This window comes from Macaca nemestrina, chromosome 13 (genome assembly GCF_043159975.1).
Source record: "Macaca nemestrina isolate mMacNem1 chromosome 13, mMacNem.hap1, whole genome shotgun sequence".
Lineage (NCBI taxonomy): Eukaryota > Metazoa > Chordata > Mammalia > Primates > Cercopithecidae > Macaca > Macaca nemestrina.
Genome location: NC_092137.1, coordinates 24,915,088 through 24,979,273, shown reverse-complemented (window position 1 = coordinate 24,979,273; position 64,186 = coordinate 24,915,088). Strand labels below are relative to the sequence as shown.

At 42.2% G+C, this 64,186-nt stretch overlaps 1 protein-coding gene across 3 annotated transcripts; it reads left to right on the top strand.

Moving 5' to 3' along the window:
* Positions 1-33,574: 33,574 nt before the first annotated feature.
* LOC105479807 (DnaJ heat shock protein family (Hsp40) member C27) lies at positions 33,575-63,335 on the top strand. 3 transcript variants are annotated; one of them, XR_011611552.1, is made up of 8 exons: positions 33,575-33,849; positions 38,696-38,778; positions 43,128-43,197; positions 48,887-49,051; positions 49,701-49,823; positions 55,037-55,197; positions 59,205-59,393; positions 62,984-63,335. XR_011611552.1 is itself a non-coding variant. In XM_071076301.1 (7 exons), exons 1-7 carry the CDS (start codon positions 33,763-33,765, stop codon positions 59,335-59,337), a joined length of 822 nt encoding a protein of 273 aa, XP_070932402.1. In that variant the 5' UTR covers positions 33,575-33,762; the 3' UTR covers positions 59,338-63,335. The 3 variants fall into 3 exon arrangements, 2 of the variants coding, with proteins under 2 accessions (XP_070932402.1, XP_070932403.1); XM_071076301.1 differs by having other exon boundaries at positions 59,205-63,335; XM_071076302.1 differs by lacking the exons at positions 55,037-55,197; positions 59,205-59,393; positions 62,984-63,335 and adding an exon at positions 52,402-53,016.
* The last annotated feature ends 851 nt before the right edge of the window (positions 63,336-64,186 follow it).

Sequence of the window (64,186 nt, the reverse complement as noted above, 5' to 3'; positions counted from 1 at the left end):
AGCAAATTGGGCTGTGAAGGCTCTCATCTGAGCCCAGCTGGCTCACCAGAGCTCCCTGATTGGGGCTGGAGATCAACTGCCAGGCACTGAAACTCATTGGCCAGAGATCTGGATAAGCGGCAGAGGCCCATCTATACCATTTGTTTTGCTACTTCAGACCTTAATTCTGCCATGTGTTCATTTTCTAAGGGACATTCTGGTTTCTTTTTCTCTTCTTTAGCCCTGTATAATTCACCACTTCTGAGAATTCACTGGGACTGTGGAGGTTGTGATAATGTCTTTATTAACTATTTTTAATATAAAAAATCCTCATCTTGATTTAAGTGCCGAGATCCTCCAGACCTTGTTCCATGGACCCCTGTTAATAGCTGCTCTTGCACGAACACATCAGTGGATCTGCTTCCTCTCCTTGCTGAAGAATATGGTTATGAATCTGACATTTGAATCCCAAAAATTATCCATCCATCCTGCCATATTTTACTTAGAGAGTAAAGAAGCTTCAGCCAGGTGCTGTGGCTCATGCCGGTAATCCCAGCACTTCGGGAGGCCGAGGTGGGTGGATCACTTGAGGTCAGGAGACCAATCTGGTTAACATGACGAAATCCCATCTCTACTAAAAATACAAAAATTAGCCGGGCGCGGTGGCTCAAGCCTGTAATCCCAGCACTTTGGGAGGCCGAGGCGGGCGGATCACAAGGTCAGGAGATCGAGACCACAGTGAAACCCCGTCTCTACTAAAAATACAAAAAATTAGCCGGGCGCGGTGGCAGGCGCCTGTAGTCCCAGCTACTCAGGAGGCTGAGGCAGGAGAATGGCGTGAACCCAGGAGGCGGAGCTTGCAGTGAGCCGAGATCGCGCCACTGCACTCCAGCCTGGGCAACAGCGTGAGACTCCGTCTCAAAAAAAAAAAAAAAAAAAAAAAAAAAAAAAAAAAAAATACAAAAATTAGCTGGGTGTGGTGGCACATGACTGTAATCCCAGCTATTTGGGAGACTGAGGCAGGAGAATCGCCTGCAGAGGCAGAGGTTACAATGAGCCAAGATTGTGTCACTGCACTCCATCCAGGGTGACACAGCGAGACTCTGTCTCAAAAATAAATAAATAAATAAAATAAAATAAAAAATGAAACAAGAAGTCTCACAGCAAACAGTTTTTCTATTTCGAAGCCCATTAATACTGGTTAATTAGCACTGGTTATTCCAGAAAGAGAACCAAATTACAAACCACGTCTGTAATCCCAGCACTTTGGGAGGCTGAGGTGGGCGCATCACTTGAGGTCAGGAGTTTGAGACCAGCCCGGCCAACATGGTGAAACCCAGTCTCTACCAAAAACATTAAAAAATTAGCTGGGGGTAGTGGCGCACATCTGTAATCCGAGCTACTGGAGAGGCTGAGGCAGGAGGATCGCTTGAACCCAGGTGGCAGAGGTTGCAGTGAGCTGCTGAGATTGCGCCTCTGCACTCCAGCCTGGGCAACGAGTGAAACTCTGTCTCAAAAAAAAAAAAAGAACCTGAGTTCCTGACTTCATTGTGCCATTAACAACAAGAAGAAACAAACAAACAAACAAACAAACAAAAAAACTAGCTTGTGGTTTGCAGCTACAAAGGGTTATTTTTTGGCTCTTTCTTTTCGTTTTTTGTTTTGTTTTGTTTTTTCTTTCTTTCTTTCTTTTTTTTTTTGAGATAGAGTCTCCCTCTGTCGCCCAGGCTGAAGTGCAGTGGCGCAATCTCGGCTCACCACAACCTCCGCCTCCCGGGTTCAAGCAATTCTCCTGCCTCAGCCTCCTGAGTAGCTGGGATTACAGGCACGCACCACCATGCCTGGCTACTTTTTTTTTGTATTTTTAGTAGAGACAGTGTTTCCCCATATTGGCCAGGCTGGTGTTGCCAAGAGCCATTGAACACTCACTGGCTGACTTATATGGGAAGTGTCTTACAGCCTGACAGGATCTTACAGAATCGATGGTAACCTTGAAGTTGTTTTCAGGACGTAGGAGCTATTTTTACCTCTCTTCATCTGGTTAACAGTTTGTCCATGAAAACAAAAAGACCAAAAACCCAGACACAACCTGAATGTCCACCAACAGGGGTTCTGGCTACATTACAGAACAACCACGGGCAGCTAGTTTAAAAAAAAAAAAAAAGGAGACAACCCCATGTCACTGACCTTGTGATCCGACTGCCTTGGCCTCCCAAAGTGCTGGGATTACAGGTGTGGTTTGTAATTTGGTTCTCTTTCTGGAATAACCAGTGCTAAGCAACCCATTCTCTCCCAGTTGTAATTCTGATAAAAGTATCTTTTTAGAGGTATTGAATTTTGCAGCTGTAGCTTAGTTCTGTGCTTCCTCACTTCACACTTTAGATGAAAGTCTTTGCGATCAGGATAGAAGGTTATCTTAGTTTTAATGGGAACCATGCTGTCCTGGCTAGGCATTGCTTTTGGTCTTCTAAGATATAGTACAAAAGTCAAAATTCTGTCCTTTGACACCATCTAATTTGCTGGTTTGTTTCCAATATCTTTGTTTCTTTTTATTTCCTCTTAAACATTTATTTGTTGAGTAGTCAAAGCTACACAGGGTACAAAATACAAAAGGTGTAAAAGGATATTCAGTGGAAAGCCAGTCTCCTACTCTTATCTTCCAACTCTCAGTCCCTCTTCTTAGGCACCCACAATTACCGAAGTCTCTCTGTATGTTCAAAACCATGAGTATTAAACAAACGAACAAACAAGCCGCACATGGTGATGTTGTTTTGCACCTTGATTTTTTTCTCTTTATCTATCTCTTGGTGATAATTCCCTGTCAGTGACATGGGGTTGTCTCCTTTTTTTTTTTTTTTTTTTTTTTTTAAAAACTAGCTGCCCGTGGTTGTTCTGTAATGTAGCCAGAACCCCTGTTGGTGGACATTCAGGTTGTGTCTGGGTTTTTGGTCTTTTTGTTTTCATGGACAAACTGTTAACCAGATGAAGAGAGGTAAAAATAGCTCCTACGTCCTGAAAACAACTTCAAGGTTACCATCGATTCTGTAAGATCCTGTCAGGCTGTAAGACACTTCCCATATAAGTCAGCTGGTGAGTGTTCAATGGCTCTTGGCAAGCTTTCTGTCAGATCTTGGATTCATGCTCAGCTCCTAATCAGCTGTATCAGGCATACATATGGCTAATTCTGAATGCCCAGCTCTGTGTTCCCCTCTCCCTTTTCTCCTCTCTTTCTATGCTATATATGAAAAAATACAAGAATAAATAGCAAAGACAAAAAGTGGTATAAGAGTTTGGAGGAAAGAGACTTATGTAAACTGGAGAACCAAAAATATATAAATATATTGGAGGTAATATTTGAGTAGGGCCAGGCCAGGGATTGATAGAAAGGAGGAGTTAGTAAATTAAAGGCAAGGAAAACAGAAGGCGCAAAGGCAAAGGGAGGTGGCCACCGTTCAAATTTAGCAGACCATGAGATCAAGCAGACTGGAACAAACATTTCATGCTGAGGAGCAGAGGCAGATGAGGTAGGATAGACAAGGCGGAGTGTGATTCCGGAGGATCTGAATACATGGATGGCAAGCTTATATTTACTCTTAGAGGGTCTAAGATAAGTCTGGATATCTGGTATTCCCAAATTGTTCTCTTTCAGGAGTGCCTTAACTTATTATTGATCCTTTGTTCTTCCACATAAAATTTAGAATCATCTTGTTAGATTCTCTTTGGGATTGTACCTGTAATAGCATTGGTTCTATAGATTAATTTAAGGGGAATTGACATTTTTACACTTTTACCTAACAATGAACATGGTATATCTTCTCATTTACTTACTTTTTTTTTTTTTTTTTTTTAAGACAAGGTCTCGCTCTGTTGCCCAGGCTGGAGTATAGTGGTATGAGCTCAGCTCACTGCAGCCTCAACCTCCCAGGCTCAAATGATCCTTCCGCCTCAGCTTCCCAAGTAGCTGGGACCACAGGCACATGCCTTCATGCCTGGCTGATTGTGTTTATTTTTTGTAGAGTCAGGGTCTCACTATGTTGCCACAGCTGGTCTTGAACTCCTGGGGTCAAGCAATCCTCCTGCCTCAGCCTCCCAAAGTGCTGGGATTACAGGCGTGAGCCACTGTGTCAGGCCGGCTTAGGTATTCTTTAACAGCTCTAAATAAAGTTTATTTTCTCTTAGAGGTTTTACTAATGTTTTGTATATTTGTTGTAGTTTGTTGCTTCTGTAAATGATATTTTCAAATTATATTTTCTGTCTATCGCTATTTTAGAAATATAATCAATTTGTAAATATTGATTTTATATCTAATAAATTTATCTATAGACTTTGGGGGGTTCCTATGTAGAGAATCATATGATCTGAAAATAATGATACTCTTGTACATTCATTTTCAATCCTTATACATTTTTTTCTTTTTCTTTTCCACAGTTTCCTGAAGTGGCTGGGTTCTTCAAGACAATGTTAAACAGAAGTGGCAATATTGGATACCATTGTCTTTTTTAAAGGAAATGTTTTAAAATGTTTTATCATTAAGAATGGTGCTTGTTAAAAGTTTTTAATAGATTGCTACTTTGGTTACAGTTTTTAATTGCATATGCCAAAATGCATGCTTGGTTTGGTTAGCTCCCTTAGTCTTATTTTCTCAAACAAATTATACAAAAAAATGTATAATTTTGGCATGTGCAATTAAAATGTATAATGTTGGCATATGCAATTAAATTATTGCATTAAAACTATAATCATTTTTAAATGGAAGAAATTTATTAAGGGCAATAGCTCATGGAATCAATGGGTAGGATGAAGAAATAAAGAGCATCCTGAGGTTTCACACAAACAACTTCCAAAACAATACCACTGAAATGGGCTGCTACTTCCTCCATGATCAGGAAACTGCAGAAACAGAAAGCTGCTGCTACAAATGCTGGCCCCAGAAGACACTGCCTCAGAAAATCACCATGACAGCAGCTAGCTCCAGAACCATGTCAGTTCTTTCATAATTTATACCAGGAAAACGAATGCCATGCTCCCTGCCTCTCTCCCCACATGACTTGGTTCCAAATAAAAGTGTAACATAAATTCATCTCAGGACAGAAATTAAATCACATTGGGAAGATTTCTGATTTCTGATAACCATGGACTGGATTATTTGGCCAGTATTCCTGCTGAAAACAACAAAAATGCTAAATAAAACAATTTAAATATCTTCATAAAAGCACCAAAGATATCAAAATCTAGAAATAATTCATTAAGCAAAAAATCTAAGAGACAGGTAGAACCCAAAGAAGCAAGCAGCCATTTTATACTTTGAGAGTATTTGTTTATATAAACTGTGAAACCAAATGGTAATTTTGACGGACTCACAAGGGAGAGGACAAAAAAATCAAAGCCCAATGCAACCTAATAGACCCACATATAAAGCTGGACCCCCAAAGGGGTACACCATTAGGATAAATGTATAGAAGTAAACTGCCTTCTCCCTCTCACATCCTATAGGAAGAGTTGCCTGCATGCTGAAGACAGCAGGGGAAGATAAAAAAGAAAATCATCTCTGATTGGTTGAAACCATGAGCCAGTCCTTACATAGACTTGAAGCCTAATTCACATCTTTAGGGTAGACCAAGTAACCACAAGCCTTGGAATTAAAGGTATACTATCTAAACTGCCATATACAAAAACAAGTAAATCTTTTCTAGAGAAAGATAGCTTCATTTTAATTCTCAGGAGATCCCTATGAGTAAAATGTAAATCTAAACTCAAAGATAACCAAGCATGCAAAGAAATAAGATCATATGAGTGAGGTGCAGCAGAAACAACAGACAGTAGAAACAGACCAGCAAAGACTTCAGATATAAAACTTTTCTTTAGATGCAGATCATAACATAACTATGCTTACTATATGTAAGTAAGTAAAGGAATAGCTGAAAAATATTTTCAGAGATGAGGAAACTCTAAAAGTTGATAGAAACTTGGTTTTGTTCACTGGTATATGCCCAGTACCTAGACCATTGTTGAACACACAGTAAGTTTGAGGGAGTGACTGAATATCTGCACCTGAGGCCTCCTGCCTGTGCTCATCTCACATATCTAACTGCCTATTGGTCATCTTTATTAGGATGTCCTTTTGTTTGCTAACTTCAATTCCTATCTAACATTTACTGTATTTGTCTGTTCTCATGCTGCTATTGACACAGAATTTTTCTCAGCCACTTTGCCAACTGGGGACCCAGACCTGCTACTGGAGGCACCCCACCCACTCAGCCCATCTGTGTTATGGCTTGTACCTGTATTTGGTGGTTCCTGAGCTCTTGTCCTATATCCAAGAAGAATGAGGATACACTGACAATTCAAAGGGTGAGGAGGGCAGAGACTAATTTTATTGAGCGATGGAACAGATCTCAGCAGAGAGGGGATGTGGGGGTGGTTTCTCTCCCAGTGTGGCTGAATCTGGGGCTTTTATGGGCTCAGAATAGGGGAGTATATGCTAATTGGTTTATGAGTATGCAAAAAAAAAAAACCCAAAAAAACAGTTAAAACAAGGGCACCAAAGGTGGGCATGACAGTGTAAAAAACCAACTAAGGAAGGGTACAATAGGTGAAGGGGGGGGATCAATCAGAGGAAAGTGTGCAGGTTCTCAATCTGGTCTGAGGATTTACCCAGGACTATCTTTGGCTTGAAGGTCAGGTTTCACTGGGGACTGGCCCCTATCTGCCTAAGCATTTGACTGCCTCCCATCACTATCAATTCCCCACTCTGAAGAGGTACATCTGACTGCCACTAGGATAAGGATGGTGACTGATCTTAACTGCTTCCTGCTGACAGGGAGTGCTGTTTTTGGAAGACAGAGTCAGATCTCTCTCAGAGCCTATCTAAGGGTCCCTGGTAAAATGGAGCCATCATCTGAGGCTCCGGTTGCATGACTGTTTGGAGTTTGATGGCCTGAAGGCAAGAAGAGACAAACCAGTTATTAGAAGACTTGTACCAAATGTGTACCAAAACGAAACAAGGGGGTAAGAACAGCTAAAATGTCCCAAGGCTGCCAACATGCCCAGATAACTGGTGGCTATAGTTATGCCTGTTAAGATTTGGGTGCATGATGCTTGGTTTGGTTAGCTCCCTTGGTCTTATATTCCCAAACAAAGAAATCCCTGGGTTATGGGCAACCTATTTACTCCTATCACCTGGCACAATTTGAAGGATAATTGCCCAGAACTAGAATATTGATCCAGATTTTTACATTACCCAGCCCTTTTGTTTCTTCTGAGCTGCAGCTGGAGATCACTGGTTGGTTTGCAGGAATAAGCAGGGTTAGTCTAAAATGTAGGCAAAAACTATTTTTTTTTTTTGAGAGGGAGTCTCACTCTGTTGCCCAGGCTGGAGTGCAGTGGCATGATCTCAGCTCACCGCAACTTCAGCCTCCCAAGTTTCAAGCAATTCTCCTGCCTCAGCCTCCTAAGTAGCTGGGATTACCAGTGCCTGCCACCATGCCCAGCTAATTTTTGTATTTTTAGTAGAGATGGGGTTTCACCATGTTGGCCAGGCTGTTCTTGAACTCCTGACCTCAAGTGATTGCCTGCTTCACCTCCCAAAGTGCTATGATTACAGGCATGCGCCTGTAATCTGGCAGGCACCCAACCTGGCAAAACATAAAAATGACTAATGAGACTATAATTTAATGACAAGTGTATGATGTTTTCCCTCTCCAGTCTTCATTTTTGTTAAAAACAAATCATAATAGGACTGAGTTATTTGCAAAATAAACTTTAGTATTGTACTTGGCCTGATGATTTGCATAAAGTACAAGAATAATTATTAGTCACATAGGCTTTTAAAATTGACTTTGATGGAACTCTGTTCCACATGGAATCTCAGATAAGACTTTTTAAATCTGAGCTCAGCCATGGGTTTGTACCCTCAAATACCTATGAGTTGGGTAAATTTCTCTCCTCTTGAGGTGCCAAGATAACTCCGGGATCCTGGGCCTGTTAGAAAGTGACAACTTTTACTCACCACAGGTTAGGAACCCTGTACAGGGACTGTGTAGACAAGGTATTAGGCCAGATTTCCCAAGGGCTTTTATTGACTCTACAAGTCAAGCTTGATTCTGTAAAGGGGAGCACACCCTTCCGGTCAAAGCCTTGGTAAAACAACCAGCTTCTCCAATTGCATCATGTTGCAAAATAAAATGGATTCTTATTGCACTGATGCAAATAAGTATATTGCCATAAGTTAAAAAAAACTCACAAATAGGCTGGGTATTGTGGCTCATGCCTGTAATCCCAACAATTTGGGAGGCCAAGGCAGGCAGATCACCTGATGCAAGAAGTTCAAGACTAGCCTGGCCAACGTGGTGAAACCCCATCTCGGCCGGGCGCGGTGGCTTAAGCCTGTAATCCCAGCACTTTGGGAGGCCGAGATGGGTGGATCATGAGGTCAGGAGATTGAGACCATCCTGGCTAACACAGTGAAACCCTGTCTCTACTAAAAAATACAAAAAAACTAGCCGGGCAAGGTAGTGGGCGCCTGTAGTCCCAGCTACTCAGGAGGCTGAGGCCGGAGAATGGCGTAAACCCAGGAGGCAGAGCTTGCAGTGAGCCGAGATCCAGCCACTGCACTCCAGCCTGGGCGACAGAGCGAGACTCCATCTCAAAAAAAAAAACAAAAACAAAGAAACCCCATCTCTAATAAAAATACAAAAAATTAGCCAGGTGTGGTAGTGGGTGCCTGTAATCTCAGCTACTCAGGAGGCTGAGGCAGAATTGCTTGAACCCAGGAGATGGAAGTTGCAGTGAGCCAAGATCATGATCATGCCATTGCACTGCACTCTTGGTGACAGAGCAAAATTCTGCCAAAAAACAAAAAACAAACAAACAAAAAAACAACCTTACAGCTTGTTTGCAAATTCTGGAGAAACCAGCCACACAGAAGCAAATTTTGTTCACAGGAGTATACCTTACTCAATTGTTAAAAGCTGTAAATAGTTCAAAATAAGTTTTCCTGACTTTGAAAAACAGAACAAGGATCAGCAATATTTTTTTTTTTTTTTTTGAGACAGAGTCTCGCTCTGTCACCCAGGCTGGAGTGCAGTGGCCGGATCTCAGCTCACTGTAAGCTCCGCCTCCCAGGTTCATGCCATTCTCCTGCCTCAGCCTCCCGAGTAGCTGGGACTACAGGCGCCCGCCACCTCGCCCGGCTAGTTTTTTTTTTTTTGTATTTTTTTAGTAGAGACGGGGTTTCACCGTGTTAGCCAGGATGGTCTCGATCTCCTGACCTCGTGATCCGCCCGTCTCGGCCTCCCAAAGTGCTGGGATTACAGGCTTGAGCCACCGCGCCCGGCAGGATCAGCAATATATTAAGCAAAAATTTATAAAAGATTACTTCAGTTTTCTATTAGTTCAGCCATTCCATCAACTCTTGTTCTGCTTGATATTCATGAACATTTCAGCTCTTCATGAGTCCTGTATGTTTTCCTCCATTCCAAATCTCCAAAGTTATCAGAAACCTGCAATTAAGAGCACCTGTCAAAGTCCTATAGCTGATTATAAACCATCTTTCGAAGAGGATCAAAACAAGATTACAACAATTGTCTGTGAATGACAAGATGTCTTCAGGTAGTCACAGTCAAAAACACGATTGACAAATAAATTTGGTTATTTCTGTGGTTTACAACAACTTAACATAATAACCTTAATTATGATTGATCACATATACTCAGACATTAGAATTATAGAAATCCCATACAATTTTGGAACATATATTAATATTATTCATTAACATATGACCTGAAGAGGATTGAATCTTATTTTTATTTTGGCAATTCCATGTAACTAAGCATGTCAAATAATCCTGTTTACCTCTCTTTTGGATGCTCCAGGGGCTTTCTGTAGTACTCAAAAGATAGAGGTCAAAAAAGACAATTTTTGAAGCTGAAATTTGATTTTGGAAAGCATGTTAAATACATTAGAGGTTTAAAACACTTGATATTATGGAACAGAATTCCAGATCACCGTAAGTCATTTTATTTAGCTAAAACAATGACTCAAAAATTACAAGGCAAAAATCTTTACTCATTAAGAGAGAAGACTTAGCTTTCCAAACAATCTGCCTCCTGTCTTCTCCTTCTTTTTTTGGGTAGTTTATTCACAAGGCCAATAAAAATCTTTCATTATATTTTACCATTACATGAAAACCTTGTTCAAGGGAGAGAAAGTCAAATTTCATCCTTGCATTAGTCTACTATTAATGTCAACCTCAATTTTTTTAGTGAGTCCTCATAGATAATTCTGTCCAATCTTAACCAGTTTGACTGTGATGTGAGATTCTTAAAAACCTTTTATAACCCTGTATGAATTTTTGTTAAAGAGCAGATCAGTGCCTTAAGAAATCCTTGTTGTGCTTTTATTCCAATGCTCAATTTATGGAAAAACCATATAATACCCTTTTGAATTTAGTCAATATGTTCACATAAAATTTCTTTTGTAAGATTAATTTTTACAAACCTCTCACAACTTGTTTAGACCTTTAGCTTTATCTTATTTAATCAGAAACAGTCCTTTAACCCTCTAAACTAGGCAAAAACTTACATTCCCATGCCTTCTTATAGTCTTTTACTAAAAACACATTTTACTTCCCTTACATACCTTGCATGTAAATCTATTTTCAGTAGTCTCAATTGCATGTTATAATGGTGACTGTTAGCAATTTTTAATTTTAATGTAAAACCTGGCAAGTTATTTTAATTACGTGCTAGGTGCAGATAAGGCCTGGCCCTTTCCAGAATAGTTAAGGGTGTGGTTAATTCCATATGTCCCCAGGCCTCACCAAGTTGTAAAGCAAGCAACTCAAACAATTTTCAAAAGCCAAAGAAGTAATTCATGATCTTAAAGCATTTAGCAAACCTAATATGTGAATATAATTTAGACTACATGTCTACATTTTCAAGACATTTGTATTTTGCCAATACTCTTTAAAACTGTTTTTATTTCTCAAAGATTAAAGTCACATGAACTAAAAGGCATTACAGCTTTTTTTTCTTCAAAAAATATTTGATCTAAGTACTTATTTTTCTTAGAAGCCGATTAATTAGAGCTCTTTTTTATATAAACATCACATATATACACATATATAACTACATAGACAAACAGAAGAAGATCCAGTAGTTGTAAGATTTGTCATCTGCTGGTTTCTTAATTGGGTTACTGGCCTCAGGGTGGAGCACTTCAAGAAGCAGGTCTAGAAAATCATGCAGTTTCTAGGGCCTAATAAGCAGATATAGCTAGAAGACAAAAACAGATTTTGAAATGGAGTTATTCACTTTTAATTCCTGGGGTTCCATGAGGAAAACAGTTTTCCCCAAGCAGTCCCAGACTATCAGAAGTTATCTTAGAGCCTCTCATATATGCATTAAGAGTGGCAAGGCAGAATGGGAAAATTAATTCAGTCAACTGAGAAAAAAAACCCAAAAAACCCTTTTCCAGCAAAACAAGATCCGAGAAAACAAACAAAAAAACAAACAAACAAAAAAACCCTTTTCCAGCAAAACAAGATCCGAGAAAAAAAACAAAAAAACAAACAAAAAAACCCCATAAAGGCCTTTCAGATAAACCTATAGCTTGGATATCCACTTTCAATTAAGCTGACTTTTAACCACTGTGCTCTTAAAAAAAAATCCTTGTAAATCCCTTATTACCTGACTTTAACCATGCCAAACAGCCAATATTTCTGGCTTTTGAACTTTACCAAAAGTAACCTCACAGATGAAACCAACAAGCCTCAACTAAGGTTATGATTTAACTGAGTGTACGAGGTATTGTCAAACAGGTAGTAAGCAGTTTTTATGAAACTTAGAATCTTTAAAGGTAGCTCAGAGAAAGGAAGATTTAAGAAAGGAAGCTAGAAGTTGCTCATGGAGGAAAAGAGAATCAGCAAATGGTAAAAGTCACACAAATATTAATCAGAAAGTACTCATTCTCTAAGCCAGGATTGAACTCACGTCACCACTGTAAAATGGCAGAGATCAGAGATCAAAAGAAAGTACTGCCACATGGTTACAAGGTCGTTTCCAAGGATGTAAAACAAGATAGAGACCTCATTCAGCTTTTTGTTTTTTTTTCTTAAGAGACCTTCAGCAAAGTTTGTTACTGATCAGTTTGATGGGCTGGCATGAGCAGTTAACCCATGTTTTATCCTGAGGTACTCCTCCTTATGACAGAACCATACTGAAAAACACACGAAGTTCTTTGTGTGTTCTCTTAACTAGCTTAATACAGCTTAAGACTAGCCTCACAAATACTTTTTTCCACTAATCAAAACTTTGCAGAGGATATAAACAATGATTTTTATCATTCATTCAACTGGTCTGCACAGAGAAAGAGAGGTCAAAAGTCTGACTGGTAAAAAACTTCACCCTTTTGCTGGCAAGTCAGGCTTCTTGGTTCCCTTCCCCTGAGCTATGGTGCCCTTTTGACCCTGGAGTCCCCTAATGGGGTAGCAGATAAAGAGTTTTTTGCATACTGTAAAAGTAGTCCCTCCTCAGGAGATTTGCTCTGCTTGATCTGTAATTTCTCCCTGGTTTATTTTTAAACCAAACAGTTTAAGGTTTGGGGAAATTAAACTTTTTCCAATTTGGGAGATGCATCCGAGTGGAGTGTCCTGCGGTATGGGGACACAATTACCCATCCGTGAAGAGAGGACAGAGGAGGAAAAAGAAAAAAGAAAGCATTTTTTTTCCCCCCAAAGGAGTCCCAGTGATTCAGGATGCATTAGAGAGAAATACAGACTGAAGATGGTTGGTTACCCATCTGGAAAGAGGGGAAAAATGAGTCCCTTTTTTCCTTTCTTTTCCCAGTGAATATGTGGGGCATGTAAGGGAGAGAAAGAAAAGACATCCCCTTTTTTCTTCCATCCTTATATCCCCAAGTTCCAGCAACCTTGGCGGAGTGCCACCCATGAGTGCCAACACGGCTTTCACCCATGTAACAGGAAGGTCTAGAGCGTAGGAACTATCCACACTCACCTACACGCTGGTCTGTCCTCCCTGCTGTCGGTAACCTCATCTATGCCACGGATACAGGTATGACCCTCATCCATGAAATAGAGGGAGACCTAATCAGCAAGAATTAGTCATACTCAGCTGTGCTGTGCCCCTTGACTTGTGTTGTCATCTGTCTCTGGATCCCTTAGATCCAGTTTTCCTTTCTAGGACTTCAACCAAAAGCTTGGAATTGAGTTTGGGACAAAAAGGTACCTCAGAAGGGTACATGGACTCTTGCGTTAAGTCCCAGGAGACCCTTGCTAGACTGTAGCCAGGAGATGGCAGGGCCGCTCCTTTGGTGCTTCCTTATCATAAGCCAAATGCTAAGGTGAAGCTGTGGAATTGGGTCCTCCTCAAACAAAGCGGTGAAAAAGGAGTTCTGTGAATTGGTGTCCTGGCCTAGTAAGATGCCTTCCCCCTTCCAGAAAAACAAACAAACAAACAAAAACACAAAAAACACTCTTGCATAGAAAAGCTCCCTGTATTCACAGGGCTGTGTTAACTCCTGACATCGTGGAGAAAAGAAAAAAAAAAAAAGCATCTTAAGTGCAGGGAGGGGAAGGTGCCTGGGGGAAAAAGCCTCTTGATCTTCTGCAAATAGGTTCCTCCAACAGAGAGAGAAACTCCTAATCACTGCTTCCTCCCCTCTTCTAAGAAGGCAGAAACTGCATTGTTCTGAATTACATTTTTGATGACTGGGTCAAATGCCCACTCTTAACAGTAATTTCTGTAGTTTGCAACAACACTCTCAGCATTGTAAAAGCAGAGATGAGTGCCATGACAGCCCCAACAGAAAGAAGAGAAATGCCCTAGAAAAGACTGGATTGGAACAAGGCCAACATTCTCAACTCCTGAGAGCGACGGTGAGGGTTCCTCTTCAGCATCCTGTCCTCTGCAGTTGTGCCATTTGCTGGGGTTTGTTTGTTTTGAGACAGAGTCTTGCTCTGTCACCCAGGCTGGAGTGCAGTGGCATAATCTCAACTCACTGCAACCTCCTCCTCCTTGGTTCAAGTGATTCTCCTGCCTTAGTCTCCCAAGTAACTGGAATTACAGGTGTGCACCACCACACCCAGTTAATTTTTTTTAAAGTATGTATTTTTGGTAGAGATGGGATTTCTTTTTTTTTTTTTTTTTTTTTTTTTGAGATGGAGTCCTGCTCTGCCGCCCAGGCTGGAGTGCAGTGGCCGGATCTCAGCTCACTGCAAGCTCCGCCTCCCAGGTTTATGCCATTCTCCTGCCTCAGCCTCCCAAGTAGCTGGAACTACAGGCGCCCACCACCTCGCCTGGCTAGTTTTTTGTATTTTTCAGTAGAGACGGGGTTTCCCCGTGTTAGCCAGGATGGTCTCGATCTCCTGACCTTGCGATCCACCCGTCTCGGCCTCCCAAAGTGCTGGGATTACAGGCTTGAGCCACCACGCCCGGCCAGAGATGGGATTTCATCATGTTGGCCAGGCTGGTCTTGAAGTCCTGACCTCAGGTGATTCACCCACCTCAGCCTCCCAAAGTGCTGGGATTACAGGTATGAGCCACCACCCCCGGCTATGCTATTTGCTCTTAACTAGCTAATCAGAGGTTTGATGCTTTGTCTACCTTCAGAAAAACAGTGTAAGGACAAGAAGCCTCAGAAAAAAGTGAAGTTATATGTTCACATTCATTCACCCTTCTGACAAATCTCAGATGAGCCCCCAGATATGACGCAGGATTTTTCTCAGCTACTCTGCCACCCAGGGACCTCCATGTCCAGTGATGCCCCAACCTCCACCCCCAGCCTGGGCTTTGCTGGGCCCCAGGCCTACTGCTGAAGTGCCCCACTCATTTGGTCCACCTGCATTATAGCTTGTAGCAGCATATGGTGGTTCCCAAGCTCTTTTCCTGCAATCAAGAAGAATGAGGGTATGCTGATGATTCAAAGAATGAGGAGGGCAGAGAAGAATTTTATTGAGTGATGGAACAGCTCTCAGCAAAGAGGGGATGTGGGGTGGTCCCACAACCCTGTAGTCTGTTGGTTTCTCTCTCAGTGTGGCTGAGTCTAGGGCTTTTATGGGCTCAGAATAGGTGAGTGCATGCTGATTGGTTTCTGAGTATGCAAATAAGAATTAAAACAAAGTTACCACTCAAAGGTGGGCACGACAGTGTAAAAAAAACAATTAGGGAAGGGTAGGTATACGTAAAATAGGTGAAGGGTGGGATCCATCAGAGGAAAGTGCACCAAATGGGAAGACAGGTTTTCGATCTGGTCTGAGAATTTACCTGCAACTGTCTTTGGCTTGAAGGTTGGGTTTCACCAGGGACCCACCCCTATCTGCTTAGGCATTTGTCTGCCTCCTGTCACTATCACTATGAAGAAATAATTGAGACTGGATAATTTAGAAAGAAAAGAGGTTTAATTGACTCACAGTTCCGTATGGCTGGGGAGGCCTCAGGAAGCTTACAATCATGGTAGAAGGCAGTTCTTCACAGGGTGGCAGAAGACAGAATGAGTGCCAGCAGGGGAAATGCCAGACACTTATAAAACTATCAGATTTTGTGAGAACTTACTCACTATCATGAGAACAGCATGGGGGAAACTGCCCCCATGATTCAGTTACATCCCACCAGGTCCCTCTCATGACACGTGGGGATTATGGAGATTACAATTCAAGATGAGATTTGGGTAGGGACACAGCCAAACCATACCATCCTACTCCTGGACCCTCCCAAATCTCATGTCCTCACATTTCAAAACATAATCATGCCTTACCAACAGTCCCCAAAAGTCTTAACTCATTCCAGCATACACCCAAAAGTCTAAGTCCCAAGTCTCATTTGAGACAAGGCAAGTCCCTTTTGCCTATGAGCCTGTAAAATAAAAAAAACAAGTTAGTTACTTCCTAGATACAATGGCGGTACAGGCACTGGGTAAATACACCCATTCCAAACGGGAGAAATTGGCCAAAACAAAGGGACTACAGGCCCCATGCAAGTCCACAAACCAATAAGGGCAGTCATTAAACCTTAAAGTTCCAAAATGATCTCCTGTGACTCCATGTCTCACATCCAAGTCAGGCTGATGCAAGAGGTGGGCTCCCATGGCCTTGGGAAGCTCTGACACTGTGGCTTTGCAGGGTACAGCCCCCTTCCCAGCTGCTTTCACAGGCTAGCAGTGAGTGTCTGCAGCTTTTCCAGGTGCATGGTGCAAGACTTGGTGGATCTACCATTCTGGGGTCTGGAGGACAGTAGCCCTCTTCTCACAGCTCCACTAGGCAATGCCCTGGTGGGGACTCTGTGTGGGGTCTCCAACCCCAGATTTCCCTTCTGCACTGCCCTAGCAGAGGTTCTCCATGGGGGCTCCATCCCTGCAGCAAACTTCTGCCTGGACATCCAGGCCTTTCCATACATCCTCTGAAATCTAGGCGGAGGTTCCCAAACCTCAATTCTTGACTTCTGTGCACCCACAGGCCCAACACCATGTGGAAGCCACAGGGCTTGGGGATTGCACCCTCTAAACCAATGTTTAGAAACTGAGCTGTACATTAGCCCCTTTTATCCATGGCTAGGACATAGGGCACCAAGTCTGGAGACTGCACAAAGCAGCAAAGCCCCAGGCCTGGCCCATAAAACCATTTTTTCCCTCCTAAACCTTCAGATCTGTGATGGGAGGAGCTGCCATGAAGACCTCTGACATGTCCTGGAGACATTTTCTCCACTATCTTGGTGATTAACATTTGGCTCTTCATTATTGCAACTGGTCATGTGGGCATAGCTGGTATTGATAACTACCTTCTTCTACTACCCCTTCTCTATTACCTTTGCCTTCAGCAAGCACCTCAGGCGGTCATGGTTTTTTACCTGATGGAGTGACTCAAACTTTCATTCCTGAAGGGTCTGGGCCATTTGTAGTCCCGCCTGGATTGGGTTGTTGTAGTTTCTGATTGACCTTAATCATAGGGCATGGTAATACTAAGAGACACCCTAAGGGATCTCCTGTATTCCATGCATACTCTTCCTTACCTCCATTGTGGAGTAGCAGACTGATTTCATCTTGATAGTTTGGGTCAATCACCTTAGCCAGCACTGTAACTCCCTTCTTAGCCTGTTAAGAGGCAGGAGGAGCCCAAAGTGGCCAGTGGCAATCTTAACTTCCAGTTTAATGGAATCATTGCTGTGTCTCCTGGTGGCAGCATTCCTCCCACTGGAACTAAGACCTCTAGGCCAGCAGAACGTAATATAGCTGCAACAGGAAGCAAAAATTTTGCTAGTAGGTCACTAGGGGTGATGGTGAGTGGTGCCACTTCCACTTCCACCCCTTGATTCCTGGACCCACGAATCCTGGCTATGGGAAAAACAGTACCACATATTGGAAGCTGATTTGGGACGTATACAGCCTTCTGGGGAACTTTGCCCCAGCCCTGCAAAGTATTGTCACCTAGTTGGCGTTGTAATTGTGACTTCAAAAGGCTACTCCACTGCTCTATTAATCCAGCTACTTCAGGATGATGGGTAACATGGTAAGACCACCAAATTCCATTAGCATGAGCCCACCGCTGCATTTCTTCAGTCATAAAGTGCCTTGGTCAGAGGCAGGGCTGTGTGGAATACCATGACGGTGGATAAGGCATTCCATGAGTCCACAGGTGGTAGTCTATGCTTTTATGCACAGAGTCTATAACATTCACCATGGATACTCAAATGATCCACCAATCAGTCCAGTGTGCTTGCTATTTCTTGCTCACTGGATCCAATCAGCACAATGTCATCAATGTAATGGACTAGTGTGATATCTTGCAGAAGGGGAAAATGATCAGGATCTTGTGATAACTCACTATCACGAGAACAACATGGGGAAAACCGCCCCCATGATTCAATTACCTCCCACCGAGTCCCTCCCACAACACATGGGGATTATGGGGATTACAATTCAAGATAAGATTTGGATGGGGACACAGCCAAACCATATCAATATCCAAAATTACAACATGTTCAAAACAGATCTTGTTTTAATAGCTCTCCTTTGGGGTCTCCTTATTTCTGTCAGAGTGACTGTCATCATTTCAGCCACTCAGGTTCCAGAACTTGGGGTCAGCCTTCACTCCACTTTCTCAGTTTGCTCCACACCTAGCAGTCACCAAGAAGCTGTTCCTATTGTAGTTTTTTCATCTCTCCCTTGCTGTCCATTCCTATTGCCATTGTCATCTAGGTATTTATTACCACATGCCTAGGAACTACTGGGCTTCTAATGGCTAACCATAACCTACTTCTTTCTATTCCGTTTTTTCTTTTGTTTTGTTTCCTTTTTTTTTTTTTTTTTTTTTAGACAGGGTCTCACTCTGGCAGCCAGGGTGGAGTGCGGTAGTGTGATCTCAGTTCACTGCAGCCTCAACCTTCCTGGCTCAAGCGATCCTCCCACCTCAGCCTCCTCAGTGGCTGAGATTACACATGTGTTCCACCATCCCGGGCTTTTTTTTTTTTTTGAGACAAAGTCTCCCTCTGTTGCTCAGGCTGGAGTGCAGTGGTGCGATCTCGGCTCTTTGCAACATCCACCTCCCAGGTTCAAGCTATTCTCATGCCTCAGCCTCCTGAGTAGCTGGGATTACAGGCATGCACAAGTGGATAGGGTGACTTGTTCTGCCCCACCACCATACCTGGCTACTTTTTGTATTTATTTTTTTAGTAGAGACGGTTTTGTCATTTGGGCCAGGCCAGTCTCAAACTCCTGACTTCAAGTGATCCACCCACCTCAGCATCCCAAAGTGCTGGGATTACAGGTGTGAGCCATCATGCCTAGGCTAATTTTTTTATTTTTTTGTAGAGATGGGGTCTCCCTGTGTTGCCCAAGCTGATCTTGAATTCCTGGGCTCAAGTGATCCTCCTACCTCAGCCTTCCAAAGTTCCAGGATTACAGGTATGAGCCACCACACCTGGCCTTTTTTTAATTTTTATTTTTTTAAGAGACAGGGTCTCTCTATCTTACCCAAGCTGGTCCTGAACTCCTAGTCTCAAGCGATCCTGCCTCAGCCTTCTAAAAATGCTGGGATTACAGATGTGAGCCACCTCACCTGACCTACTTCTGTGTATTATTGATACCACTCCTAAATTAGTATTTTTAAATGATGTTTTGTGCATGTTAATTGACTCTCCAAAATGTCTGTCAGTTGCCAAAGAACTGACAGTCACATGCACTGACCAGAACAAGTTGCACTCCTTAGCCTGACAATGTACTGCTTTATCAGAAGACCTGGCTTTCAGCCATCCGTTTCTTCAACAAATGCTAGCTAAGTTTCCATTCTGTACCAAGCTTTGTCCTAAGTGTTGGGAATATAAGTGAACTACAGAGACAGTCATTGCTCTCAGTGAACTTGCTGCCTGGTGGGGAAGACAGCCAATTAGATGAACAATTACAGTTCAGGGTGACAAGTGTTGTCATAGAGTCACTGCATGGGGGTTGTACAAGCTCGAGGCAGAGCCAAACTTGGGGTGCGTGGATACAAAACAAGTGTCAGAGAAGGCTTTCCCGGCTAAGGAACGTTCAACCTCGTTTCCCACTATTTCCCTTTTGCAACTTTCTGTTCCATTATTCATTATTCTTTCTGTATCTTATCTTTCCCTCAAGGTCTATGTTAAGTTTCTTCCCGGATCTCATGCTCATGGTGGTCATCTTCTTAGCTCTGATAGCATTACTAATTGGTGCAGGGGCTATGCTAATTTGAATTTATGTATGTGTGTATACACATGTACATACACACCCATTAATTTGAATCATACAAAAAGTATAGAATATTTAACCATTTTTAGCCCACAAAAATGGCAATGCCATATGGTTCAACCATATGACTTGGAAACTTTCCCTAGAGCTATCCCTATATAAATCCACATACAAACTTACAGTTTAGCTTGAAGACATAAACTTATAAGCAGCCCTACGAATGCTCTGTCATATTTCCTACAGAGTCAAAAAAGTGTAAATTCTCATTTACATATTTTATATCTGATCACATATACACATATAAACCTACAAAACGACAAATTCATTCACAAACGTCCTCATATAGCACACATTCAATATGCACACACAAAGCCAACAGATGCAGTAGATGCTAATGCACACACTCTCTCACACACAGTCATTATAACCAACACATGAGTATACCCAGAGACCCCACACATATGCTTGCATATGCACATTTGTACCCAGATATATCCAGAATAATTCCCAAACTTAACAAAGCCAGGCACGTGGGCACCCTTGGGAGAATTTCACCCACTCACTTCTACCCTGTGTTTTTGCAGACCTAAAAAATCAGATAACAAGGTGATACAACTCTGTTTAAAATAGGGATTCATAAGCTTGGAGCAAGGATACGGAGAACACTACAGTGAGTAAAGAGCTTATGCTCTTACGCAGGGAGTCTGTAACATTCACCATGGATACTCAAAGGCCTTTTTGGGCTTATGCCCTCAGTAAGGTTAATGAGGCATTAGTGTCTCCTGATCCAAGGAAGGCCTTTTTTGTTTGTTTGTTTTCAGTCCCTGCCAGGCCAGCTTTCGCGCTGGGTTGGGGAATATGAAAGCCAGGGACGGAGAAGGTGGGCTGGAAGCAGTTATGGGTGTAAATTATGACAAGCAGCAGCCAGAGTTGTCCTAGGTGGACAGTCATGGTGGCAGGGAACTGGCTATAGCCGACTGAGATCTGAGAGTACAGGAAGGGAAGATTCGTGAGGGGTGCGGGAGCGGGGGTCTGTTCCTCTGTCGCATGCGCGAAGCTTCACGGATCCAGTTTCCCTTTGGCTTGTTTCCCCACCATGCTGTCTCCGTCTGGTTTCCATGGACACCAAGAGCTATCACAGGCACAGCACAAGAAACCCTGAGCAGAGAAAACATCAGGCTGGGGCTGCGTATTTAGCTCCTAGGCCCTGTGAAAATTAGGAAGGAACTGTTTCTATAAACTTTTTTGAAGTGTGACATACTATAGAAGAGCATTATACAGATCATTAATGTGCAGCCCTCTGAATTCTCATGAAGTGAATACGCCTATGTAACCCCCACTCAGATCAAGATCTAGAACATGACCTGCACCCAGACACCCTCCTTATAGCCCTCTTCCATCATTATCCCCGAATATAACCAGAATCCTGACTCCTTGCTCATTGATTAGTTTGATCTGGTTTGAACTTTATATGATTGGAATCATACAGTAATACTCTTTTGTGCCTAGCTTCTTTAACTCATCATTACATCTGTGAGATTCATAGCAGTAGCATAGCATTGTATAGCATATTTAGTATTCTACTGGACGAATATACCACTATTTATCCACTCCTCCACTGCCGGACAAATGAGTTGTTTCCAGTTTTTTACCATTACTAATAGTAGTGCTACAAATATTCTGGTGCAAAGTGTATATATCTGATAAAGAATATAGATAAAGAATATATATGTAGAATACATAAAGATTTTTACAAATCAATAAGAAAAAATAAGCAACTCAATAAAACATTAGATAATTGAACAGGTACTTTTTTTTTTTTTTTTTTTTTTTGAGACAGGGTCTGTCTCTGTCACCCAGGCTGGGGTGCAGTGGTGGAATCACGGCTCATTGCAGCCTCAACCTCCTGGGCTCAGGTGATCCTCCCGCCTCAGCCTCCCAAGTAGCTGGGCTCACGGGCCCACGCCACCATGTCCAGCTAATTTTTGTAGAGACAGGGTCTCCCTAATGTTGCCCAGGCTGGTCTTGAACTCCTGGGCTCAAGTGATCCTGCCCGTCTTGGCCTCCCAAAGTGCTGGGATTACAGGTTTGAGCTATTGTGCCAGGCAACAGGTAATTCATATAAGAAGAAACGACCTTTAAAAATACGAAAAGGCACTCAACCTCATTAGTCACCAGGAAAATGCAAATTAAAACTACAATTAGATACTACTACAAATGTCTAAGGAAGGCTAAAATTAAAAGACTAGCAAAATTGAGGGGCCAATGAAAATTTGGAACAGCTGGAACTCTCATTCACTGTTGGTGGGAGTGTAAATTGACAGCCACTTTGGAACACTGTTTGGCAGTACCAACCAAAGCTGAACAGACGTACTCTATGACAAAGCAATTCAACTCCTAGGTACATACCTCTTAGAAATGTGAGTACTATATAAGTAATGCTGATGGACTTTTACTGCAAAATGTTAAAATTGAGTTAAGCTGCCAATATGCATAATCAATCAGCAGCAGACTGATCATTTAAAATATTCTTTCAGGGCCTGGCATGGTGGCTCATGCCTGTAATCCCAGCACTTTGGGAGGCCAAGGCAGGTGGATCACCAGAGGTCAGGAGTTCCAACACGGGCCTGGCCAACATAGTGAAACCCCGTCTCTATTAAAAATTTAAAAATTAAACGGGCGTGGTGGCACACGCCTGTAGTCCCAGCTACTCGGAAGGCTAAGGCAGGAGAATCACTTGAACCCGGGAGGCAGAGGTTGCAGCGAGCCGAGATCATGCCACTACACTCCAGCCTGGGTGACAGAGTAAGACTCCATCTCAAACAACAACAACAACAACTTATTTCAGTTGTCCATTATAAGCAACATTGTTGGCTAGATGTGGTAGCTCATGCCTATAATCCCAGCACTTTGGAAGGCTGAGGCAGGAGGACAACTCGAGGCCAAGAGTTCAAGACCAGCCTGGTCAACATAGCGAGGCCTCGTCTCTGCAAAAAATAAAACAAAATTAGCCTGGCATGGTGGCATGTGCCTGTAGTCCCAGCTACTTGGGAGACTCAGCTGGGAGGATTCCTTGAGCCTAAGAGGTTGAGGCTGTAGTGAGGTGTGATCATACCACCACAATCTACCCTGGGTGACTGAGCAAGACCCTGTGCCTAAAAAGGTAAAACAAAAACCAACATTGTTCGCAATTTTGAATTGTTATCCACAACTTTTTTTTTGAGACAAGGTCTCGTTCTTTCACCCAGGCTGGAGTGCAATGGCTCGATCCCAGCCCATTGCAAACTCTGCCCCCCGGGTTCAAGGAATCCTCCCACCTCTGTCCCCAGACCAGCTGGGACTACAAGTGCCTGCCACCACACTTGGATAATTTTTGTATTTTTTGGTAGAGATTATCTCATTATGTTGCCCAGGCTGGTCTTGAACTCCCGACCTCAAGCAATACACCAACCTCGGCCTCCCAAAGTGCTGGGATTACAGGTGTGAGCCATTGCACCCGGCCAGTTCACAACTTTTTAATATATCTCTCCTATATATTTACCCAAATTGTTAAAGAGAGCTGGGTTAAAAAGTAGAGCCCTGTGCCATAGATCTAAAGATTTCCCTCCTTTATTTTCTTTCCTTTCCCTTCTCCCTCTCCTTCCCTTCCCTCCCCTCCCCTCCCCTACATTTTTATTAGGCAATTGGGTGCCATTAACTGCAACTAGATATGTAGGTGGAAATACTGGTTTGTGCCAAAATCTCCTCTCCATGAGGAGCCAAACCAGTATGGCTGGAGAACCTCAAGATCTAGAGAACGGTGTTTTAGGCAGAGGCCTATATACAAAGGCCATGAGCTGCAAGTGAACTTGGCATTCAAAGAACAGAAGGAAGATAGCATTTGAGCACTTCTAGTAACCTGCTAGGTACCGCAGGATGTCTCCTAAGAAATTGGCACCTTGCTCTGAGCTCAAATTTCTTGGCGGGGTTAATGACAATTTTCTACCTGTCCATATTACTGAATATCACTTGTTATGTGTTCCTTATTGCTACATTCCACTGCTTGTTGGCATCTTTGCTTCATTGTCTTGGCACTTTCAAGATGGCTCAATCCCATAGCTGGCAAGTTGGTGCTGCTTGTCATATGGGAGCTCAGCTGTGGTTGTGGGTGTGAGTGGGGAGCTCGTTTCTCTCTCCATGGTCCTCTCCATGAAAAGCTGGAATCTTCACAGTTTGGTGGCTGGATTCCAAAAGTGAGCATTTCCAGAAGGAAATCGCATTGCCTTTTATGACTTCTTTGGAGGTGGCATAACGTCACTAACACCATAGTTACAATTCCACCCAGATTCAAGGGAGAGGAACATAGACCTATGGAGAGAAGTCTCAATCCCACTGTAAGAATTTCATATGGGAACCTTGAAGATATTAAGTGAAATAAGCCAGCCATTCTACTCATATGAGGTGCCTGGAGTACTCAAATTAATAGAGACAAAAGTAGAATGATGGGTCCCACAGGCTGCAGGGAGGAGAGAATGGAGAGTTAGTGCTCAGTGGTATGGAGTGTCGGTTTGGGAAGATGAAAAAGTTCTGGGAAAGATGGCAGTGATGGTTGTACAACAATGTGAATGTGCTTAATGCCACTGAGCTGTACATCTTTAAATGGCTAAAATGATATATTTTGTTATGTGTATTTTGCCACTATCTAAAAAAAGGTCATATGGAATGGGAGATGTTGTCGCAGACATTTTTGGAAAATATGAACTACCACACACTCTTTGGGATAGTCTGTAGTAGGATGAATATATGGATGTGTACATGGAAGCACAATATCCATGCTCGCAGACTCAAAACTAAGACCCTCTACCCCTAATAAGGAAGGCAGGAATGCTCAGCAGAGTCAGGGTTCTAAGGTTCTTACATTGCTCAGGAGAGACTCGTCCCCATGCCAGGTGCTTCTCCAAGATTTTTACTCCCCTCTGCCATCTGCCTGGTTTCTATTACTCTTCAGAATCTCCCAGTAGTTGTTTTTTTCCTTCCTTTCCTTTCTTCCCTCCCTCCCTCTGTCTCCCCCCCCCTCCTTCTTCTTTCTCTCTCTCTCCCTTTTTCTCTTTGAGGAAGAGTCTCACTCTGTTGCCCAGGCTGGAGTGCCATGGCATGATCTTGGCTCATTGCAATCTCTGCCTCTTGGATTCAACCACTCCTCCCACCTCGGCCTCCCAAGTTGCTAGGAGTACAGGTGTGCACCACCACACTCAGCTGATTTTTGTATTTTTAGTACAGATGGGGTTTTGTCATGTTGTGTGCAGGCTGGTCTCGAACTCCTGACCTCAAGAGATCTGCCTGTCTTGGCCTCCCAAAGTGCTGGAATTACAGGCATAAGCCACCACGCCCAGCCCTGTTACTGTTTTTTAAGCAGTGGGAGAATTATCTGAAAGGGTTTACACTACCACACTGGAAGCAGAACTCCTTTAAAAATTGAATTTATAGTTAAAACCTTTCCCACAAAAACTTGGTCACTGAGAGGAATTATTACCAACTTTTCAGTATGTTTATTAGTTTTCTATTGCTGCATAACAAATTACTGCAAATTTAACAGTTTTGAACAATAGACATTAAACATCTTGCAGTCCTGTAGGTCAGAAAATGAGGCATACAGAGGCTGGGTTCTCTAGCCCAGAAATCTCACAAGGGGCCAGGATGGTGGCTCAGGCCTGTAATCCCAGCATTTTGGGAGGCCGCGGTGGGAGGTTCATTTGAGGCCAGGAATTTAAGACTAGCCTGGGCAACATAGTGAGAGCTTGCCTCTACAAAAATAACTAGCCAGGCGTGGTGCTACAGACTTGTAGTCACAGCTACTAGGAAGACTGAGATACAAGGATCACTTGAGCCCAGGAAGTCAAGGCTGCAGTGAGTTATGATTGTGCCACTGCATTCCAGCCTGGGAAACAAAGAGAGCCTAGCTCAAAAAAAACAAACAAAAAAAAAGTAGGCCAGACATGGTGGTTCACGCCTGTAATCCCAGCACTTTGGGAGGCTGAGGTGGGCAGATCACTTGAGGTCAGGAGTTCAAGACCATCCTGGCCAACATGGTGAAACCATCTGTACTAAAAATACAAAATTAGCTGCGTGTGGTGACAGGCACCTGTAATCCCAGCTACTCGGGAGACTGAGGCAGGAGAATCACTCGAACCCAGGAGGCAGAGGTTGCAGTGAGCCAAGATTGCGCCACTGCACTCCAGCCTGGGCAACAGAGGAATACCCTGTCTCAAAAAAAAAAAAAAAAAAAAAAAAAAGTCTCACAAGGCTGCAATGAAGGTAGCAGAAAGCTGGGTTCTCATCAGAGCTCAGGAGCTCTTTCCAAGCTCATTCAGGTTTTTGGCAGAATTCAGTTACTTCTGGTTGTAGGACTGAGGTGCACATTTTCTTGCTGTTGGCTGAGGGTTACTCTTAGCTCCAAGAGGCCACTCTTAGGTCCTTGCCAAGTGTCCCCTTCCATCCTGGAGAACCTTCCTCCTATTGAATGCTTCTCACATTTTTAATATCTCTTGCCAGGAAAAGCCCTATCCTACTTAAGGACTCATCTGATTGGGTCAGGCCCATGGAGGATAATATCCTTAGTGTAAAAGCAACTGATCTGGGAACTTAATTACCAAATTTGTAGCAGCACCCAAATTCATGTTTGATTAACTAACTGGGAAAAGGTATGTGTGTACCAGGGGCCAGGAATCTTGGAGGCCATCTTAGAATTTGGCTTACCACAGTATGCCAGTTAGATTTCATTTATGTTTGTACTTTAAGAGCTTCACCTTCTAAAGTACATAATAAGATATGAGCACACCTAGCACCCAGATCTTGGTTTCTAAATACCATCCTCTATTAAAAGGATCCTTGGAAGCAGGGCTTGTTGCTGTGCTAAGAAAGTAAGAAAGTGGCTGGGCGTGGTCGCTCAAGCCTGTAATCCTAGCACTTTGGGAGGCTGAGGCGGGTGGATTGCCTGAGCTCAGGAGTTTGAGATCAGCATGGGAAACTCCGTCTCTATTAAAATACCAAAAATTAGCCGGGCGTGGTGGCATGCGCCTGTAATCCTAGCTACTCAGGAGGCTGAGGCAGAAGAATTGCTAGAACCTGGGAGGCGGAGGTTGCAGGGAGCCAAGATCGAGCCACTGCACTCCAGCCTGGATGGCAGAGCAAGACTCTGTCTCTTAAAAAAAAAAAAAAAAAAAAAAAAAAAGTAAGAAAGTGCTAAACAAACAGAAACAACAACAACAAAAAAGGTGCAGACATCAAAAGGACATAGGAGCCAACCTGAGTATCAAAATAAATAACAATATTCATGGAGTAAAATAAGCATAGACAAGGCCATACTGATATAAATGAATGAATGAGAAAGGTAAGCTTTCCCTTATGGTAGAATACCAAGTAACAAATACAAATGGAACGATGGAGTTGGAAAATCAGCATTTTGCATCCATCATAGTAATAATCTCTTCAGCCATAAGAATCACCGGATTCTATAAATTTGTGGATGAAAGTTCAGTGAAGAAAGGATAGCCATGTATCTCCAAGCATCCCTTAAAAAATTACTTATTACAAAGGGAAAAGTCACTTTACTGTAGATCAGCCTCATGAACCCCACCTGAACCAATGAACTAAAGCATCATTAATAAATGGAAAAAATTGGCATCCCAACTGATACAATGCCCAAAAAATGACATAGTATCTTTTTTTGTTTTTTTTAGATGGAGTCTTGCTCTGTCACCCAGGCTGGAGTGCAGTAGCATGATCTCAGCTCACTGTAACCTCTGCCTCCCAGGTTCAAGCAATTCTTGTGCCTTAGCCTCCTGAGCAGCTGGGAATACAGACACGTGCCACCATGCCCGGCTAATATTTTTGTATTTTTAGTAGAGACAGGGTTTTACCATCTCAGCCAGGCTGATCTCGAACTCCTGACCACAGGTAATCTGCCCGCCTTGGCCTCCCAAAGTGCTGGGATTACAGGTGTGAGCCACCGCGCCTGGCCCATAACATCTTTTCTGTGGCTTTCCAGCCAAACATAACATAACTGAATCTAATTGCAAGAATACACAAACACAAATTGAGTAATATTCTAAACATAACTGTCATTTTGAAAGAAAAAGAAAAGCTGAAGAACCATTCCAGCTTAAAGACTAAAGATATATAACTAAATGATCCTAGATTATATCCTAGACCAGTTGACCAAGTCAGACATAGCTATAAAGAATATTATTGGGGCCGGGCGCGGTGGCTCAAGCCTGTAATCCCAGCACTTTGGGAGGCTGAGACGGGCGGATCACGAGGTCAGGAGATCGAGACCATCCTGGCTAACACGGTGAAACCCCGTCTCTACTAAAAAATTCAAAAAACTAGCTGGGCGAGGTGGCGGGCACCTTTAGTCCCAGCTACTCGGGAGGCTGAGGCAGGAGAATGGCGTAAACCCGGGAGGTGGAGCTTGCAGTGAGCCGAGATCTGGCCACTGCACTCCAGCCTGGGCGACAGAGCAAGACTCTGTCTCAAAAAAAAAAAAAAAAGAATTGGGACAAATGGTGAAATTTGAATATTAACTGTGGATTAGATAAAAGTTTCCCAAATTTTCTTGGTTCACAGTGCTTTTAGCATCTCAGTTTCTGTTGTTGTTGTTGCTGTTTTGAGATGGAGTCTTGCTCTGTCACCCAGGCTGAGTGCAGTGGTGCGATCTCTGGCTCACTGCAACCTCCACCTTCCAGGTTCAATGTATCCTCCTGCCTCAGCCTTCCGAGTAGTTGGGATTACAGGTGCCTGCCACCACGCCTGGCTAATTTTTGTATTTTTAGTAGAGATGGGGTTTCACCATGTTGTCCAGGCTGGTCTCGAACTCCTGACCTCAAGTTATCCACTCACCTCAGCCTCCCAAAGTGCTGGGATTACATTTGTAAGTGCCCACGCCTGGCCTCTCAGTTTTTGTTTTGTTTTGTTTTTTGGTATATATATATTTTTGAGACAAAGTCTTCACTCTGTTGCCCAGGCTAGAGTGCAGAGGCAGGATCTTGGCTCACTGCAACCTCCACCTCCCAGGTTCAAGCGATTCTCCTTCCTCAGCCTCCCGAGTAGCTGGGACTATAGGCACGTGCCACCATGCCTGGCTAATTTTTCGTATTTTTAGTAGGGATAAGGTTTCACCATGTTAGCCAGGATGGTCTTCATCTCCTGACCTCATAAGCCTGCCTCGGCCTCCCAAAGTGCTAGAATTACAGGCGTGAGCCACCGTGCCCCTGGCCAGTATTTGTTTTTACGATGCCCCTTGGCGAAAAGAAATATCTAGGTCCAAACAACTTACTAAGTATTTATGCCCTAATAACTTAGTAGCCATTAAAAAAATACATGCAAATTAAAAAGAAAACAATGTTTTTCATTCTTAAACAACCACACTTACTTATTAACGGGATGTGTGCACCTGTTGGGCACATACTTCTCAAACCTTGGAATTAGACTGGGCAAGGCCACCCTCATTTCCTGTTCCACATTGATTTTTGCAGTGTACTCACTTTTCCTTTTTTTTTTTTTCTTTTTTTTGAGACAGAGTCTGGCTCTGTCGCCCAGGCAGGTGTGCAGTGGCGCGATCTCAGCTCACTGCAAGCTCTGCCTCCCGGATTCATGCCATTCTCCTGTCTCAGCCGCCTGAGTACAGGCGCCCGCCACCATGCCCAGCTAATTTTTTGTATTTTTTAGTAGAGACGAGGTTTCACCTCTGTTAGCCAGGATGGTCTCGATCTCCTGACCTTGTGATTCGCCCGCCTCCACCTCCCAGAGTGCTGGGATTACAGGCGTGAGCCACCGCGCCTGGCCCAGTGTACTCACTTTTCATCACAACCAACTGGAAAGCCCAGATGCCCCAAGATATGACATAGACAAGGAATTTGGCGCCATCTATTGTTGAAACTGTAAACAACCTAGTAGCTAGTAGTTTTGTACAGTCGTTTAGATTTCATTTTGTTTGCCTTGAAAATTTAGAATGCAAGCTATTCCACAGATATCCCCCTGTGGATTTACTGTGGGAATGTGAGGTACCTCAGTGCACAGTTTGATTCAAACAACAGGATTTTATAATAGTGCTGTATAAATACTGCATTTTCTGATTTTGATAAATTACTGTTGCCATGTAGAAGAAAGTCCTTCTGAGGAAACACACATTTAATTATTTATGGATAAAGAAACATGCTGGCTGGGCGCACTGGCTCATGCCTATAATCTCAGCACTTTGGAAGGCTGAGGCAGGAGGACCGCTTGAACCCAGGAGTTCAAAACCAGCCTGGGTGACATAGTGAGACTCCTTCTCTAAAAAAAAGAAATATATATATACACACATATTTATATATATACACACACATATATGTATATATTATCCACTATATGTATGTGTATATATTATATACGTGTTTATATATATTTCTGAACAATTCTCCTGCCTCAGCCTCCCAAGTCACTGGGATTACAGGTGTGCGCCACCACATCTGCTAATTTTTGTATTTTCAGTAGAGATGCGGTTTCACCATGTTGGCAAGGCTGGTCTCGAACTCCTGACCTCAAGTGATCTACCTGTCTTGGCATCCCAAAGTGCTGGGATCGTAGGTGTGAGCCACCGAGCTGCGTCTGTGTTTGTTCATATCTATCTATCTATCTATCTATCTATCTATCTATCTATCTATCTATCTATCTATTGTCTGCAAATAAACCTCAAACTACTCAGAAAAATGTGAGTATACATGTACATATAGACAGCACAAGTGATAGAAAAAATGGGACAAAATGTTAACAATTTATGAATTTGGATAAAGGGTAGACAAGATTTTTTTGGTACCATTCTTGAAACTTTTCTGTGTAAAAATATTTCAAAATGGTTTTGAAAGATGAAAGGCAATACTACCTTTTAAGGTATATATTCATACATAGTAAAACAATTTTAACTGCCTGGAAATTAAAGCAGCATTCAGATTGTTGCAACTGTTTGTTGAGAGGGAAGAGGGATGTATTGGGAAAAGCTATGCACAGTATCAGTGATGTTTTCTTTTTTCATTTATTTATTTTTAGACAGGGTCCAACTTTGTTGCCCAGGCTAGAGGGCAATGGCACGATCATAGCTCACTGCAGCCTCAACCTCCCAGGATCAGGTGATTCTCCCACCTCAGCCTCCTGAGTGGCTGGGACTACAGGCTTGGGCCACCACACAGCTAACTTTTTTTTTTTGTAGAGACAGGGTTCTGCCATGTTGCCCAGGCTGATCTCGAACTCCTGGGCTCAAATGATCCACTGGGCCTTGGCCTCCCAAGGTGCTGAGATTATGGGCATGGGCTACCATGCCCAGTGGTGATATTGTATTTCTTAAACTGGGTGGGGGATACATGGCTATTCATTCCATTATACTTTATACCTTTAAGTATGTCCAAAATATTTCATAATTTCCTTTCTAAAAATACACATTGCCGGGTGCGGTGGCTCAAGCCTGTAATCCCAGCACTTTGGGAGGCCGAGACGGGTGGATCACGAGGTCAGGAGATCGAGACCATCCTGGCTAACCCGGTGAAACCCCGTCTCGACTAAAAAATACAAAAAAAAAAACTAGCCGGGCGAAGTGGTGGGCGCCTGTAGTCCCAGCTACTCGGGAGGCTGAGGCAGGAGAATGGCGTAAACCCAGGAGACAGAGCTTGCAGTGAGCTGAGATCCGGCCACCACACTCCAGCCTGGGCGACCGAGCGAGACTCCCTCTCAAAAAAAAAAAAAAAAAAAAAAAGAAGAAAAAAAAATATACATTAAAAAGATGTAGGATTTTTCTTAATACATAAAAAAAGTATGAGCAAATGAGAGCATGTAGCTGCTGTATGCTGGGGACTACTACGTACTTCGTGTGCATTATCTCCTACAATCCTTATCACCACCTCATGCCTACAACATATGCCAACATTAAGTGTATCGGGCTGGCTCCAGAATCCATGCTCGCACCATACCTCCCAGGTCCATACTATGGAAAGAACAGCTAACTTGTGCTCATTTTTATTTTTTTTATATTCAAAGAGTGGGGGAAAAAAACAACTTTCTTGCTCTTTCAATTCCAAATTAATTTAATACATACAGTAGAAAATGTAGCTATATATAATAAAATGTCAAAAGCATCAATATGGGCCGGACACTGTGGCTCATGCCTGTAATCCCAGCACTTTGGGAGGCCAAGGCAGGTGGGTCACCTGAGGTCAGGAGTTGGAGACCAGCCTGGCCAACATGGTGAAACCCCATGTCTACTAAAAATACAAAAATTAGCTCGGCATGGTGGTGGGCACCTGTAATCCCAGCTACTCAGGCGGCTGAGGCAGGAGAATCGCTTGAACCTGGGAGGCGGAGGTTGCAGTGAGCAGAGATTATGCCACTGGACTCTAGCCTGGGCGGAAAGAGTGAAACTGTCTCAAAACAAAAACAAAACAAAAAAACCATCAATATGAAAAAAATAGTAATCAATTTTAATCTCTGGCATGTTTTACTGCTTAGTCTCAACAGCACCACACTTAATCAGTTGTTAAACAGCTGAAGATTTGACATTTTACAATTACTCTTCCACAATACCAGTTACCCTATTACAGGGCCAAAGGTGAACTGCCGAAGAAATCAGATGTTTAGCAGTTTGATTTATTAAATCATACTGAGAAGTTAGCATGTGGATTCTTTTACGCTTTAAAACTATCCAAATTCTAACCAGGACTTATATTTCATATTTGTAAATAATTTTAGAAGCTTCAGTGAATTAAGTTATATTATTTATCAAAACAATCCAGAATAAACGTCTTAAAAAAACTTAATGTTTAAAAAATACATTTTAAAATTAAAATGTCGAAAATCTGACTTTACTATGAAATGTTGAGCCTTTGTTCATTGCCTTCCCGTAATGCACTTCCCTTAAGATGTTTAAAGTTAGGTGAGAAAAGAAGCAATACTTTGTAATATACAGGGAAATTGGCAGCCATTCTTTTTCAGGGCACTATAATCATTGTCAAGTTCTATTTATCTTCTGTAACTGAAGATATTGACTGAAAAAATAAATTACCATTCCTCTCAGACTGACTTTTATTCAAGCAGCTGCTTTTCTCATCTGCTGGAATGTAGCAGAAAAGTGGTTATCTTAGGACTCTTTATTCTTCCACTGTTACATTGTCAGCTAAAGGGAAGGGGAGAGCAGACCTCGAGGTCACGTTCGAAGTGAACAGCTGGGAGCTGAGGAAACTGACGTCCACAGCTCCAGCATGGCTTCGCGTTAACACCTGCAGCAGGCCGAGCCTTTCTCACACAGAGGAGTCAACAAATCCATCAGATCTCTGTAATAGGAGGGCCAAGACTAAACACTCTTGCCTTGACTCCAAATAGACAATTCCATTTAAAATGAAAAGCGATAGGAACCAGATTCAGAATCGCTTCCCGCCTTGCCCAAGGCCGTCTTCCAGAACCAGGGTTCCGACCTCCCCACTTTCCTGACTCTGGGGTCCGCCTCTCGAAGATCTCGAGCAAGGGGAACATAATATTGGAGGGGGAAGAGGAGCAGCAGACCGGCCCATGGAACCGAAGAAAAATCCAGGAAAAAACAAAACAAAACAAAAAACAAAACACTCCCCAAAGGACCAGATACTACCAGACCTGCCCTGAAGAGCCAATACATTTCCACCACTCGGCTGCGAAAGCAACAAACGCCTCCCGTCCGGGCGTCCCTGAAAACAAGGCCGCGCTCACCTCGAAGGGTAAACCCAACCGCCCCCCAACGCCTCCTTCCCGTCAGGGGACGCAGCCCCAGAGACCCGGTAACCCCGGCCGCGTATCCAGGGCCTGCAGATGACGTCAGCAGCCCCGCGCTAGCATCGCGAGACTCCGCCTCCCTCTCCCTGCTCCCCGCACTCCCAACCGCCCGCGCCTGCTGCCAGGCAGCGGCTGGGATGGCGAGCAGCGGAGGCGAGGCGGTGACGAGAGCAGCGGGTCCGCCATTGGACGAGGAGGCCTGAGGGACGGGCCAGCGGTGCACAAGGAGAGACCGAGGCGGGTGGCCCCGAGAGAGCCAAGGCCATGGAGGCCAACATGTCGAAGCGGAAGGAGCCCGGCAGGTCTCTCCGCATCAAAGTCATCTCCATGGGCAACGCCGAAGTGGGGAAAGTGAGTACTGCGCGCTGGGAGGGGCGGGCCCCAGCGTGGCGGGGCGACGTGCCCATTGGCTGGAAGGGCGGCCACTCAACGGCCTGGGGCCCGGCCTCCTCTCCCTCCCCCGAGCAGGCCCGGGTCTCCGCCTAGGGGTGCGGCTCCGCGAGCGAAGCTCCCCGACCTTTTTGACCTTTGCGTTGCCCCCTCGTCCTCCGACGTCATTCTCCCGGAGATGCAGTCTAGGGTGGCCTCTAGGCCTTGAATATGTCCCCCAAAGAGTAAGGAGGCCTGGGTTCCCATGCGGGGCCGTCGGCCTAGATGCCTTTCCCGCGTTCTAGGGGGCTGTCCGGGACCGGGAAGTGGAGGATGAAAGTTGAGTTCCCCCAGCCGGGCCTGGGAGTTGGCGGAACGTCATGGGGTGCGTGTGAGAATTTGGGGTTCGCGAAATGGTGCCCGGCAGCCCAGATTCTGCATTCCCGTCACGAGAGAGCGTAACTGACGTTGATGTGTTTCACAGGGCAGGTGCCAGGGATGGCCGGGGTCCGGCGCTGTTTTGTTTTGCGTTGTGTTTTATTTCTGGTGGTGTTCCCATATATCTATTAGTTCCACCGCCCTTCTCTGCCCCATCTATGGTTCACCAGCTATAAACTCTCCTTTAGTATGCGGGAAGGTAAGGCTAGAGGTAACCTGAGGCCTTTTCCCTGACGAATTCCGAGACGGCCTTCTCTTCACCCAAATTATTTCCTTCTGGGCAAGTGGAAGCTGTTGGTTAAGAACTTCCCAAAGACATCAAATCAATGACCGAGAAAAGATTAGAACCTAAGTCTTCACATTCCCACTGCGGTGCTCTTTCCATCGTTGTCAAAATCAACTCCGAAAGAGCTGTTAAGGCAGTGCTTAGGCCAGCGCCTGGCACCCAGGAGATGTTCAGTAAATGTTTACTTAGTGTTTTTTATTTCTACGTAGCATGATCCTGTACTGCCTATGTGTGTATGTGCTAGCATAGTATTCACTGAAAGTCAACATTTTTTTGAACGTCAGCTGTGTACGTGCGAGGTTTTTTGTTTTTTTAAGCCTCTAAGGACTGGGCACGGTAGCTCAGGCCTGTAATCCCAGCACTTTGGGAGGCCGAGGCGGGCGGATCACTTGAGGTCAGCAGTTCAAGACCAGCATGACCAACAAGGTGAAACCCCGTCTCTACTAAAAATGCAAAATTAGCCAGGCATGGTGGTACACGCCTTTAATCCCAGCTACTTGGGAGGCTGACGCAGGAGAATCACTTAAACCGGGGAGACAGAGGGTGCAGTGGGCCGAGATCGCACCTTTGCACTCCAGCCTGGGCGGCAGTAAGACTCTGTCTCAAAAAAAAAAAAAAAAGTTATTTATTGTGTCTAATGATGCAACATTAGAAGCAGCTCAGAATGCCTGGTGTCACCACATCTATTTAACATTTTTCTAGTTTTATTAGCCAGTGCAATTAGACAAGAGTTAGAAAATACAAAAATATTAGAAAAGAGAAGGTAAAATTAACATTATTTGCTAATAATGCGATTGTTTACCTGGAAACCTAAAGAGAATTAACTGAAAAACTATTAGAAACATGAAAATTCAATAAAGCAAAGTTAATACCCACAAATTAATAACTTTATTGTGTCCACATTATATTCAGAATTATATTGGAATTATATTGGAATTACACATTCCAAATGTGTAATTGAAAAACAATTTTAATTTACAGTTACAACAAAAACAAAGTGCCTAGGTTTAAACTTAACATGAAATAGGCAGCACCTATATGAAGACAAGTTTCAAACTCTACGAAGAGACATAAATTACTTAGGCAAATGGAAACATACACGTTTTCGTTAGATAGGATTATGCAATATTGTATAGATGTGAATTACTCAACGTACAAATGAAATTCAATTCAATTCCAGTGAAAACATCAATAAGGGTTTTTTTTTTTTTTTTCCCAGAACATAATACAAGACTACTAAAGTCTTTTTGAAAAATTAATGTGAAAACAACAAAGAAAATTTTTTGGGAAAAAAAGAGAAATGAGAGAAGACTAACTGTTATCAGCCTTGTTAAAATATTTTTCAGGCCGGGCACAGTGGCTAACGCCTGTAATTCTAGCACTTTGGGAGGCCAAGGCAGGCGGATTGCCTGAGCTCAGGAGTTTGAGACCAGCCTGGGCAACACGGTGAAACCCCATCTGCACTAAAATACAAAAAAATTAGCCAGGCATGGTGGCACATGCCTGTAGTCCCAGCTACTTGGGAGGCTGAGGCAGGAGAATTGCTCGAACCTGGGAGGCGGAGGTTGCAGTGAGCTGAGATCTTGCCACTGCACTCCAGCTTGGGGACAGAGCGAGACTGTCTCTAAAAAGAAAAAAATTTTTTTATTCACAGTGATGATGGTTTTTCAGCGTTCACAATTTCCACCAGAAAGGTTTTCCTTAGTGTTGGGTAAACCTTCCTTGGATGTCTGTGAGAGCTTTTTGCATGCATTCCCATATTGGTTTCTGTGATGTATAAAAGTAGACTCCCATGTTACAAATAGGAAACTATGCCGTGATACCTGAGTCTTGACATCATCACATTCACATGTTTGGTGTTGGAAGTTAAAACATGATTCCCTTTTCAAGTGTGGTTCTTGAGAGACTCAGGTACGTTTTGTGACAGGCAGTAGCATCTTAAGAATTCTTAAGTCCAAGAAGGGACTTGCTCCTGATCTCCCTGAAGATCTCTACCATTTAATTAAGAAGTAGTTGTTGTTCGAAAGCATCTTGAACAGAAAGAATATAAGGATGCTAAATTCCGTCTGATTCTGATAGAGAGCCGGAGTCACCCTTTGGCTCAATATTGTAAGACCAAGTGAGTCCTCCCTCCCAATTGGAAGTGAGTGATCTGCAGCCTCTGTCCTGGTCATATAAATTTGTCTATGTACTCAAGCAATGAAATGATTGTTTTATTTAAAAAAAAATTTTTTTTCAAGCTACCAAACTTTTCCCATTGGTATTGGGAAGGAAAATGGAGACATCAGTGGAACAGAGTAGAGTCCAGTAATAAACACAAATACATAAGGAAATTCAATTTACAACAAATGTAGTAAAAGTATGGGAAAATAGAGACCATTTAGTAAATATTGCTGGAACAACTATGTACTATTTGAGAGTAGGTTCGATTCCTATTACATTCCTTTCTCAAAAATAAATTCTAGGCTGGGCACGGTGGTTCATGCCTGTAATTCCAACACTTTGGGAGGCTGAGGTGGGCAGATCACGAGGTCAGGAGATCGAGACCATCCTGGCCAACATGGTGAAACCCCATCTCTCCTAAAAATATATATATAAATAAATTCTAGATGGATAAAAGTTTTAAGTGTAACTTTTTAAATAACTTATTATTTTGCCTTAGTGGTAAAAGTAACACATACTCATTTTAAAGCATTTGGAAAATATAGGATGATATACAGGTAAAGCATTTTAAAGTTAAAAATTAAGGAATGCCTTAGTAATTAATCATTGGCTCAAACAGCAAATCAAAACAAATGACAAAGTAACTAGCTAGCAATGAAAAGGAGGGAATATTTGTGTATCACAGACTATTGTGCAACCATAAAAAAGTGAGTAGAGCTATTTTAAAGTTAACTTGGGAACCATAATTTGTTATTGCTAAGAGAGAAAAGCAAACTCTAGAAGTATGTGCAATACTCTATGAAGTGAGTACTTTTTACTGCAAGTAGGACAAACCCAATTCAATTGATTTAACAGGAAATTTTTTTTTTTTCTCTTTTTGAGACAGCGTCTCCCTCTGCCACCCAGGCTGGAGTGCAGTGGCACCATCGTGGTTCACTGCAGCCCCTCCTCCTAGGCTCAAAAAAAAAAAAAAAAAAAAGGAACTAATCTAATAGATATTTGGAGATGTGGATCTCATCTTGGCAGTGAGGTCAAGGCTAGACAGGTATCATTGAAAGCATAAGAATAGAAGACATCTTCAAAAGAAAAGAGCACAGGATTGAGAACTCAACTGAAAACATATGCATATTTAGTAATAAGGGAGGAATTTTAAAATAATTTTTCTTAAAATCTTTTAACACTTGTTTCAGTTATAGTTTTGTCTTTTTTTTTTTTTTTTTTTTTTTTTTTTGAGACGGAGTCTCGCTCTGTAGCCCAGGCTAGAGTGCAGTGGCCAGATCTCAGCTCACTGCAACCTCCGCCTCCCGGGTTCACGCCATTCTCCGGCCTCAGCCTCCCGAGTAGCTGGGACTACAGGCGCCCACCACCTCGCCCGGCTAGTTTTTTGTATTTCTTAGTAGAGACGGGGTTTCACCGTGTTAGCCAGGATGGTCTTGATCTCCTGACCTCGTGATCCACCCGTCTCGGCCTCCCAAAGTGCTGGGATTACAGGCTTGAGCCACCACGCCCGGCCTTTTTTTTTTTTTTTTTTTTTTTTTTAGGACAGAGTTCACTCTTACCGCCCAGGCTGGAGTGCAATGGCAGCAATCTCAGCTCACTGCAACCTCCGCCTCCCAGGTTTACACAATTCTCCTGCCTCAGCCTCCCAAGTAGCTGGGATTACAGGTGCCTGCCACCATGCCTGGCTAATTTTTATATCTTTGTAGAGAGGGGTTTTGCCATGTTGGCCAGGCTAATCTTGAACTCGTGACCTCAGGTGATCCGCCCTCCTCAGCCTCTGAAAGTGCTGAGATTACAGGTGTGAGCCACCACGCCACACCACTTTTGTCTTTTGAAAATGCTTTTTCATGGTGATGGAGGAACCATAATGAAGAAATATACTTATTATGTATGTGTTCTCACTGTATATTTACTAAATGCCTGTATTTTTTACCTTTTTAGAGCTGTATTATAAAGCGATACTGTGAGAAAAGATTCGTGTCTAAATACCTGGCAACAATTGGAATTGACTATGGAGTTACAAAGTAAGTATATTGTTCCCCTGGGTTTATAAGTTACATAGAAGTTCAGAACTTTCCAAAATGATCTATATTTGCATCAGTGCACTTGTGTAGGTAATCTTGAAATGGAGACTTTGAAGATAAGTTGGGAAAGATGGGAATAGGAGACCTTTAAAGGTATCTAGTGATCATATCATTCATTCAGCCCATGTATTGGTATTGAGCGCATCCAGTTTGCCAGGCCTCATGTTAGGTGTAGGCTACAATGATGAAGATGTCAACACGAAGCCTAAATGGCAGGTGTAACTTTCCAGGAAACATGTTTTTATATTAGCAGTTCCTTCTAGCAGGTGTGTTTTTAGAGCATTTTGAAATATTCTCTCTAAAAAGTCTATAAATATTGTGTGAAACATTTTCTACCAGAGAACTTTTTTTATTGGTTTATGATCTTCATAGCTATTAGAATCCAGCAAAAATGGGCCAGACACGGTGGCTCACACTTGTAATCCCAGCACTTTGGGAGGCCGAGGTGGGCGGATCACGAGGTCAGGAGTTCAAGACCAGCCTGACCAACATAGTGAACCCCTGTCTCTAAGAAAAATACAAAAATTAGCCAGGTGTGGTAGCACACATCTGTAGTCCCAGCTACTCAAGAGGCTGAGGCAGGAGAATCACTTGAACCTGAGAGGCAGAGGTTGCAGTGAGCCGAGACCGTGCCATTGCACTCCAGCCTGGGCAACAGTGAGACTCCATCCCAAAAAAAGAAAAAAGAAATGAACAGGTAAAAGTAAAGTTGGGTCTAATTGGGGATTTATGTGGCGATGAGTCAGGAGGGGGTTGAGCTTGAAGAGTTGGATGTAATTAGCAGGAAATAGCCATATAGTAGAATTGGAGTAGGTAGCATACTCCCTAAACATGAAATTTCAGGTGTTCACTGTCTTGGCCCCATTCTGGCCTTCCCCCTTTTCTCTGTTCCGTTACACACTTTACTTTCCATCCACACTGAACTGCTACCCTCAGACTTTCTACCTCAGCATCATTATGCAGCCTGTCCACTTGGAACACCTCTGCCAGTTTCTCTGAGATATAAACATTCTCCTGTTCCCGTAAGGTCTTCTAAACATGCCCTTTATTGGTCAGGACTCTTTTTGGTTGCAAATGACAGAAATCCTAAACTTCTCTATGCTATTTATGGTACTTACCAAAAATTGCCTTGTATTGTTATTACTTGTATATGTGTAATGTCTCCTTCTAGATTATAAACTCTCTGAAAATGTATTAGTATAAATTTTCTCCAAGTGCCTGGCATAGTGCTTATACCTAATAGGTACTCAACAAATGTTTATTGTTAGGTAAGATAGATACATCTAAAGAGGAAGATTGCCAGATTAGACTATGAGGGCAATTTTTAAGAAGGTAGACTAAAGTCGTGACATATAGCTAGCAGAATGTCAATTAGGTGAAGAGTGGAATCAAGTTCAGATGTATTCTTCATGGCTATTTAAAGTGGCCCCAGTAAATGGTAAAGTAAAACTCAAGAGTTCTGTGTAATGCTCTTATAGCACTGTTTTTCAACTGACAGCAGCAGAGGGTATTTCTGCAAATTTTCTTTAAAGAATGAAAATTGTGGCCGGGTGCGGTGGCTCACGCCTGTAATCCCAGCACTTTGGGAGGCCGAGACGGGCGGATCACGAGGTCAGGAGATCAAGACCATCCTGACTAACACGGTGAAACCCCGTCTCTACCAAAAAAGACAAAAAACTAGCCAGGCGAGGTGGCGGGCGCCTGTAGTCCCAGCTACCCGGGAGGCTGAGGCAGGAGAATGGCGGGAACCCGGGAGGCAGAGCTTGCAGTGAGCTGAGATCCGGCCACTGTACTCCAGCCTTGGCGACAGAGCGAGACTCCGTCTAAAAAAAAAAAAAAAAAAAAAGAATGAAAATTGTAGCTCTTGGCAGTGAAATGTACAAAGCTCTTCATTTGAAATTCACATTTCTGGCTTGGCACAGTGGCTCACGCCTGTAATCCCAGCACTTTGGGAAGCCAAGGTGGGCGGATCACCTGAGACCAGGAGTTCGAGACCAGCCTGGCCAACATGGTGAAACCTCGTCTCTACTAAAAATACAAAAATTAGCCAGATGTGGTAGCAGGTGCCTATAATCCCAACTACTTGGGAGGCTGAGGTGGGAAAATCACTTGAACCTGGGAGGCGGTGGTTGCAGTAAGCCAAGATTACGCCACTGCACTCCAACCTGGGCAGCAGAATGAGACTCCTTCTCAAAACTAAATAAAAATAAAAATGAAATTCACATTCTTTCTTTTTTTCTCCCCTGAGACAGAGTTTCGCTCTTGTCACCCAGGCTGGAGTGCAGTGGTGCAATCTCAGCTCGATGCAACCTCAGCTCGCTGCAACCTCCGCCTGCCAGGTTTAAGTGATTCTCCTGTCTCAGCCTCCCGAGTTGCTGGGATTACAGGCACGTGCCACCACACCCAGCTAATTTTTGTATTCTTAGTAGAGACAGGGTTTCACCATGTTGGCCAGGCTGGTCTCAAACTCCTGACCTCGTGATCCGTCCACCTCGGCCTCCCAAAGTGCTGGGTTTACAGGCATGAGCCACTGCATCCAGCCTGAAATTCACCTTTCTTTCTAGTTTTCTTTTCCTCTTTCCTACTTCAAAGCATAGGATTTCATCAGTGATGTAGTAGGACATCCTGTTTAGGGTAGGTCTGTTCTGAATTCATATAAGTAGCTAGTTTATTTATCTAAGATGTGAGAATTACCATATTATGCCATAGGACCGTGGTATATTCAACAGACTATTTTGTTTCTGGCAGAAATTTTTTTGGAAGAGATGTTTGTCCCATGATGAGTCAGGAGAATATAATTGACAGAAACCTATTTCAAACCAACTTAAGCAAAATAAAAGAAAAAGGATATTAATCAGTTCACATAATCTAGCAACAAGGATGCAGCTGGGCCTCAGAGATGGCTGGAATCGGGGAGGGAATATAGACAGGTCATTTCACTACATCTCTCTCCGTCTCTACCTATTGGCCTGGAATAACTTTTTTTTTTTTTCCGAGATGGAGTCTGGCTCTGTCGCCCAAGCTGGAGTGCAGTGGCCGGTTCTCAGCTCACTGCAAGCTCCGTCTCCCGGGTTCACAACATTCTCCTGCCTCAGCCTCCCGAGTAGCTGGGACTACGGGCACCGCCACCTCGCCCGGCTAGTTTTTGTATTTTTTAGTAGAGACGGGGTTTCACCGTGTTAGCCAGGATGGTCTCGATCTCCTGACCTCGTGATCTGCCCGTCTCAGCCTCCCAAAGTGCTGGGATTACAGGCTTGAGCCACCGCACCCGGCCTGGAATAACTTTTAAACATTCATCCTTGTGTTTTTCTTTAGTGTTTGAATTATTTCTAATGTTCCTTTATCATATTCCACTGGTGATTTTTCATGGAAAAAAAAAAGACTGGAAGAAAATATGCTATGATGTTAACAGTAGTTAATTCTAATATGAATAGTTACTGTTTCCCCTTTGGTTTTATTCTTTATTTCCAAATATCTGAAAACAAATTCACTATTGCTCTTGCTCAAATAAAGATCACAAGAAAATTAAACAGACATGATTCATGTAAGTCTTTGTTATTCTACTGTGTGAGAACCGAATATAACCAGTGGCAATTAAGATGTCTCTTACTAAGTGAAATAAGAGTTTTCATTTTCCTTCATCTTGCTCCTCCTTATCCCAAATCAGTTTTTCTTAATGCCATAGTAATAGCTGCCCTTTGTTGGTTGGGAGTGGTGGACCAAAGTTTCTAGAGGTGAAGGTGAAAGTAAAGTAATTGAGAATGCCTACTGCATGTGGGTTCAGTGTTCTTGGGATAAGAAAGCAGGATGGGCCGGGCGCAGTGGCTCAAGCCTGTAATCCCAGCACTTTGGGAGGCCGAGATGGGCAGATCACGAGGTCAGGAGATCAAGACCATCCTGGCTAACACGGTGAAACCCCGTCTCTACTAAAAAATACAAAAAACTAGCTGGGTGTGGTGGCGGGCGCCTGTAGTCCCAGCTACTCAAGAGTCTGAGGCAGGAGAGTGGCATAAACCCGGGAGGCGGAGCTTGCAGTGAGCTGAGATCTGGCCACTGCACTCCAGCCTGGGCAACAGAGTGAGACTCCGTCTCAAAAAAAAAAAAGAAAGAAAGCAGGGTCTTCTGTCAGGTTGCTGACTGCTGTTGTAAAGATGATCTGGAATGAAGAAGAGGCACTAAGAAAGCTTCATAAATTGCATACACATACCCTTTTGAAATTTATAAATGATACTAAGGTAAATGGAGAAACCATGACTTTCTTTGGGATTGTTTCCATTTGAACATTTCAGGGTACACGTCAGAGACAGAGAAATCAAAGTTAACATCTTTGATATGGCTGGACATCCCTTCTTCTATGAGGTAAGAAAGCCTTTTTGACAAAAGCTATATCCAGTATTGGTGGTGGTTTGGGGAGAGATCCTGAATTATATGAAACAACCAATATTGATATCATGTGTAAAATTGCATAATTTTAGCTTGATCGTGGCTTGCCTTCAGAGCCTTAAGTTAATAGACACCTGTTGATCTTTTAGGTTATCCTGTTAAATAGTGGTAGGAAATTTCATTGCTAATATTTCAAACATTTCGATAAGACATTTTGACTTTCAGAGGGCTTTTGCTTTTTACCTCATACTTTAGCCTAAAATGTGAAAAAAAAAAAATTACATTTATGCTTGGACTTAAGAATTCAGTGATGTGACTTCTTTGACAGCAGAGTACTGGAGTGATCGTTCCTATTCATGCCTAGTCATCTGCATTCTTTCCAGAGAAGAAACTAAAGCAACCACTTGGTTTATTTTCATCTGCTTGCCAGCTCTAAGTAATCCCCACATGAATCTCATGACCATTCTCTTTTGTTTTTCCTTCCTTGGGCTTTGTCATTTTTCCTAAGGAGGTTTTTTGCTCTTTTCTGGTTTGGCTGTTTCACTTCTGCCCTTATCTTCATCATTTCCTTCTCTCTGCTTGCTTTAAGCTTATTTTGCTCTTTTTGTTTTAGATTCTTGAGGTGGGATCTTAGATTATTGATTTGAGACTTTTTCCTTTTTTAATAAATTCATTTAATGCTACATATTTCCCTCTCAGCACAGCTTTGTGTCCCACAAATTCTGAGATGTTGTATTTTCATTTTCATTCAGTTCAATGTATTTCTTTAATTTCCCTTGAGACTTTGTGTTTGACGCATGAGTTATTTAGAAGTGTGTTATTCAGGCCGGGCACAGTAGCTCATGCCTGTAATCCCAGCACTTTGGGAGGCCAAGAAGGGTAGATTACCTGAGGTCAGGAATTCGAGACCAGCCTGGCCAACATGGCGAAACCCTGTCTCTATTAAAAATACAAACATGAGCCGGGCGTGGTGGTGCATCCCTGTAATCCCAGCTTCTCAGGAGGCTGAGGCAGGAGAATCACTTGAACAGGCGGAGGTTACAGGGATCCAAAATCGCGCCACTTCACTCCAGCCTGGGTGAAAGAGTGAAACTCCATTTTGAAAAAGAAAGTGTGTTATTCAAAAACAAAAAAAACACAAAAAAATGCTGGGCGCGGTGGCTCACGCCTGTAATCCCAGCACTTTGGGAGGCCGAGGCGGGTGGATCACCTGAGGTCGGGAGTTCAAGACCAGCCTGACCAACATGGAGAAACCCCATCTCTACTGAAAATACAAAATTTGCTAGGCATGGTGGCACATGCCTGTAATCCCAGTTACTCGGGAGGCTGAGGCAAGAGAATCGCTTGAATCTGGGAGGCGGAGGTTGCGGTGAGCCGAGATCACACCATTGCACTCCAGCCTGGGCAAAAAGAGCGAAACTCCGTCTCAAAAAAAAAAAAAACACATACACACATACAAAAACAAAAGAAAAAAAGTGTGGTGTTTAGTTTCCAAGTGTTAGGAGATTTTCCTGTTATCCTTCTGTTACTGATTTCTAGTTTGATTCCATTGTGATCAGAGGCTGCCTCAGTGATGATGGCTGCTGACTGATCAGGGTGGTGGTTGATGTGGCAGTTTCTTAAAATAAGACAACAATAAAGTTTGACACATTGATTGACTCTTCCTTTCATGAAAGATTTCTCTGTACCATGCAATGGTATTTGACAGCATTTTCACCCACATTAGAACTTCATTCAAAATTGGAGTCAATTCAGTTAAACTCTGCTGCTGCTTTATCAACTAAGTTTATGTAATATTCTAAATTCTTGGTTGTCATTTCAACAATGTTCATAGCATCTTCACTAGGAGTAGATTCCATCTCAAGAAACCACTTTCTTTGCTCATTGATATGTAGCAATTCCTTATTTATTTTTTACTGTGAGACTGCAGTAATACAGTCACATCTTCAGGCCCTATTTCTGATTCTAGTTTTCTTCCTGTTTCCACCACATCTGCAGTTACTTCCTCCACTGATGTCTTGAACTCCTCCAAAGTTATCTGCAAGGGTTGGATCCAACTTCCAAACTCTTGTTAAGGTTGATACTTTGACCTCTCCCCTGAATCACAGATGTTCTTAATGGTATCTAGCATGGTGAATGCTTTCCAAAAGGTTTTCAATTTGCTTTGCCATGCAAATTGAATCACTATGGAAGCTATAGCCTTGCAAAATGTATTTCTTAAACAGTAAGACTTCAAAGTCAAAATTATTCCTTGATCCATGGATTGCAGAATGGATGTTGTGTTAGCAGGCATAATAAAAACAGCTTTAATCTCCTTGTACATCTCCATCAGAGCTCTTGGGTAACTAAGTGCATTGTGAATGAGCGTAATATTTTGAAAGGAATCTTTTTTTCTGAGTAGTAGGCCTCAATAGTGGGCTTAAAATATTCAGTAAACTGTGCTTAAACAGATGTGCTGTCATCCAGACCTTGCTGTTCCATTTATAGAGCACGGGCAGAGCAGATTTAGCATAATTCTTAAGGGCCCTAGGATTTTCGTTATGGCAAATGAGCATCAGCTCATTTAGCCCCTAATAGCTCTGTTAACCTGTAACAAGAGAGTCAGCCTGTCCTTTGAAGCTTTTGAAGCCAGGCATTGACTTTTCCTTTCTAGCCTTGAAAGTCTTAGATATCATCTTCTTCCATTAGATCAATCTATTCCAAGGCTGTTTCATCTACATTGAAAATCTATTGCTTAGATTAGCCACCTTCATCAATGATCTTAGCTAGATATTTTGAATAATTTGCAGCACTATATCAACATATGCTGCTTCATGTTGCCCTTTTATGTTGCGAAGATGGCTTTTTTCCTTAAACCTCACGAACCAACCACTGCTAGCTTCCAACTTTTCCTCTGCAGCTTCCTCATCTCTCTCAGCCTTCATGGAAATGAAGAGAGTTACAGACTTGTTGTGCATTAGGTTTTGGCTTAAGAGAAGGTTGAGGCTGGTTTGGACTTCTATCCAGACCACTAACGCTTTCTCCATGTCAGCAATATGCTGTCTCACTTTCTTATCATTCATGTGTTTACAAGAGTAGCACTTTTAATTTGGTACAAAAGGCCCAGCTTTTGGCCAGTTTTCGAAATGCCTTCCTCACTAAGCTTAATCATTTCAAGATTTTGATTTAAAATGAGAGATATGTGACTCTTCCTTTTACTTGAACACTTAGGGGCCATTGTATTGTTATTAATTAACCTACTTTCAATATTGTTTTGTCTCATGGAATAGGAAGGCCCAAGGAGTGGAAGAGAGATGGGGCAACAGCCATTTGGTGGAACAGTCAGAATATATACAACATTTATTAAGTTTGCTGTCTTAAATGATCTTATATGTTCATGGTACCCCAAAACACTTAAAATAGTAACAGATATCACTGATCACAGATCATCATAACAGATATAATGATGAAGTTTGAAATATTATAAGTGTTACCAAAATGTGACACACACATAAAATGAACACACACTGCGGAAAAATGGCACCGATAGACTTGCTTGACTTGGGGTTGCCACAAATCTTCACTTTGTAAAAAAACACAATATATACATACCATGCAATAAAGTGAGGTGTGCCTGTGTGCCTTACATAGGTGCAATAAAGTGAGGTGTGCCTGTCTCTGCTAGGCCCTGTGGGTGACACAAGGGTGGATACATGAAGATGCATGTCTTCACATTTCTTCTAGTGTAGGAGGGAAGACAGCTGGATATGCTACTAACTGTAAAACTGGGCAGGAAGTGATAGCACTATTAGGAGTACAAAACCATATGGTACTCCAGGGGACGTAGAGATTACATTCTGTTTTGCAGGAGTAGGGGGCTGGATGGTGAGGAATGGGACAGAGAAAGCTGCATGAGAGATACAGCATTATAGCCAGGGCTTGAACAATTAAAGATAAAGAGGTGTCTGTTTCCAGATGGAATTAGAAAGGCATGGGGCAGGTTTGGGGAATGAGAGATTACCCACTTTGAAGGTCGGGGATAGTGGGAGGATAAGACTCGGAAGGTTGGTGGAGGACTGATCAGAAACTTTTAACATTGTTTGAGAAAGTTGGAACTTTGGAGAATAGTTTGAGAAGGAAGAAGTTGAAGGGTTTCCTGTGTGCATATTGAATTTGAGATTCCAACAGGACATTCAGCTGGAAGAATCTGGTGCTAATTAGAAATGGAAGTCTGGCACCTCAGAGGAGAGGGCTCATCTTGGAGATTCTCACAGTTGAAACTGTACAAGTGGTTGATGTTGCTGATTTGGGAGGAAGGATTCAAAAAGACAGGAAGAGGGCACAGGACAGGATTTGGGGGATTTTGGTGGTAAGCTGGAATGGGAGCAATAGAGAGAAGAGGAGTTGGTGAAAGAGAATTTAAGAGCCTAGGGAATGTGATGTATGGGAGCCAAGGCAGCGAGAGTTTTAGGAAAGAAGAGAGAGCCCATTGTTACTACTGTAGAAGGGCCAAAGACCATGAGTACTGAGGAAGGGGACTGGTGGCTTAGTCATCTTCAGTTCTTTCTGATTTTGTTGGTTTTAACTTTAGGGGATAGCTTCTTAGTTTTCTGTAAACAAATAGGAGCACTTAATATCCTTAGTGCAGATACCTGCCTATGCCCAGAAACCCTACCTGATATGTATAACATGTTTTCATTTCTTATACTACATAGCCTGTGTGGGTCTGAGTACATTTGGGAATTCTGTGAAAAGAACGTATAATATATGGCCTCTGTCAGGGTTCTTTCTGGAACTTTGTCCCGGAAACCCTGTCTGTCAATGCTGCTCCTCACCCACTTAACCTCTCTCTGGCCCTAATGTTTGAGTATGCCCATACTTCATGCTGCTTCTTCCCGGATTTGGAATGAAGCTCAGAGAATGGATGCAAGGAAGGAAGGGGAGGGTGTTAAATAGACATTGTTTTTCAGGCACCATGCTAAGTACTTTGCCTGCATTATCTCATTTAACCTTCATAATAACCCTGTGAAGTAAGTAGTATTATCCCCATTTTACAGATGAGGAAACTGAGACGCAGAGAGGTTAAGTGACTTGCCCAAGATCACACAACTAGTAAGTAAGTGTGAACCCAGATCTGTCTGACTCCAGAGCCTGTGCTCTTTTCCATTGTATTACACTGAGGCTCTGAGTTTGGAGTTCTAAAGTTGTTGTGCAGACCCGAGAGTCAGGAAAGCTCTGTCTAGCACCCTGGGGGAAGCCAGCTTTGGGATATGATTTATAAATGGCTGTACCCATTGCTGACACTTGTGTCATTTTTGCCTTAAGTTCTTTTGAATTGCTCACTCACCCTCCTAATTCTTCCTAAGAAGAACTTTATATAATTGGTGTTCTTTTAAGGTCTACTAATAATTAAAGACTGATTTCCTCTAGGGAGTGGAACTGGAGGTGGGATGGGGTGGGGCAGGAGGCTATTGTTTTCCATTGTAGGTCCTTTCTATACTAATACATTTTTAGAATGACATTACTTTGATTCTATAAAAAATCCTCTGAAGACCAGTAGAAACAGATGCAATAGCAAACACTAAGAATACACAAGAGAACACACTTTGCCAGGTTAATGACTATGAGATATATTCTTATAACATCACAAAAACTACGTTTTGTGTATCTGTCCTTTTATTTGAAGGTTCGAAATGAGTTTTATAAGGACACACAGGGTGTGATACTGGTCTATGATGTTGGGCAGAAAGACTCCTTTGACGCCCTTGATGCGTGGCTGGCAGAAATGAAGCAAGAGCTTGGACCTCATGGAAACATGGAAAATATTATATTTGTAGTTTGTGCCAACAAGGTAACCCCTCTGGAAATGGTGTGTTCAGGTTTCTAGGGGAAGAGTGGAGCTTTGAGTGTTGGGAAACAAAAAGAAAAGAAAAATTCCTTATTGTATAATATGGGAATCAATAACCTTTCAAAACATAACGTCCCTAAGACAAAAAGAAAACAGCACAGCAACCTAAAACCTGCTACATCAAGATTTGTATACTTTTTTTTTTTTTTTCCTGGTGCCATACTTGGGGAAGGATGTTTGTGACTGAGCGGGAGCAATGGGTCCTAATAATCACACTCTGACCCGAGTGGAGTAGGGGCATTAATTAGGTGATGTGGACTATGGAAAGGTATGAAAAGCAGACTGTGGCCCCAAGGGTATGGCAGATATCATGAAACCAACTTTCACAGAACTGAGTAACAGCTGTTTTCCCAAGGGATCAGGTGGGACATTACAGCAACAGGCACTCGTCCTATTGCCATAGAATATCAGTCTACATTCAATATTAGGTTTTGTTTGTGTCCCTTTGGTCCTGGTAATTTTACATACTAGTGCAGATGTTTACTAAGAATAGCTTTGCCTTAGTAAAGGATTGACAAAGACCCTCACTGGGTCCATTCTAGTAGGACAAGGTTGTAATCTTCTCTCTGCCCCCCGACCCCTTCTATTTCAGATTGATTGTACCAAACACCGCTGTGTAGATGAAAGTGAAGGACGTCTTTGGGCTGAAAGCAAAGGGTTCCTGTACTTTGAAACTTCAGCACAAACTGGAGAAGGCATTAATGAGATGTTCCAGGTAAGCTAGCATTTTGTCGTTTTAAGGTTTGTGTCAAGGCCACTGTGCCAATTTTTAGTTTAAATTATAGGAAGCAAAAAAGTAATAGGAATTTCTCATTAGAATAAGCTCTTTCTTTTCAAAGAATCTAGTGAGATAGAAATAGAGAAAGGGGAAGAGAAAGGAAGAGAGAATGAGAATGAGTGATCTGCCTGCTGTCTATTTTAGATGAAACTTAGCTGATCATCAGAATTACCTGAGGAAATTCTTCAAAATACATACTTCTGGGCTCCAGACCTACTGGAAGCTTATGTTGCAGTGGAGCCCAAGAAGCTATATTTTGAAAAAACTCTCCAGGTGATCCTGAAGATCATCAAGTTTAACAACAGTTATTATACACTGCTTAAGCAGGACAGAGATTTTCTTCAAAGCCACCTTTGGCTAATGGTATTACATTTATATGCATAATCAAATAGAAGCATTACTGTGGCAAAATTGCCTTGCCACAGCTCGTATAATCCTATATTGTAGCCCACAGGGGTACAGTTAGAGAATAGGAGACTCTCAGTATAGACTCCAGCCAGTCACACAAAAATAAGGCCTTGCCAATCAAGCAGGAAATAGAGGGGGATGCTCACATTGCAACCTGAATAGATGGCCACTTTAAAAAAACCTACTCATCTTGAGTAATTTTAAGGGAAATAGGCTATTTAAAACAGTAACTTATAAAGTCAGCCCTTAATTATAGATACATTTGGAGGTAAGTGGTAGCATGAATAATGTATTTTTCTTCTTATGAATATATCTGATATTTTGGGAATTTTTAGCATTTCAAATAATATAGTTACACTATAAAGAGTTGTTCTTAATTGTTGAGTGGGATTGTACTTAATCTTTTATGCTGAATTTCCTTCTCACAAGATGTCACTCCTCCTACTAGAAGACAGATCTCTTCCTTGGCTGACAGGCTGAATTAAGCAAAAGTATTTTCTATTTCAAAATGAAATAAAGTTGATGCTGCTTTGCCATGCTTTCTATTCTTTTGAGTACATGGAGCAATGTGAGTTTGTGCCTGTATGTGTATAATAACGATACCTAACCATTTGACTAGTACTTTACCATTCTGGAGAAGTTATACATTTCATCATATGGAGACTTATAACAACAATGTATGGCAGGTATTGTTATCATTTCATATATGAGAGCATCTAAGGGTAGTAAAGTGATTTGTCCAAGGGACATAATTGTTAGAAATGAAATTTTTTTCAGCACTTTAAAGATGCTGGTGCATTCTCTTCTGGCTTCCATTGTGTTTCATGAGATGTTAGCACTCATTCTGACTCTTACTAATCTCTGTGCCTAATGTGCCCTTTTTTCTCCCTGGCTGCTTTCAAGAGTTTCTCTTTTCTTTGGTTTTCAGCAGTTAGAATATGATGTGCCAAGATGTGATTCTCTTCATTTTTATTCTATTTGGGATTTACTGAGTTTCTAAGATTGGTAGGTAGGTGTTTTTCATCAAATATGGGAAGTTTTTTGTTTTGTTTTTGTTTTACTATTATTTCTTCAGATTTTTTTTTTTGGCCACATTCTGGCTCTCTTTACCTTCTTGGCCTCCAATTACATGTATATTAGACCATTTGATTTTGTCCCAGAGTCCCTGAGGCTATATTTATTTTTAATCTATTTTTTTCTGCATTTTTCAGATTGCATAGTCTCTGTTGATTTTACTTCACCACTGACAATCTACTGTTAAATTCACTGAGGGAAGTTTTCAGCTCTAGAATTTGCATTTGGTTCCCAGTATAGTTCTCAGTTCTCTATTAGATTGTCTGCCCACTCATTAAGAGTATATTTTCCTTTACTTCTTTGTATGTATTTTTCTTTACCTCTTTGAAATATTTATAATAGCTGTTTTACAGTCTTTGTCTGAGAAGTCCAACATTTGAACCATCTTGGGTTCAGTTTCTATTTACTACTTTTTTTTCCTGACTATGGATCACATTTTCATGTTTCTTTGTATGAATAGTGGTTTTTGATTGAACACCAGACATTGTGGATAACACATTGTAGAGACTTTAGATTCTTTTGTCTTCCTCAGAAGACTGTTGATTCTTGATTGAAGACTGTTTAGTGTTGATTTTTGATTCCTCAGGAGGCAGTTTAATTATTGGCAAATTACAATGAACTTGTGTTGACTTGGTGTTTTTTTTTGTTTTGTTTTTGTTTTTTTGTTTGTTTTTTGCCTTAATAGCAAGGATTTGAAGAAAGCTCAAAGTGTTTCCCAAGCCCTTCTAATTTGGCAGGACTCAGCTTCCAAATTCTGTCTCTTTTGCAGATCTTGTCAACTCTTGGTTTTAGGTTTTGTTAGGATGAGTCTATAATTTTTAGGGCACAGCCTTTCTGTGGTGCCTCAATAGGTGGTAGGGCAATTAATAAGGGGTTAAGGCAATATCTCCACTCTGACAAGGCTAAACCATACTGTTCCCAGGATAGCTCTTTCTGTAGCACCACTAGAACTCAGGATATTGGTTTTGTTCTCAACCCCATAGCAGCTGTTACCTGGTAAGCCTTGAGTGATCTCACCCTATGCATATTATAGCCCAGCCTTTGGCCACAGACTCATGAGAGACCCCCATATGGACTTGGTGCCCAGCTCTGCACAGCTCTCTTCTCTCCAATGGCCTGCTTTGCAGATTCTAGCCACCTCCTCAGCTCAATGAGACTTGTGTCTGCTCAGACTCCAGCTCTCTGTGACGTGGTCAGGAAATGGACTCCAAGTAGACAACCAGGTGATTGTGGGGCTTATCTCTCAGGGAATGGTCTTGTACTTGCTGTTGTCTACTACCAACAGTTTTTTTTCCAGTTCAATAGTAGTTGATGGCAGGAGGTCTAGTCCAGTATTCATTACTCTGTCATAGCTGGAACTCAGACGTGAAATTTCAAGAGGCTTTGGTCTCAATCCTAGTATTCTGTAGCCCACACCATGGCTTGTCTTCTATAACCATGTGTGTGATGAATGAATCCTTGTGCCTTCAGAAATCTATGAATACTCATATTTCAGGCTAACTCATAGGCTAGAAGACCAATCTTACTGACACACAGCTAGCAAATATCCGTGAACTGTGATCCCTTTTATGTGACTTGTATCTTTTTAGCTACATCTTGGATAGAACTAATGGATAAATTAGTCTGTTAAAAAAAAAAAAAAAAAGACAAGAAGAGAATAATTACAGTATTCTATAAGTAAGTACTTAAAAGTAGTGCTTTCCTGTTGGTTCAATTTAATAAGTATTTTCTTTATTTCCTATCTACTTAATAGACATTTTATGTCAGGAAGTAACTTGGTTTTATCTGGCTGATACTGTTAACAGAGAGAGCAATATTAAGATAGACTAAAGCCAAGCTAATACGTCTTGTGTCTTGGTCTCTAGTGGTATTCCTTTGACACCCCTTTTCAGACGTCAAGGCTTCTTGTTAGGTTACCAGGTTGATTGGCTAATACTAGAGGTAGGAAAGAAGAGTCTGAAAGAAAGCTAAAAATTTTAGAAGATAACAAGAACTATAGAAGAATCCAAAAAAGAAGAGGAAAAGATTTTTAAAGAAATTAGTAGAGGAGATATGTCCATTTAAAAGTAGCTGTAGTGTGGTAAATGAGTATTGTTCAGTAATAATTACAGTGTGCACAGAACATGAAACAGGAGCAGAGTCAAAAAAGCTTTCACTTTAAAAAAAATCAGAAAAGTGTAGCCAGGAGCAGTGGTGCATACCTGTAATCCCAGCTGCTCAGGAGGCTGAGACAGGATCACTTGAGCTCAGGAGTTTGAGACCAGCCTGACCAACATAGAGAGACCCTGTCTTAAAAAAAAGAAAACACAAAATTGTAAAAATGGGCAAAGAATATAAAGTTTGCAGAAAAAGAAAAGGCCATAAGCATTTGGAAAGATACCCACTTTCACTTATAATTAAACAAATGCAAATCAAACTATATTACATATATATCAGATTAGCAAAAATTAAGATGTTTGATAATGGACAGTGTTAATGAGGGTATGGAGAAATAGGCACTCTCTCTCACACACACAGTGATGGAATGTAAACTGGTACAGCTTTTTTTGGACAACGGTTGTCAGACTCAAAAATTAAAATGTGCATATACTCCGGCTCAACAGTTCTGCTTTTAGGAATTTATCCTAAAGCAGTATCCCCACAAGTGTACAGAGATGTATGCACAAACACTGTTTGTAGTAGCAAAAAAATTAAAAACAACTGACTTGTCCAAGAATGGAGAGTTGGTTACACAAATTATGGTACAGCCCACACCATACAATACTGAACAGTCATTTAAAAGAACAAAGAAAGTCTCTACATGTAGCTATAGAAAGATTCCAGGATGTATTATTATGTGGAAAAAAATGCAAGGTGCTAAGATGTGTTTAATCTGATCTCCTTTAGTACATGTTGAAAGATTATGGGTCTGTGTATATACTGGCATACTCATGGTAAATTTTTCTAGAAGGATGCTCAAAAAAAATTAACAATGGTTACCTCCAGGAGAGGAACTTGAGGAGTAGAGAGACACAGTTTTCATTTTACACTTTTCTTTACTATTTGAATTTTTCTAACAGTGTTCATCTATTACTTTTGTTTTGGTTGGTTGGTTGTTTTTTGAGACAGGGTCTGGCTCTGTCACCCAGGCTGGAGTACAGTGGCATGATCTGGGCTCACTGCAGCCTTCACTTCCTGGGTTCGAGCATCCTCCCACCTCACCATCCAAGTAGCTGGGACTACTGCTTGGGTGGTGCACCACCACACCTGGCCAATTTTTTTTTTTTTTTTTTTTTTTTTTGGTGGAGACGGTGGTTTGCCGTGTTGCCCAGGCTGATCTCAAACTCCTGAGCTCAAGCAGTCCGTGCGCCTTGGCCTCCCAAAATGCTGGGATTATAGGCGTGAGCCACCATGCCCAGCTCATCTGTTACTTTTTAACTTCAATTGTGGTTATCTGAAAGTAGGATTATCAGCCACTTTAATTTTATTCCTTATACTTTTTGCGTATTAAAATATATGAATATATATATTTAAATAGTATAAAAAAAATCTTCCAAAGTATGTATTTGCTTTATACATGACTTCTAAGAGTTGCTGGAATATATTAAAAGTATTTTAAGTTGATGTTTAAAAGGAATTCCTATTTTCACAAAATCATTTCTACCCTGGGATGTGTTTTCTTCTTGCAGACCTTTTATGTATCCATAGTTGATTTATGTGAAAATGGCGGGAAACGCCCTACCACAAATAGCAGTGCTAGTTTCACCAAAGAACAAGCAGATGCCATTCGCAGAATTCGAAATAGTAAAGACAGTTGGGACATGCTGGGAGTCAAACCTGGAGCGTCAAGGTAAGTGCTCTGGGATTCTCAGTGCTGACTTCTATCATAAAGAAAGACCCCATCACCAAAATTATAGGTGCAGTACATCTTTTTCCAATTGGCTGGAAATACGAAGATGTATGAAAATATATCAGAATGACTCTGTTTCACTGAATTAGCTGAATACCAAAGAGACAAAATAGAGGGCACAGTTGCCCGGTAAGAAAATTGTGTCATGCCGGGCACGGTGGCTCAAGCCTGTAATCCCAGCACTTTGGGAGGCCGAGACGGGCGGATCACGAGGTCAGGAGATCGAGACCATCCTGGCTAACACGGTGAAACCCCGTCTCTACTAAAAAATACAAAAAGCTAGCCGGGCGAGGTGGCGGGCGCCTGTAGTCCCAGCTACTCGGGAGGCTGAGACAGGAGAATGGCGTAAACCCAGGAGGCAGAGCTTACAGTGAGCTGAGATCCGGCCACTGCACTCCAGCCCGGGCAACAGAGTGAGACTCCGTCTCAAAAAAAAAAAAAAGAAAAGAAAATTGTGTCATGTATGTGCATAAACACTTCGTGAAATGGTATGCTCTGCTTTTATCTGTGTGGAACAAGAAGAGCCTTGAAGCTAATGTAACTTTAAAAAAAAACTAACAAGAGAATTATTCAATCATAGAATGTTAGAGGAGGAAAGCATGTTGGCAATCAACTTGTACAAACATTTCATTTTGTAGGTGGGAAAACTGGGATTCAGTGAGATTAAGCATGTTCAAGAATCTCAGGAGTTGGTGGTATAATTGGTTCTTACCCTGGAACACTATATGTTCAACTGTCTAAAGCCCTGCACGTTCCTCATCTGTGTGTACATTCCTCATCTGTGTGTGTATTTGTTTGTTTATTTTATTTTTTATTTATTTTTATTTTTGAAACAGAGTATCACTCTGTCACCCCGGCTGGAGAGCAGTGGTGTGATCTCAGCTCACTGAAACCTCTGCCTCCCGGGTTCAAGCAATACTCCTGCCTCAGCCTCCTGAGTAGCTGGGATTACAGGCACACGCCACCACGCCTGGCTAATTTTTGAATGTTTAGTAGAGATGGGGTTTTGCCATGTTGGCCAGGCTGATCTTGAACTCCTGGCTTCGGGTGATCCAACCGCCTTGGCCTCCCAAAGTGCTGGGATTATAGGCGTGAGCCACCACTGCACCCAGCCCTCTGTGTGTGTATTTATGTTAATTATTTTATTTAAGTCAAAAGAGTTATTCAGGAAAAAAAATTCAATCACTATTCTTTGTTGCCTGTACCAAAATTAAATTATTATTCATTATGGTTATGTAACTTTCAATGGTCTAATTCCACCGTTACTACACATATTGTAATTTGTGTGTCTTATTTTGCACCCAGACTCCCCCCACATACTTTACCCTTCCTACTTCGTCACCTTGATTCTCACAAAAGAAAAAAGTATGTCTTGAAATTGCCACGTCAGCACCCAAAGCACTACACATCTCTTCTCCATTCTGACCTCACAGCATATCTTCGGGTCCAGAAAGAAAGAGGAGAAGGGAAGGGGAAGACTGTTATTGAGCACACTCATTCACCAGGTGGTATTGAGGATGCTCTAAAGCTGTCAGGGAATTCAGATGACCTCATGTGTAAGGCATAGAGTTTATCGGGATCTTTTTTTTTTAGTGCTATACTGTTTGGTTTATGTAGATTTTTAGTGAGTTTTGAAATTGGAAAATGTGTCTTCCTATTTTCTTTTTCAAGATTGTTTGACTATTAAGGATCTATTGTAATTCCATATATATTTTAAGATCAGCTTCTCCATTTACAAAAATAAATAAATAAATAAGCCAGTAAGGTTTCAGTAAGATTGCACTGAATCTGTATATCCGTATCTTTTAAATTTCTTTTTAGACCTCCATAGTCTCTTTCTGAATTCTTCTGTGTCATCTCCAAGGGATGCTGGCTCTAAGCTTAAGAAACGATTACTTTTTCTACCTGTTAGTAGACTGAGAACAATATTCATTAAGAAAGAAGAAACTTTTGGTTCCTTGTATATTCACTTTGGTTAATTGAAGTTTACCAGAACTTACAGGCCCCTATAGGTTTCATATCCTTAGCCAATAGAAACATGTGCTTCTTACCTTTGTTCCACTGGGCCTAGCAAACTAATTTTGTATGGCATTAAGTACATTTGGGAAAAAAACCTTAAAACTTTTTTTTCTTAAGTTACAGAGAGTTTTGATATTTGTTGAGTGTTAACTGTGTTTACTGTTCTTGAACTTTAAGAAAATCTTCATCTTCAACAGAATTGATGTATTGTTACATCTTGAGAGTTTCTCCTGCTACCTGCAAATCTTGAAAGGCACTCTTAGTGCAGAGGACCAGGTGTAACTACTGACCCCATGTGCACACCCTCTCTCGGGAGGCAGAGTGGCTGGAAGGGCCCTTCCCAGGACTCCCTCGTGGAGAAGAGGGAGGATGCTGTACCTTCCTCAAGGATGTGGGGTCTTTGGGACAAATAAAAATTCTGACAATTCGAATTGCTTCAGAGAGGGAGAATGTCATTCTTGTTCGCGAATTATCAAAATTATACATGTAGAAAAACAACATGCAGGGCACCAGGAAGGCCCCCCCGCCAGAGTAGCCTTCTGAAAGAACAAGGTTCTTGCTAAAACAAGAAAATTCAGGACCCCTCTAAGAGCAGAAAGCAGAAAAGGCCCTAGAATGTATGCCTAAGACTTGGAGGACTGTTAACATGATGCTATGACCTCAGTCTCTCCAAGCTGATTCATAAAACTTTCCATCATAGCCAAGGTATCAAAGGCCGTCTGATTTGGCGAGCCACATTAGAAATCCTTCTGATAAAAAATAAAGGAGAAAGGCTAGGGCATTTGATAAAGCGCCGTATCCATGCTTATAGGATCACTGGAACCCTGAATTACAAAAGGAAGGTGAGAAATAAAACCATCTGGTAGAGACAGAGCTTAATCTGACAGGGGAGTGGCTGGGTACTTAGAGCCTTCTGGGAGGCCTCACATCAGATGATGATGACCAGTGGGGACAGGGACAGGTGTATCCAGGCCCCTCCCCAGCCAGTTTTGGCTCTTTGAGGCGCTCAGAAGCCTGCAGCTCTCTCCTGGAGCGCCGCTGGTTTATGGGAACTGCCGGATTGGAAAAGCACAGCTACTGCTCCTTTCCTCTCCGGATAGTACTTATCTCTGTCATGTTTCTTCTTTGGTCTCAGTGAGCTCATGGTCATTCTGGGCTACCCCTTTCCAGCATCCCTTGCTTGCTCAGTGGTGTCACCTTCTTGGGCCTCAGATTCCTCATGACCTTGACCCTAGAGCTCATTTCAGCCCCTTTCCTTTCATCTTCTCCTTCTGGATATTCAGCTCATCATCCACTTCTGCCATTTCTTTCTTTATCTTTTATCTTCCCTTGTTTCCTTCCACAAATACCTTAATCTAAACTCTTGTACTCACTCATGCCTGGGTTATGTAACAACCTCCTGTATCCTAACTTCGAGAAACAGTTTTCCCAGCACACACTTGTCATGAAGCACCTACTGTTGTGATTGTCTATCAAGCCCAGGTGTTGCGGTTGTTTTGCTTTCTGTCTGTGCTGTGTTCGGGCTCCATTCCAGGCCGCTGTTGGTTCTCTCCCAGAACCCCTTCTTTCAGAAGGCGACTCTGGGTGCCTTCCCTGATGCCCAAGCCCTTATTCTTTCAATCAGCAAAGATACGCTGAGTGCCTGCGAGGTGCCAAGTACTGCCTGTTTTCATCTGATTATTCTTTTACTAAGTGTTTTGTTAGCATTTACATACTTTTTGCATTGCGTAATAATAATTTTTTCAATTTGTGTTGTAACGTATTATTTATTGGTTCATTGTCTGTTTTCTAGTCCTTTAATCCTGCCTTTGAGAAAGGGTAATAATTTAGGATTTGTTCACTGCAAGAGATATGTGTATTGAAACAGCTAACATGCAGTGGGTTGGGCTGACTTTGTTACTAACATAGATCTTGGCTGCTTTTCCCAGGGATGAAGTCAATAAAGCGTATCGGAAACTTGCTGTGCTGCTTCACCCTGACAAATGTGTAGCACCTGGCAGTGAAGATGCCTTCAAAGCAGTTGTGAATGCTCGGACAGCCCTCCTGAAAAACATCAAGTAGAAAGTAGAGAAAAAAGCCACGTGTGGGACTCAAATGCAAACAGACTTTCCCTAGAGGTGAAATAACCAACATGGAGTTTTCCTTCCCAGAATCTCACTGCTCTTTTCATTCATGTGTTGTCATTTGTATATCAGTAATTCAGGTGCCCATTTCATAGACATTTTACTGAGAAATGACCTGCATTTGTATGAAGTGAAGAGAACTGAGCGTCGCTTACTTCATTTCATATTCTAGATAATCTGAATTTTTTTCTCATTCGTCAGCTCTGTAATTATAGTATCCCTTAGGCATTTCACTTGGGGAAATCCACGAGGTTCCTGGAGGGAGGGAAGAGAGGACAAGAGGACCCTTTCACTTTTTGTTTTTTACTGAATTCCTCATCAGAGAAGAAAATAACAAAAATGGAAGCAAACAACATCAGAATCCCTGTAAGTTTGATGTGACCTTACAGAGAAGTTGCTGCTTTTACGATGAGTTTCTTAGGTGATATTTTAACCATCGATCTATAATGATGACTCTTGGCAGCCCTTTGGGAGTTTGTAAAATGAGGTGATACAGTTCTGAATTGAGCAATCCTTTATGATATTCACTCTGTTCCTCTTCTGCAGCCACCAGGGGGAGAGACAAGCCAGTCCTAAGAGAAAAGGTGGTGGTAGCCACAAATTCTAGGTACACTAGCTGCTGCTCATCCTGTCCCTGGATCTGAGGCCTTTCCCTTGCCATAGAAATGGTTGCTGGTAGCAGTAGAGAGCATTGTGCACCTGGGAATGAGGAATCAGACCCCAAGACAGAAGTACTTGCAGGAGCTAGGTGCAGTAGTATCTGTCTGTAGTCCCACCTACTCAGGAGGCTGAGACAGGAGGATTGCTTGAGCCCAGGAGCTCAAGTCCCACCTGGGCAACAATGTAACACCTTGTGTCTTAAAAAAAAAAAAAAAAAAAAAAAAAAAAAAAGATACTTACAAGTTGCACTTGAAGATTATGCACATCGGCAGAGGAAAAGGCCAGCCAAGCTCAGGGCAAGCTTGATGCAGTAGGAGAGACTCCCCGTGAGGCTTAGCCCTTGTCTTATTGCCAGCCTTTGCCACAGGCAGGTGAGAAAGGCAGGGCCACTCCTCAGCAAAGCTGGCCTCTTCTGCACTTCCTCACCAGTGTCGTTTCTTCCTTTTTTCCCCTCTTCCCCTTCCCCTCTTGTGTTTTTTCTGAACCCCACATCTGCCATCGTTTCTCTCCTCTTGAGTCCCTGGCTTCTGGCCACTGCCTCCTCCCTCTTCTAAGCCTTGACCTGAACCTGGTTGACCAGAGACAAGTGTGGATCCTTTGGGTGGCAGTCAGGGGAAATCTCAGGGCCTTTATTGGGAGGAATCTCTGTAATTCCTGTTTGGGCTCCAAATTTCTGAAGAGTAGTATTTTAAAACTATAGCTTACAAAATACATTCTCTGGCCACAGTCTCCTCCTTGGTATACAAGGGGTGGATGAAGTTCCCGTATTAGGACTGGCACTCCTTACGGTGCTTATAGAACCAGTCTCACTACTTGACTCATTACGTCATCACTCTTGTTACATCATATTTTTAGCTACAGCCACATTAACTAACATTTTTATATACTTCCAATTAGCTGTACTAATTGGGGCTTGAAACTATATAAAATCTTCCTATCCTGTGGATTTTAAAAAGCTATCCCATATCGACTGCCAGAGAGCATCTACCTTACCACTTAAGAAGAAAAGCCACTCTCTTCCAATCCAAGCCCACTGCAGTCTTGTGGATTTTCCACACAGCAGCTTTTCACTGTATGCCTGTACTCGTGCTGCACTGAGCTTGTCATCAGGAAACCAGAACATTGCTTTATCATAGCACTTTTCATCTTGGTAATATCAAAACAACTTTATAAATGAACTGATTGATATATGTTATTTCTTGCAAGATTTTCCTCTGGCCTTTTAACTGGCTTCTTAGGCTACAGAACTCCAACCCAGAGTTCTTCAGGACTTAAATTTTGCTTAAGGAAGGCCTTTATCATGCTGAAAGCACTCAGACATGTCTGCCCTCACAGCAGAATGTAGAAGTCATATGAATGAGGGATCATACATGGTAGTGTCAGCCCAAATTGACATGACAACTCACTGAATGTGTGGCCCTGTATAAAAGCTGGTGCCAGTTTTCATCACTGTTATTACATAATAGATTGGGAACCTCATTCAACCGTATTGCACAGATGAGCAATTATAGCAGAGAAAATTCATTAGTGCTTCCACTCATATCCTTATGTGTGAGTTGGTGAAATTTAGCCTGAGCTTGATTCTTAGGTCTTGGGACTCAGTTTCCAACCTTCATATTAATGCTAAGAATGGCCATATACCACTTCATTTACGTAAAAGGAATAAAATAAGTTAAGCTTCAGGGTCCTAGAATTTTTCTGACTCCTATAATCCTTCGGCAGAATATGAAGAAATAACAAAGCATGATCTGCAATGGAAAGGGTTTTTTTTTGGCACTAACTTCACGCAAAATTTCACAGACATCTATGCATTAATTTAAATTATTGGTGCAAATGTATGCTTTGTAGTTCAACCTTATTAAAAATTCTTCAGCCAGTTAGGATTTCAAAATACATTAGTGAGAGTAACAGCTAGCAGAATAATTACAATGGCTAAAACGTTTTTATAGAGGATCTTGTTTTTCAAAAAAGAATAAAAAGTTTGAATAGCTATTATTAAAGAAAAGCCATGTCTTCAACATCTGAGTCACCAAGAAGTAACACTTTTTAAACTTGTTAGAAATCCCTGGAGGCATTTTAAATTCATCTTCTAACCTACCTAAGCACTTTAAAATACAGGCTCCTTCTGTTCCTCTGTTCCCCTTCATGCCTCCTTTTGAATTGATATCTCAGCTGTTAATATTTCTTTGACTTCAGCATTGTCATTTTATTTCTCTGTATCAATGTATCCTTAGTTTTGTTAGCCTGTTAATTTAAAAGTCCAGACTTGGGGGTCATTGTGTTGCTACCCAAGAGAAAATGCTACAGTTCTATAGATTGCACATCATTCTTTAAGGCATACATTTACCTCAGGAAACTTACTCTAGTATGTTCTCATATACTGAATTCCTAACTGAGTAACTATTTCTTTATACCTATAAACTAGTACCTAATTCACTGTTAGTTAAACGAGCCATAGATAAGGCAGCTAAATTTCTGAAAGATAGCCAGAGTAAGTAAGCAGCCACTGTTAAGCTCTGAATCAGTTTCCAAAAAAAAGAAGAAAAAAAAAAAAAAAGGAGCTGCGCCCCATAGAACAATGACAGCATCACAAGGGGAAGGGAGGGATTTTGCCAAAAGTTAGAAAGGGTGGAGCTGTAAGCCATGTGCATGGTGCCTTTGACAGTGACAGTGCCCCCTTACAACTAACTCCACTAGGCATGGGAATGTCACCTCCTTTGCCACTGTACCCCATCAAGCTTACTCTGAATCAAAGTTTTTGTAAAACTTGAAAATGAACTTAGCTGCAAAATATAGCTAACCACCTTTCATTGCAAGCTTTGCAAAGCAAAGAGAGGTTCGTACTTCTCATAATTGGTATTTAGCACAATTGTAAGACACAGTTTTACTGTTTGTTCATTGTTTTTTCCATTAAACTTTTCTAGAGAAGACAAAAGCTTACACTTCTGACATGGATAAGTGAGATGGTGTCTAACGAGCAGTGCAATATTAGGCGGTGCAATAGAGGCCCTGTTGGCGAGATGAGTTTTGCTGGAGAGCTGGACGGTGTTGGTTAGCTTCCTGCATTGATTGCCCCTGGGCATTCTTCCCCCTTAACTGTGAAAGCAGAGTCTATAAATGAACTCTTTACTCTTACAAGGTAATTTACATATTTTCTTTCTGTTGAAATAACTGAAAATGTTAAATCTACCAGTTGTTTATGTCTTGTAAACAGAGTGTCATATGTATTTAAGTTGTGTATTTTTATAAAGTAAAGCCAAATATCAAGTAAAGCCACACTGGTCTGTGGGCTGCATTTATTTGTGGAAACACTGGTCTTTAATGGAAAACATACTAAGCTAGAAGCCAGTCCAGTTCCTCACCAACTGTGACCCTCAGTAAGACATTCCTGAGAATGGCCCACCCCTCTTTCAGGGGAGCTACTGTCCTCTTCATCCTGCTAACATGGTCTAAAGGGGAGACGTTCAAAATGTTCAAGGTCTTGTTTTTTTTTTTTTTGAGATGGAGTCTCACTCTGTCACCCAGTCTGGAGTACCATGGTGTGATCTCAGCTCACTGCAGCCTCTACCTCCCGGGTTCAAGCAATTCTCCTGCCTCAGCCTCCCAATTAGCTGAAATGACAGGTGCCCGCCACTACGCCTGGCTAATTTTTGTATTTTTAGTGGAGATGGGGACAGGGTTTCGCCATGTTGCCAGGCTGGTCTCAAATTCCTGACCTCAAGTGATCCACCCACCTCGGCCTCCGAGAGTGCTGGGATTACAGGCATGAGCCACTGCTGAGCCATTGCGCCTGGCCTCAAAGTTCAAGTTCTTTCCGATCTTTCTTCCCTGGTCACAGACACCCGTCCACAGGACAGGAATGTGACCCCAAATAGGTCACATAGGTGTCGCTCCCTAGGATCTCTCTAACTGGAGCTAGGAAGATATTTTCTCTCAGGAAAGGAAGAAGTCCCAGTGATGCTGACAACGTTGATTCCAACCTCATGGGAAAAAATTGAGAATGAAGCAGACATCCAGCGAGAGGCAGAGTCCTGATGGTTTTCAGCCTTGCCTTCTAGTCCTTCAGGGAGGGCCCATGAGCTTGTTTGTCAAGCTCATCAGTCACCTCAGAGTCCTTCCACTCGTTT

Excerpts from the sequence above, each read along its gene's own strand:
- LOC105479807 (XM_071076301.1), top strand. The coding sequence starts at position 33,763 with ATGGAGGCCAACATGTCGAAGCGGAAGGAGCCCGGCAGGTCTCTCCGC. Across the intron at positions 38,779-43,127 it reads ATTGACTATGGAGTTACAAA|GGTACACGTCAGAGACAGAG; the intron begins GTAAGTATATTG and ends TGAACATTTCAG. Across the intron at positions 49,824-55,036 it reads GCATTAATGAGATGTTCCAG|ACCTTTTATGTATCCATAGT; the intron begins GTAAGCTAGCAT and ends TTCTTCTTGCAG.